At 46.2% G+C, this 58400-nt stretch overlaps 1 protein-coding gene and 1 pseudogene across 1 annotated transcript; both read left to right on the top strand.

Annotated features, from left to right (window-relative positions):
• The window catches only part of LOC116275196, a 72-nt pseudogene extending 40 nt beyond the window's left edge, over positions 1 to 32 (top strand).
• A 10045-nt stretch (positions 33 to 10077) lies between these two features.
• Positions 10078 to 35811, top strand: SPARC (secreted protein acidic and cysteine rich). The gene is made up of 10 exons (XM_031666557.1): positions 10078 to 10188; positions 20827 to 20896; positions 22379 to 22441; positions 23825 to 23912; positions 25348 to 25469; positions 27274 to 27394; positions 29628 to 29761; positions 30721 to 30869; positions 33005 to 33153; positions 33642 to 35811. Exons 2-10 carry the CDS (start codon positions 20840 to 20842, stop codon positions 33668 to 33670), a joined length of 912 nt encoding a protein of 303 aa, XP_031522417.1. The 5' UTR covers positions 10078 to 10188; positions 20827 to 20839; the 3' UTR covers positions 33671 to 35811.
• The last annotated feature ends 22589 nt before the right edge of the window (positions 35812 to 58400 follow it).

The following is a 58400-nucleotide window of genomic DNA, read 5'->3' as shown; positions in this document are numbered from 1 at the left end:
ACAAAAGTTTCTCTGAAATGTAAATTAAAATTTTATTAAAAATTAAAAAATAAAAACAAAGTACAAATAAAAATTTAAAAAGAAATGAAATTTTAGACAAAAGCCCAATACTTCAAACAGACAAAAGCAGTTCTGCTCTGGTTGAAGCAAGGATGGGCGAGGGGTCTGAAGATCTGCCTCCTTGGCCTTCCTTCTGTCCTCTTAAGGCTGCTGCATGGAACTCCCAGAGTTCCACAGAATGCAGTCGGAAACAGACATGGGAAATCTCGAAGAATCATGACAAGAAGCTCCTGTCTGAGGAAAGGTACAGGATCCAGGAGTGGAGAGAGATGACATGAAGCCGCAGTGCTGGATCCGCCTCAGATGACAGTGAGGGCCGCCTTGTCTCAGGTAGTGGAGGAGAAGAGACAGGGGTCAGGGAAGAGGATGGGGCTGAGCTGCTTAGTCCAGATCGCCCTTCCTCGTCATCCATCTGCCCCAGCCCAGAGACCCCAGAGGCTGGAGCCTTCAGGCTGCCTCTCGGGCTGGCTGAGTCATGCAGCATAGGCTGCCACGTCTCTGGGCTGGCGGGGCGGTCGTTATTCCTGGCCTCACAGCAGCTAAACTGAAGAAAGGGTTGGTTTGTGGACCACGTCAAGGAATGTGTAAGAGCTGCCACGTTGTCAGGGCTGGGTTATTGGGCTTTTTCCCTCCTTCAGAGAAGATTTCCTGGCGTGTGGGGTTTCAGAAGAAAATTGATGCCTGTGTGTGAGTGTTCCCTGGACCTGGACCAGCAGCAGCAATATTACAGACACGGGGGTTGGGGAAGACTGAGCCAATCTGCTGCCGAGCTCCTCCAACCCTCCCCAGAGCAGCAGGGAGCCCTGCACCCTCAAAGTAATGGATACAGAGCCCTGGAAAAAGGCTGAGGGGTTATGAAACCAATAATACAAATCTTTAACCTTTGGAGAGTGATTGGCCACATCAACAGCCAAAGATGTCTTCTCAGTGTGGTTTAATAAAAAGAGCAATAGGTCAAAGAGTTAGTTAGCTTGAGTCAAGTCCCAGCTCTGCTATTTATTGGCCAGGAGACCCAGGCCAAGTCACTTTACCTTTCTGAACCTTAGTTTCTTCTTCAAACGAGGGTGTTGGAGCAAATAAACATTCCCCAAAGAGTTTGTTAGGAAACAAAGTTCTGTAGAATGCATTAAACACTCATGAAGAAGAGGACTCTGTGATAGCTTTAACAGAGTTCAATAGGTTTCTTTTCAGCAGGCATTTTCAGAGCTTTTAAGGTTTCAAGGTGCCTCAGGAATATCTGCAAGGAAGGTAGTGAGTGCTGCATTTCGCAAATGCACTTCAACCCAGGGTCCCCCTATCTTTCTGGAGTATGTTATAGGACTAATATTTTGTAAAACACACTTTGGAAAATTTAAATTAGATAATCTACTTATAAGATAGCTGACATTTATGAAGTGCTTCAGACATGCAGCAGTGGGCCAAATGCATTACATATATGATCTCATTTAATCCTCACAAGCACCTCACAAGAACTTTACACTTGAGGAAGCTGAGGTTAGAGATTAATAACATGCCTCAAGTCTTACAGAGTTGAATAACTTTGACCCAGGACCCAAACCCAGAGATCTGACTCAAAAACTAGGCCTCCTAAGCATCCTCTTATATTTACTGACTCCCTAAAATCTATGTTCACTTGAATCTTACACTGACTTTGTACCCAGGAGGGTGAAATGTTTTAATCGTGCTCATTTTACAGATAAGAACACTCAGGTTTGGAAAGGAAAAGAGAACTGCTTAAAGTCAGAGTATAAGCAGGGCCTCAGGACACAGGCCCTACTAAGGGAAGAACCCAAATCAGAATTCAAATGAGTGCTTCTTTCTCCTTGGGTGATGCGATGGTTTGAACATGTACCCCTAAAAGCATGTGTTGAAAACTTAATCCTCAATGCAACAGTGTTGGGAGGTGGGGCCTATCGGGGATGCTTAGTTCATGAGGGCTCTGCCCTTATGAGTTGATTAACATCAATTAGGGTTTGAGGTTGCAAGTTCTATCTCTTGCTCTCTTTCTCGCTCTCTCTTTGCCCTTCCACCATGGCATGATACAGCATGAAGACCTTTGCCAGATGCTAGCCCCTCAATCTTGGACTTCCCAGCTCCAGAATCATGAGCCATTAAATTTCTGTTTATTATAAATCAGCCAGTTCCAGGTATTCTGTTATAACAACATGAAAACAGACTAAGACCAGTGGGTTTGTGTCAACATGAGAAGGTGCAGCCAACACATTGTTAACATTTGTCACCTCAGTGGAGAGGGAGGCTCTGTGAGAAGGGGGTGCCTTGGCAAACTCTCACCGGGACCCTGGGTGGAGGCAGTGGGTGCAGTGGAAAGAGTCTTGACTGAGTGTTAAGAGTTTGGGAGCTTTCATTTCACCCCCACCATGGCCAACTATGTCACTTTGGGCAAGTCTGTCTGTCTGCTCAAGCCCAAAATGGGCTTCGTGAATCCTGACTTTTCTACTTTGTAGACTAAATATGCCACTCAATAAGATTAGGGTGATACAAGTCCTTTGTGGGCCGGACTTGGTGGCTCATGCCTATAATCCCAGCACTTTGGGAGGCTGAGGCGGGCAGATCACTAAGTCAGGAGTTCGAGACCAGCCTGGTCTACAAGGTGAGACTCCGTCTCAAAAAAAAAAAAAAAAAAGTCCTTCGTGAGCTACAAAGCGCTAAAGGAGAAACCTTCAACTGCTCAGTGGGTATGTTGTAAGTGGGGAGGGTGCTGAGGTTAAATTTCATCTTCCTCTGTTTGGCCTTGGCCTGGTTGGTGGATGCTCTGCTTGGGGGACCCAGGGCCAGATGACAATGGGTTCTTTGTGCCCTTCAGACAATGGAAAGGTCTGCCTGGGGAAAGATACAGTAACAAGGCAACAGGCTGAGTCAGCCTCCAATGTGCTTGAACCTTCTTAGTTTGGCAGCCTTGACATTCAGCCAGCCACACAAAGAGTACATTTGAGAGTTCTGATACATAATCCTCATCCCAAAGAGGTCAGCCTGCCCAGTCCCTGCCTCTGGAGATTTGGATCAGGCCAGAGCTGGCTTCAGCCTGGGAGAGAGAGGCCCCAGGCCTAGCAGTCCACACTGTAACCTTGGGCTCTTTAAACCTCAATGTTCCCAGCCACACATGGAAAATCTGGGATTGAATAGGGCTAAAGGGCCCTATCGGTTCTAAGCTTTGAAAAAATAGGAGAGATCCAATCTGAGCTCGAAGGATGAATGGGTTTGTGTTTGGGGCCAGTGGGGGAAGGGAGGCAGCCATGGCCAGAAGGGCAAAATGGGCAGTGGAGTGCATGGGGAAGCCATGGAGAGAGAGCTCTGGAGTGGAGCTACCTGTGTGCATTCCTGGCTTCTCCACCATGGGACCTTGACCAAGTGATTTAGTTCTCAGAACTTTTCTTTATTGATCCTTAAAATGGGAATGGTAATTGTACTCACCTATGGTAGACAAAATAATGTCCCTTCCAAAGATGGACATGCCCTAATCCTCAGAACCCATAAACAGGCTATCTTACATGGCAAAGGGGGCTTTGCAGATTGATTTAGGATTTAAAGGTGGGAAGATTATCTTAGATTATTTAGGTGGGCCCAATGTAATGACAAGGGTTCTTCAAAGATGAAGGCCAGAGGGTCAAAGTCAGGATAAGATGTCAAGGCAGAAGCAGAGTTGGAGTGATGTGCTTAGAAGACAGAGTGAGGGTTCACAAGCCAAGGAATGAAGGTGGCCTCGAGCAGCTGAAAAAGGTAAGAAAACAGGCAGGGCACGGTGGCTCACGCCTGTAATCCCAGCACTTTGGGAGGCCAAGGCGGGCAGATCACCTGAGGTCAGGAGCTTGAGACTAGCCTGACCAACATGGAGAAACCCCGTCTCTACTGAAAGTACAAAATTAGCCAGATGTGGTGGCGCATGCCTATAATCTCAGCTACTCGTGAGGCTGAGGTGGGAGAATCGCTTGAACCTGGGAGGTGGAGGTGGTGGTGAGGCAAGATCGCACCATTGCACTCCAGCCCGGGCAACAAGAGTGAAACTCTGCCTCAAAAAACAAAACAAAACAACAACAAAAAGGTAAGAAAACAGATTCTTTCATTAACAGATTAATCCTTCCTCTGGAAGGAACACAGCCCAATGACACCTTGATTTTAGGACTTCTGACCTCCAAAACTATAAGATAAGAAGTGTGTGTTGTTTTTAAGTCACCAAGTTTGTGGTAATTTACTATAGTAATGATAGAAAACAAATATTCTGCGTAAGTGTTGTGTTAAATGAGATAATGGACATAGTTTGGCCCACCGTCTGCTCTGTAATATTGAATATGATTGTCTCTCTTCTCAGTTTAGTAACAATTGCTCCAATGAAACCTGGTCCCTCATGGGCCCTCAAGTTCTCCTATGTAAGTTTTGTTGAGTTTTTTTTAACCTGAAAGGCCCACTCAGGAGTTATGACCTGGAGATCTGAACTGCTGAGATCCCAATGCTGTTTTTAATGCATGGCCTTAGGAGATGTTTCTTGGCCCTGCTTTTATTTGTTTAACTTTATGCTTGGTTGCTTTCCTTCTTGCCAGAAGCCAAATCCACAGAGCCTTCCTAATCTATTTCCAGAGTTCAGACCTCTTGCTTCCTGTCCAGGTATTCCTGTTCCTGTATAGGAATAGTTTACCTGGCCTCAGTCCAGCTCCCAGAAATGGTTCATCAGGTGGTCCATAGGCTGGTCTCAGAGCTAGTGACAGAGTCTCTGGAGTCAGTGAGCAGAAAGACAAGAAGATTCTTGGTGTGGTTAAGAATCTGATTTTTAGCCAGGGGTCAGGAGACCTGGTTTTGAGCCCCAGCCTCCCTGAGTGATAGAGGCCTCAGTTTTTCCGTATCTACACTATAGGTTCTAATCCCTACCCTAACTGTTTCACAGGACTGAGATAGTGGACAAGAAAGTATGTTGAAATGGCTGAAAGGGTGTAAAAAGGGTAGGAATGAATAAGAGGAAAATGGAAGAGAAAAGGACAAGGAAGAACAGGAGGAGAAGGGAAATCTCCCCCAATAGGTAATTCTAGCCACACTTGCAGTTACTTGAAAAAGCCAAGCTCTCCTCACATCAGGGTTTTGGTGCTTTTTCTCCCCTCTCCTGGAGTACTCTTCTCCCAGCCCTTCTCATTGACTCATCCTTCAACATCTTTCTCATCTTGCCTCCTCCAAGAGGCCTATGCTAATGACCCTACCTAAGTCATCCTCCACTGCTTTTTCATTTCATCTTCCTTATTTCTTCCATGGAACTGATCACAACCTGAAATGAGCTCACGGCCTGCCACCACCTATCGGAATGTAAAGTGCACGAGGGCAGAGGCTTGTCTGTCCTATTTATTGCTATATCCCCAGTGCCTGATGCAAAGTGCAACAAAGATTGAATGAATGAATGAGGCAGCTGATGTACTGGGGGTGTAGGGAGCCTGGATGGCAGGCACATGTGGACATTTCCCAGGCAGTCCCTTGAGTTCTAAGGCTGTGGCTGGGGTGCTAGGTCAGGAGGGCAGGATCAGGGTAAAGTGAGAGGTGCCTAGAAAAGCACAGCTGGAGAGTGGATGGAAGGGGCAGTGGGTAGGCAGCAGGGACCCCAATATACTGATTGTTTGCTTTACAAGACGAAAAGCTGATTCAGCCTAATGTTGGATCAGCAACATACTCGACTCAGGAGAGGGTTGTGTGGTGTGAAGTCCACATATGTCAGAGCTGGAGAGGAATTGAGGGGGAAGTAGTGTGCAGTAGTCAAGCACTTGGGCTCTGGTGTCCCTTAAACCTGGATTTGAATCTCTCTGATTTACTATATACTTGGTGCATAAGCTTGGGCAAATTATTGATATGAACTTCATATTCCACATTTATAAAATGGGAATAATAACAGTTCCAGATTTATAAGGGTTAAATCAGATAATATATGCAAAGAGTTTAGCTGGTGCCTGGCACATAGTAGGTGTTTAATAAATGCTGGCTCTTATTACTACTATTCTGCTGTCCAACCTATTTTATAAATGAAAAGGTGTAGGGTCAGTTACAGTGGCTCATGCTTGTAACACTAACACATTGGGAGGACAAGGCAGGAGGATTGCTTGAGGCCAGGAGTTCAAGACCAGCCTGGGCAACCTGGCAAGACCTTGCCTCTATTAACACAATTAAAAAGAAAGAAAGAAAAGGTGTAGTTCAGAGAGGGGCAGGGATGAGCCCAAAGTCACTCAGTGACTCAATAGCAGAGCGGGGACTCACACCCAGGTCTATCACACCTGGCTGGGTTGTGCTTCTCTCCCTTCCTATAAAGCCCTTGGCAGATGGCAGGAAGACCAGCCTTAGTCCTAGTGGTCTTCCTTTCTAGGTCAGTCATCCTTGCTTCAGAGGCTCCTGGTATCCCAGGATGCTTTTTTTTTTTTTTTTTTTAATTTTATTTCTTTACTTTTTGAGATGGAGTTTCACTCTTGTTGCCCAGGCTGGAGTGCAATGGTGTGATCTCAGCTCACTGCAACCTCCGCCTCCTGAGTTTAAGCAGTTCTCCTGCCTCAGCTTCCCAAGTAGCTGGGATTACAGGCGTGAGGCACCACACTCGGCCGTATGCTCTTATCCCTAGATGTAACACCTACCAAGTTTCCCTTTTGGGAGTGATTCTGGCTCAGGGTGTCCCCATAAAGACCTGGAAGTGGCCATCAGGAGGGATCTCTGTCCCAGAGCTTCAGCCCGGCCCCAACCAAACTTCCAATTCCTGAACCGAAAGCCACATGGGAACACAAGCCAAAAACTGGGAAGACTTCCACTGGCTCATCCTCATCAGAATCATCATTTTAGTTTATGAATAAAAACACAAAGCTTCCGCTAATTTTAGTCCCTATAATGCCTGGGAGCTATAGCAACCAATCCTATAAAAATATACATCTGTCCAGATGGCAAAACAGATATCTGGAGAGTCCACCAGCACCCTGTATTCAACAGTCAAATGCTCTTGGCTTTTGAACCAGGGTGAGAGACCTTGGGGATATTAATTAATTAATTAATTTATTTATTTATTTGTAGACAGAGTCTTGCTCTGTCTCCCAGGCTGGAGTGCAGTGGCACCATCTCGGCTCACTGCAACCTCTGCCTTTTGGGTTCAAGCAATTCTCCTGCCTCAGCCTCCCGTGTAGCTGGGATTACAGGCACGTGCCATGATGTCCAACTAATTTCTTTTGTATTTCTAGTAGAGACGGGGTTTTGCCATGTTGGCCAGGCTGGTCTCGAACTCCTGACCTCAGGTGATCTACCTGCCTCAGCCTCCCAAAGTGCTGGAATTACAGGAGTGAGCCACCATGCCCGGCCTTATTATTATTATTATTACAGACTGCATCTTACTCTATCACCGAGGCTAGTCTCAGGCTTCTGGCCTTAAGCAATCCTCCTGCTTCAGCCTCAGAGTAGCTGGGACTCCAGGAACATACTACTGCACCTGGCTCTTGGGGGTCATCTGGAGCAGATTCCTTCTTGGGTGTTTGTGGATTTTTCTGCAGAGAAAGTTCATGGCTTCCTTCAGGTTCTCAAAAGGACCAAACACCCTAACTTTTATATTCCACTTTAGTGGTTTGAGGGTCTCTTGGGTGGGGGGCACTGTTCCAGATTGGAACCCTAGTAAAAGACAACCCCCTCTTTTTTCAGATGGGCAAGTGGAAGTTCATTTATTTATTGAATAAAATATTGCAAGCCAGCTTTGTGTGGGGCACTGGTCAACATGCTTGGCACCAAGCAGTGAATCGACATGTGAAATCCCTGCTCTCACCAAGCTTCTGTCTAGTGGGGGAAACAAATGGTTTCTGAGAATGACAGGTGATGGGGAGGAAATAAAACAGTGTAAGGCAACGAACTGTGCCTGTGAGAGAGGCAAGTAGATTGTCTGAGTGGCCAGGGAGGGCCTCTCTAAGGAGGTGACATTAGAATAGGCACAGGAAAATCAGGTGGAAGAGTCTTTCTGGCAGAGGTATGAGCAAGTGCAAAGATTCTGGGCACGGTGGCTCACACTTGTAATCCCAACACTTTGAGAGGCCGAGGTGGGCAGATCACTTGTGATCAGGAGTTCAGGACCAGTCTGGCCAACATGGTGAAACCCTGTCTCTACTAAAAATACAAAAATTAGCCTGGTGTGGTGGCGCATTCCTGTAATCCCAGTTTCTTGAGAGGCTGAGGCAGCAGAATCACTTGAACCCAGGAGGTGGAGATTGCAGTGAGTTGAGATTGCGCCGCTGCACTCCAGACTGGGCAAGAGAGTGAGAGTCTGTCTCAAAAAAAAAAAAAAAAAGATCCTGGGGTGGGAGAAGCTTTGGGGTAGTTGAGGGACTGGAAGGAAGTTGGTGTGACTGGAGCAGCATGGGCACAGAGGACAGTGGTAGGAGGAGAGAATAGTAAGACAGACAGGGGCCACAGCGGATGGAAGTGTATCATGAGAGTGTTCTCTGCCTTCTCCCTTTCCATGGTATTCAAACCCAACCCATGCTTCAAGGTCCACCTCTTTCAGGAATCCACCAATCTGAAGCCCTGGGATAAGCCTTAGAGTCTGTACCACTCGTGTAAGTGGGTGTATATGTAAGTGGGTGTATATGTAAGGAACAACCTTTCAGCAAGATCCAAAGCTCCTTGAGTAGTGAGTTATCTCAATTGGTTGATCATTCACAGTCAGTTACAGATTGAATTCCTTGTTGTACTCTTTTTCCCTTCTCAGTTCGGCACTTAACTAGTCTAAAAAAATTAAAAAACAACTTAAGAAACCACAAAGCTAAGCTGGGTGCGGTGGCTCACACCTGTAATCCTAGCACTTTGGGAGGCCAAGGCATTTGGATTGCCTGAGCTCAGGAGTTCGAGACCAGCCTGGGCAACATGATGAAACCCCATTGCTACTAAAAATACAATAAATTAGCTGGGTATGGTGGCATGTGCACCTGTAATCCCAGCTACTCTGGAGGCTGAGGCACGAGGATTGCTTGAACCCGGGAGGCAGAGGTTGCAGTGAGCCGAGATCATGCCACCGCACTTCAGCCTGGGCGACAGAGTGAGACTCTGTCTCAAAAAAACAAAACAAAACCAGAAACCACAAACCTTTTTGAGGACAAGGCCAGGTATTAATTCGCATGCCTCCCAGAGTGTTAGGCACAAAATCAATATTCAGCCAAGACCTGTTTCACTGAGCAGTTCATATACAACAGGAGTGACCCAAGTTGAAACGTAGAATCAGCCCGCTCATACCACTTTTTGCCAGGTGATCATAGGCAAGTTACTTAGCCTCTATGTTTCCTTATTATTAAAATGGTCATAATTGCAATGTCTAAGATAAGGGGTTGCTGGGAAGATTATTAAGTCCTCAGTAAACCTTGGCTATTGTTACTCTTATGATTATCATCAATATCATCAGTTACCTTATCTGTTCAATATTGGTGGCACAGGTCCACCAGTTAGATGTCTAATCCCTTACGTGCCTATCAGTGGTACAAGTGGAGTTTGAGTGGGACTTTTTTTTTTTTAAGACCAGTTCCAAATCATCAAGGATGATACCACTAGTAGCAGCTTGTCTTGTCTGTACAGTGGCAAGTCCTGGCCTTGCCTTTGTGGCAAATACAAGCCCCTTGAATTGCTTCGCCCTTCTCAGCATTGCCTAATATTAGGGAGTACTCCTGTGAAGCTCACTGGTTAGAAGATCAAGACACTTGCGCCTGGTTCTGCCCCTGGGGGCCATTGGGTAATTCCTTGCACTCTCCAGGCCTCACTTGCCCTCTGAACAAGAAAGAGGCTGTTCTGGGTGATCCCTCCAGGCCTGTCCAGCCCTGGCACTCCGTGAGTCGGTTTAGGCAGCAGCCCCGGAACAGATGAGGCAGGCAGGGTTGGGGCGTTTGGTCAGGACAGCCCACCGCAAAAAGAGGAGGAAAGAAATGAAAGACAGAGACAGCTTTGGCTGTGGGAGAAGGAGGAGGTTGGGGGAAGGAGGAGACAGGAGGAGGAGGGACCGCGGGGTGGAGGGGAGATAGACCCAGCCCAGAGCTCTGAGTGGTTTCCTGTTGCCTGTCTCTAAACCCCTCCACATTCCTGCAGACCTTCAGACTGCCCGGAGAGCGCGCTCTGCCTGCCGCCTGCCTGCCTGCCACTGAGGTATGTGACCCCCGCCCAGCCTTTCCCTTCTATAGTTGCACCAACCCCAACACCCTAGTTCACACCGTCAGCTCATGTGCAAGGGAGGGAAGCTCTGCTGAGGATGCACCTCTCCTCCCGGCTCCATCACGGTTCCCCTTAAGAGCATGGTCCTCGGTCCTGTCTGCCTGTTGCTTTTCAGAAGGTGGACTCACTGTGTAACTTTGTCTTCCCTTATAGGTTTACAGGAAATAATCTCACTATGTCTTCAGGGGAGCATTTCTCACTCTCTGTTTCTCCCTGTGTCTGTCTCTCTGGTTTCGGAGGCTGCCCGCCTGTCCTCTTTGCTCCCTTTGCAAATGTGGCAGCTTCCTCCTTTCCTGGGAATCTGATCCCATCACAGCTGCCACAGGGACCTGGCCAGCAACCGGAGTCTGTCCTCCTGTTCCTTATTCCAGGAGAAGAAACCTCCTAGACTTGGATGTTGGTCAGGGGCTCGGTTTTCCAAAAGGGACTTTGCACGAACAATCATTTGATCTCCGAAAGGCAAAGGGGGAGGCTTCATCATTAATCCCCACCTCTGGGAAGCCTTCTGTTTTCCTCTGATTCTCCTCACTCCCAAACACCACCTTCCGTCCCCCCACATACACAAACTCCGGTGCCGTTCTGCCTGAAATTCTGCTAGGTGTTGCTCCTGTCCTGAGTTCCCTGGGATGGTAAACACAGGCAGTAGCCCTTAGTTTATCTAGATCTGAAGAACCCAGACATCAGATATCATCAAGCAAGACATGGGTGTGGTGGGAGGTGGAGTGTGCTGGGGGGGAGATGTTCTCAGAAGGGGGAAAGGGGGAAGGGAAGAGGGAGAGATTTCCAGGGTCCCCTTCCGTACTCCACCCAAGGCTGGTGTCCAGCCTGTCAGGGTGTCAGGTCTTTGTCAGACAAACTCACTACCTTTCTTCACTGCCACTGGCTCCACGAACTGGCTGTCATGTGGACTTTTTTAGGGAAAGGGACTCCAAGGACTCCAAGGGCAAGGGGGCGCTGGGTTGAGTTATGTGTTCCAGGAATCCCAGTCTGCCCAAAAGGGAACAGAGAGGCATGCATTTTCCTCAGGAAAGGACAGCATTTTTTTCATTAGAGAAAATGTTTTCGCTAGTAATGCTTTAGAGTTAAATTTCTGTATGCCCCAAGTGCTGGTGGTTTAGTGAGAAGCAAAGCAGACGTAGGACACAGGCTTCAGGCATGCATTTTATGTGTGATCTTAGGTAAGTGTTTCACCTGGATTTCGCTTCTCCATCTGTAAAGAAAGAAGGCTGAAACTGAAGGCTCTTTGAGGTGCTTTGTGTCCTCTAAAATATTCAAAGGAAGATTTCTTAACCAGGGTCTATGGAGTGGTCTTTGAATGGGCCTCAAGCCATCTGTAAGCCCCTAAAAATTGTATGCACTGTGTGTGTGTGTGTCTGTGTGTGTGTGTGTGTGTGAGAGAGAGAGAGACAGAGAGACAGAGAGACAGAGAGAGACAGAGAGAGAGAGAGAATGAATATGGGTGCTCACGACTTTCAGCTTTAAGATATTCTCAAATGGATTAGAGGGCATGACGTGGGGATGGAGTGAGGACTGGTAACAAACGTGTGTATTTCCCTTTTAAAAAGGGAGTGGTTGAGGAAAGAGAGAGTTAACTCGCAGCTATCAGCTGCCACATCGACAAAGCCTAGAGCAAAGAGGGGGAGGGAGGGGAAGAAGGGGGTTGCCTGGAGAAGGAATCAACTTTTGAAACTTTCTCCAAGTCCCACCCACCAGAAGGCTCTTCTCTGCCTGACTCACTCTCCCAGGAATGCGAGTTGCCACGGTAACCTTTTTTTCAGGGTCTCTGCCTGCTGGCTGGGAGGGGACGCTCAGAACCCTCCAAGAACATCAGTCTGAACGTACCCCACCCCCAAATTCAAGGACTGCAGCAAATTTTAGGCCCTGCCCTTGTGATCTCTCAGGATTCCGGGGAAGCCTTGGGCCATGATAATCTCCTTGCAAGGGTGTCTGAAGACTTGGGTTTTAGCTCTGGCTGTGCCCTGAAGGTACCATTTGGCCTTGAACTAATACTTCTTTCTGGGCCCCATTCCCTCTACAGTTAAAGAACAGTAACAGCAGCCACCTCTAGAGGGTAGATAGTGTGTGGAAGAAATGGGATAATGCCCAGGGAAGCACAAATTGTGGCGTTCCCTCATAATGCAAAGGGTTTCAGAACTGATGGATTAATGGCATCCAAAGACCTGGTGAAATCATTCTCAGCTTTTTTTTTTACTTTTTTTTTTTCCTGGCAGCTCCATTATCTTGGGGTTCACGTAGAACTTCCCTTTACTAGAAGTGCTGACAGGAAAAAGTTTAAAATCATAATATTGTTTACCTTCATTTTGATTTGGGGACCTTCTTGTGTATTTCCCAAGACTGTTGTGCCCTCTATGTAGGAAAAGCATTGGCCAAGGGTACAAAAAAAAAAAGAAAAAGTGTGTTCTGACTCACAGTGCCTGACATCGGGAAAGACATTTCCTCTCTTGAGGCTGCAGTTTCCCAATCTGTTAAATAGAGGTTCTAAGCTAGATGATCTCCCAGGCACCCTTCTAACTCTAAAGTAAACCTAAATCCCAGATACAGTGTTTATTCAAAGGAATAGTTGGCCTGCATTTCTAACACCCCCTTACTGCACCCCCAGTTGAAAAGAAAACAAGAAAGGATGGGCTAGGGGATCTTGGGTTACATAATCATCATGCTGTAATCCTTATCCATCTGTAGAGATTTGTCAACCAATAGTGTGACTGGGGTTTGCTATTCATGAGAACAGCTTTCCTTGCTGAAAACAAGCTATAAATAAGAAAGAATGGTGAAGGAAAGGAAAAGGCTGAGGATGTGAGGTAAACAGTAGAATATTTGGCTTTTGAAGTCATTTAGGTAGGTAGATAAATATGCAGAGATAAACAGGGACAGGTACAAACCCATAGGGCTGAAGAGCATAAACAGTGATTTCATCAACAGGCACCCACTGGCTCAGCTAAAAATAAGTGCCTCATTACAGGAGCAGACACAGAAAGTCATTCACTCACATACTTCTTCCTGGATGACACTGATTTACAAACAAGGTCCAGGAATATATCTTAATGAATGTGAAAATTCTGATCCTCGCCTATTACAGGCTGAAACACACAGATGCTCAGTCAGGCTCTATGTAACTTACACAGACATGCCATCAGGTGTACAAACACACACCACCACTTGTAGTCACACATGGATGGATGGATGTGCACAGTCAAACATTATATGGATCATGACAATGAGACAGAAGTGCAACCTACATATATCACTCTGTGTCTCAGAGAGAGAAAAACTGAGGCTCAGGAAGAGAAAATAATTCACTGGAGGTCACATAGCAAGCTGGAGTCTGAGCCAAACTTCCAGGTGTTTGGACCATTTAGATGTTCACCTTGCCTTCCCCCAATCCCCATTTGTTCAGTTTGGAAACACAGTCATGCACACAAGTCCTGTAGATACTAAGTGGTGAGCAGCACTTTGTCTCTCCCCTTGGCTGGCCTGCAGTGCCTATTCCAGCCCACATGGCTTTGTCATTAGGCCCAAAGGCCCTGCGCGATGTGCCTGTAGGTGGCTGACTGCTTGCTTCTAGCTGGCTCCCTCCCAAACGTCAGTCTCAAATGAAAGAAGAGAAAACCGGCCTTGGGCTTTCAGCAACCCTGAGGACCTTGTTTCTATAGCACAGAAACTGATGCCTCCCTCTCTCCTTCCCTCCCTCCCTCCCAACCCCAATACTGAACCCAGGGACAGCTGGACTCTGCAAGGCCAGGGCCAGCAAGTAGTGACTTGACAGAATTATTTAGAAAAACAGCCTCTCCTCAGCTGGCAGCTTAGACAGGAAATCATCTCTGCTCTCACCCATCAAGCTAAGAGGTTGTTGTCTGTAAGGAAAACATGAACATAGACAACAATTGTTTTCAGAGCTGGTTTCTTTCAGAAACTTGGTATTAACTTCTCTCATTTGGGGATCCCCCTGGGTCATCTTGTGTTAGTCATGGCATTAGGATTTCAGACCTATCAGATTAAAAAAGCAAAGCAAACATCTGGATGTTTTTGACAATCTAGAAGTTTGGCTCAGACACCAGCTTGCCGTATGACCTCCAGAGAGGTATTTTCCTTCTCTAAGCCTCAATTTCTCTATCTCTACAATAAGAGACATCACATAGAGGTTTCATGTGGCCTGACAACATCACTAATCCATTGGTAGTGGCTGTCAGAAGAACTGTGTTCAGGATTCTGATGCCTCTCTAGGCTTTAGGGGAAGAGGTCAGGCGATTGATTAGTAATGTCTGCCACATGTGCAGGAGAGGTAGGTGGAGGCCACGTGTTTGCCACATATGCCACATATTTGCTATCTTCGGGATCTCGGAGGCCTTTCCAGATGCAACAGCCTGGACACTTTGACGTTATTTCTCCCCCTTTCATTTGTGGTCACCACGATGCAACAGCGGTCCCCTAGAGGGAGCCAAGGAGGAAGCCCGAAGCTCCACCCCAGCCTCTGCTAGCCACAGTGAAACGTGGCACCTCAGATGTCTTTATGGAATCTCAGGCTGATTCTGGCCCCAAACTCTGGAGCATCTCTGAGCTGCCCCAGAAGCTCTCCAGTCCTAAGTTTTAGCTGCCACACCTTAAAAGTTTCCTTTAGCTTCTTCTCTTCCAACAGGAAATAGAAGTGGAAGCAGGGAGTCAAGGGGCAAGTGGAGAGAGGTAATGCTCTAAAAAGCTTCTGCCTAAGTTGTTCCAGAAAATCAGAGCTGAAAAGAACCTAAGGGACCACCTTGCCCAAGGGTTCCACACTGTGTTCCTAGGAGAAACTACAGATATTCCAATGTATCTTAAGGAATGTCCCTGTGTGTAGAACTCCCTGTCCTCAGTTCCACTCCATTTTTAGCTGCTTTTCTTTTTTGTGGATTTTTTTGAGAGGGAGTTTCACTCTTGTTGCCGAGGCCAGAGTACAGTGGCCAATGGCGCAATCTTGGCTCACTGGAACTTCCACCTCCTGGGTTCAAGTGATTCTCCTGCTTCAGCCTCCCGAATAGCTGGGATTACAGGTGCCTGCCACCACGCCCAGCTAATTTTTTTGTATTTTTAGTAGAAACGGGGTTTCATCATGTTGGCCAGGCTGGTCTCGAACTCCTGACCTCAGGTGATCCAACTGCCTCGGCCTCCCAAAGTGCTGGGATTACAGGCATGAGCCACCGTGCCCAGCCTGCTCTTGTTTTTTAATTTCACACTTATTGATTAAATAGATAATAGTCATTCATATGTTTCAATACATGCTAAAAGATTTCAGCTGTTTGAAATATCGGACTCTGAGGAAGACTTCATTGAAATAAAGGATTTTCTGGCTTACATAATTTTGAGCACTGACCTTAAACAGACAAGCTGGGGGTGTTAGCTCTGGAGGGCAGAGGAGACTCCCCTAAGTTCGTACAGTTAGCTGGGAGACATGCTGACTTGCTCTCAGCTCTCCTGACTTCCACGTCATGAGGCCACCTCTGAGCTGCTATGTCTGTTCCCGGGGGTGTGAGCAGGAGCACCATTGTAGCCGCATGTGGCCACCTTTCTGGCCTGCCTGGCTTGGTCCCCACGTCAGCAGAGCCCAAGCTCCTTCTGAGTCCCAACTCCCTGGAGGGCCTGGCTCCTGGCTTCCTTTATTAGCCTCTAGACTTGTTTTCCTCACTTTGGGCTTGTTTACCAGCAACATGTGTTTTTGAAGCCCTTGTTTCCAAGCCAAATAGTGAGAGTGAGATGCTTGGCTGGTATCAGCTGCCCGAGTAAGAGGCCAGCCCTGGGCCTGGTCTTCGTCACTGTATCCTCTGGAGGCTGGACTTATGCAGACCAACAGGGGCAATATGTCCTTTGTTCCACCCAAACACCCCTTTCTCCCTGGGCTTATGAAGCACTGGAATTTTGCACTGAATTCTTTCGGGGGATGGAGATTCTGGGATCCTCAGACTTTAAGATGTTTTTCCCAGCGACGACATTGCTTAACTCTTTATTTGGATTCTCTTGTGTAAATCACCGATGAGCCTTTCAAGATTGGTATGTTGTTTCCATTTTACACAGTGGGGAACAAATTGAGGCCCCAAGAGGTAAAGTTGGTTTCTAAAGGTCATACAATTGCTAAGTGGCAGAGCCAGGATTTGAACCTATATAGACTCCAGAGCCCATGAGCTTACCTTTATGCTGTACTGCCTCATAGTTTATTACCACTCTGTCTACCATGGTAGCCACTAGCCACTTTATATTTAAGTTGATTGAAATAGATGGGCATGGTGGCTCATGCCTGTAATCCCACCTCTTTGGGAGGCTGAGGCAGGCAGATCGCTTGAGGTCAGGAGTTTGAGACCAGCCTGGGCAACATAGTGAAACCCCATCTCTATCAAAAAAATAGAAAAATTAGCTGGGTATAGTCACATGTGCCTCTGGTCTCAGCTACTCAAGAGGCTGAAGTGGGAGAATCGCTTGAGCCTGGGAGGCAGAGGTTGCAATGAGCTGAGACTGCGCCAACTGCACTCCAGTCTGCGTGACAGAGGGAGACCCTGTCTCAAAAAAAAAGATGTTTTCCACTATTCTCTATTGCAGTATTTCAACAAGGTCTGGGTTAAGTAAGATTTTTAGGACTGTCCTCAGTCCTTTTGTATAAAATTTTAAAATTAAAAAATTAGTTAAAATGAAATACAATTTAAAACTCAGTTCTTCATTTGCGCTGGCAACATTTCAAGCATTCAATAATCACTTGTAACCAGTAGCTATCATAGTGGACCGTGTAGATATAGAATATATTCATCATCTTGGGAAGTCCTGTTGGGTTGCATTACTCCATAAGTTCTTTCCACCCAAATAAGATTTAAAGATGGCAACTCAGTTTCTTTGCTTCACATTCTAAGAGTCTATCATTCTGAGACCCACAGTGCATGATTCTATGATTCTGAGGTATCCCCCCTATTCTAACGTTCAGTGGCTTTTTAGCATCCAAGGAGAGCCCAAAGGAGGCCCTTTATGTTTTGAGGGACAAACCTGGGGGCTGGCTGTACTTTTCCATCCTCGGAGTCCTTCCAGAGAGAGAAGTGACCTCAGCTTCAGGTCCTGCTGGCAGCCAAGGACGGATTTTCAGCAGTCTCCAGAGCAAATAAAGGCAAAAGGAAGGGACTCAATGTACGGAACAGGAGGCAGTGAGTGGCGGCCGGGAGGGGGCTAAGACTGTCTGCATTTGATGGCTACCAAGCCAAGGGAAATATGCCTCCTCTTCCTCCCCTGGCCCTGGGCATTTTCCTTCCCAGGAACTCAGGCCAGTTCAAGACCCAACTGAGCCCCATTCAGGTGACCACCTGGGAGTGGGTAACTGCTAAGGGAAATAGTGTGCAGAGGTAGAGACATGCCAGTGGTGGGGTAGGGTTGCATGGGTCCTCACCCTAGTCCTGCCACTCACTCACTGCTATCGGCTGTTGGCAGGTTTCTCCTTTCCTCTAGGCCTTGGTCTTCTCATCTGTACTATTGGGCAGAAAGATGTGGCTTGAGTCCCCAGTGGGATGCTGGATTATGAAAACACCCTGAAAATGATAAATGTATGCATCATCACAGACTAAAGAAATACAAAAGAGGATGTTTTCATTTAATATTGGTCATTTATATGAAGGGAATTTAAATTTTCACCAGGCACACTACACCTAGGTTTGATTGGCAAAGGATCACAGCTGGTAAGTTCTGAATACTGGGGTTCGACACTGTGCTCTGACCTTGCTGGGGTGACTGTTATACTCCATTAGCTTTGCAGGATGGACCCAGGCCTCTTTGGTCAGTGGTGGTTTAGAGAGCCTCAGAGAGGTATCCTGTGGGAAGCAGGGAGTATGGCTGTGCATCTGGAATAGTTCAGCCGCTTCCCTTCCCTCCCATCTCATCATCTGGGGGAAAAGCGCTCTGGGACTGGTGGTGTAGCACTGGGTACTGGGCAGGACCCAAATTTTGTGTTTGTTTTTACAGTTTTCTTCCAAAACTTTGAGGGAGTATTCCAAGATTTTGCATTCTGTTCTTAACAGTCTCTCTGTATTTCTCCCTCACTCCCACCTGTCTGAGCATAATTCCTATCAGGCTCACCCCAACTCCATGAGCGAGAACGCTTGCCTATTTGGAGAGGGCCTGAATGTTGCATGACTTTGGACAAGTGCTTCCTCCCTCTCAACCTCAGACTCCCCATTAGGACTGTGGGACTAAGAACCCTTCCATGACTGTCTGCCTCCTTCCCAGCATTGTCAGAAGGCTCTAGGAGACAGTGTTATGTGACAGTGCTTTAGAAACTATGAAGCAGCACTGTAAGACTTAGAGTTATTTTTCTCTTCTGGCTGCAACAGCAGGGATGAGGGTGGCAAGGGAGGGTGAGTGTGCAGCTGGAAAAGGAATTCAGGAAGATGGGGAGGCAGGATAGACGGAAGAGCTGCCCAGCGAAACCTTCCCCTGGTCACAGGGAAGCATGGTTACACTGCTCATGTGCAGGACACAGACTCAGGGAAATGTCTGTCTTCCTGTCTTTCTAATCTGAAGCTTACTACATTTCCAGTCCTAGCTGGGCTATTTCTTCAATAACATGACTTCCCTGTCATTGTAACTCAGACAGGGTGACTTTGTTTTGTTTTGTTTTAGCTGCCATTTCACTTTGATCCTTCGACTTCAAACTGTCTCAGAAAGTCCTTCCTTGATGTTTTCTTTTCTGTTCCATTTGTCCTGAGCCACATGCAGGAGTTATTTATGTTGCGTCTTCCAAAAGGGGAAGTAAGAAGGGAGATTTTTCCACTTAAGCCTGGGGAACAAGTGAACAACTGTGTGAGGGGAGGAACATTCCACAAGCTGCCTCCAAAGGGAAGACTAGACTCCTCTGGGAGTTGGGGTCATTGTAAAGCAATACCAAACCCCCAGGTCCTTTAAATTTCTGTTAGTTTTATTTCATTCACTCCATGCAATAGGGGGTGAGGTTTTGTGTCTCTTTAATTCCAAGAAAGGACCATTATGAAGTCGGCCCTTCCTCTGCCTGTTTCTGCTTCCCAAATGCTATAGTACAAGTGAAGCCAAATGATCCCAGAGGAGATGATATGTGTCAAGACCAGAATGTTCTTGGGGTGTTTTAAGAGCCTTTTAAGGACCGAGGCTGCCACTTCAAAGTTCACGTAGCCTACCCCTTTCAATTGATAGATGGGGGAACCAAGGTCTAGAGAGACCAAAAGACTTAACCGGTACATCAAGATACTATTGTGGTAGAACAAGAACTCCTGGCATTTAATTTCAAGCTGAGTGTTCTTCTCCATGATGCCAGGTTACCTCCCACCACCATTTGGTCAGTTGAGAAGTCTTGGAAGAATTAAGGGATGATGAGCCTGACAGGGAGGTTTTGGGAGAAAAAAGATGGAAGACATGGCCATTGTTGTTCCTGACTGGAAGACTATGTGTGGGTAGAGAGAGCAAGTTTGTTCTTTGTGGCTGCAGGGGAGGCAGGGTAGACAGATCAGAAGGTTTGAGGGAGGCAGATTTAGATCAGTAAAAGAAAGAACTTTCTAAAGTCACTTAAAAATGAAAAGCCATTTAGTTAGCACAAGAAATGAAGTGTCTCCACCACAGAGCCTCTGTTAGGAATGGCATTTTGGTTTTGAATCCTCAGAGGAGATGCTGCTCCAACATCCCTTATAGTCATGAGAGTATTAGAGTCTAGAGCTTGCCATTTAGAGAATGAGGCCTTAACAGTTACCAGAACAGGGATATTTTCAAGATCTCAACACATCCCCTCTGCAACACATGGAAGCATCTGGATGGTTTCCTTACAGGACTAAAGAACTGCTGTCCCTTCTGGGTAGAATGGAGAAAAATGTGGCCACCCTCAAGTTTCCATGGGTTACATTCCAAGGCTATTGTTCTTTGTTTTAGTATGTGGATCTCATTGTCTCAAACTGGCAAGAACTTGCTGCCTATTAACTTCTCCCACTGCAGAGGGAGTAGGAAGGAGGGGGAGGAGGCTACAGAGAAGGAGGAGGAGAGATTGGGTTTAGGGAAAAAAATAATTTTAGAATATCAGGGATTGAAGGGACCTTGAAGATGGTCTGGTTTGGCATTGCCCAAACTTAGCTAATTAGCCCATCACCTTAGTTGAATCACTTTTTAAAAACTTTAATAAATGTATTATGAAAGCAGATTTTATATCATTACCATAAATGGAAAACTCTGTGTACCTTTGTCATAAATAGAAGGAAACTGTAAAAACAAACACATTAAAAAAAACAAAAACAGCAACTTTATTCAGTTCCAGCTGGATATAATTTCCTGTGGAAGCTCTGAGCTGGAGGCCTGTTCTCTCTGTTAAAAAAGGAGATAGATGAGTATAAAGGAGGAGTTCAAGATATCTTAGCACCAAACTGAGACTTTCTTTTCATATAAGCAGAATTGAAAGAATATTAAATGGAACCAACTTCCTCTCATGTTTTTCACTACCATTTAACTTGTACCATCTAACATTATCTTGCACATATCAGGAATTCAGAAATCTCAATCAGGAAGTCTCACCCTCACTGAACTCTCAATCTCTCCTCCTCATAGGGTTCCCAGCACCATGAGGGCCTGGATCTTCTTTCTCCTTTGCCTGGCCGGGAGGGCCTTGGCAGCCCCTGTAAGTACCTAAATATCATATCTTCTTGTTTTCATTCCTACCACCAGCTCCAGGGGTTCTCAGCCTGCCAGCCCTGGATGCTGAAAGGGAACAGGGACTTCCCCATTTCAAGTTAGTTGTCTTTTTTTTTTTTTTTTTTTTTTTAAGATTTGTTTTTCTTAAGTTAATAAGCTCAGGAGAAAAACTGGGATGAGGACCATTGGGTGATGCTTCAGAGAAGAGAGAGTTCCATGTAATGTTAGCTAAACTTCTTAGTAGTCAGAGCCTCCCAGCAATGAACTAGGATTGCTTTAGAAGGAAATGACCTCTTTGTCATATGAGGAATTCAAGCAGGCAGGAGACGGGATGTGGGGGATTGCTGGTAGGGGTGGTGTTAGAAGAGATTCAAGCTATAGAGAGAGGAACGTGTTGGCTTCTGAAACAGCGAGGGTTGTTTGGTTGTAAGCAACCGTTCAATCTAACTAAATTGTTGGAGGAGGGGAAGATACAGAGGTCGATTATAACATTAAAGGCCTTGGGAGGACTGGAAAAGGGCAAATCTAGGCTTTGGGAGTTAAGAACTAATGGACAGACAGTCTCTGAGATGTTGCTATCTGAATGAATCAACTCCAGCAATTTTCACATCTTGAGAGAATGTGCCAAGAAGATTTTTAAAAATTCAAAAAATGAGAGCCAATCTGGCTGAGCTTGGGTCCTGAGGCAACATCTTGGCCAGGGAAGGGTGGGGCCTCTTGATTGACAGACAGCTTCTCCAAGCATTACATGCAGAGGACAGGAGTAGTTATCAACAGCCCATCTGGAAGCCTTCACCAGGAGAGGAGGAAGAAGCAGGGCAGGCAAAAGGTGCAATTTCTTTCAACCTGTGATCCCCTCATCTTTTCTTCACTAAGAAGTGGGAGTGATGGCAGACTTTGGCAATCTTGATCAGGCTGGTAGATGGAGGCAAAAGTTTCTCAAAGTTGGCTTTAAGTTTTGAAGCAGCCCCAGCCACCTAGGGGCCTCAAAGTTGTGTGTTTTCTTGCTTTCTCCTACTCCAAGTTGAAATGGCAAGAAATATTGCCTAATAATAATAATAATATCAGACTGTGAGGAAGATGATGACATCTGTTAAAATTCACAGTGTCATGCCCTCTGGATGTCAGTTTTCCTATCTGTAAAGTGAGGGAATTGATCTGGATCAGTGATTTTCAGACTTTATAAGAATCAAAGCAGCAGAAATACTTTTCCAAGCTAAATCTTAGGTAGACACCTTGGATATAAAATACATAAAATGAGAGCTGCTTGAGCGTTCCACGGTGCTCACATGACTGGCTCCTTCTTTGTCCTGTCCCTCACCCATGGCAGTCCGTGAGACACAACTTTGGGGATTTCCAGTGAGCTGCTCTCCAAGCCCCCTAGCCTGTATCTCAGGCCACAGGCACTTTGGAGGTGAAGCTGGCCTCATTCCTGACCCCCCTAAACCCTACTTTCTCTTTCCAACAGCAGCAAGAAGCCCTGCCTGATGAGACAGAGGTGGTGGAAGAAACTGTGGCAGAGGTGACCGAGGTATGTGGGCAGTGACCACAGCCCCTTAGCCCCTCTCTACCTGTTTCTGTGCCCTGAGAAATTAGGGCAGGTGCTGTGGGTCTCAGTGCTAGAGTGGGGCATTCATCTCCATGTACACACATAGCATCGATGCAAACCCTGAGTATCCCCCACATCCTGACACACTCCTGAATGCTTCCCAAACCTTCAACAGACCCCTACGTTTGGGGGCCAAGACCTTAAACTTTTTGTTTTTTAAGCTGTGGAACAACTGTTCTTCCATGTTTACCCACAGTTTCCCCAAACGTAAAACAGAGGAGGGCGGGTGCTGTGGCTCATGCCTATAATCTCAGCACTTTGGGAGGCCGAGGCAGGCGAATCACAAGGTCAGGAGTTCGAGACCAGCCTGGCCAACATGGTGAAACCCCATCTCTACTAAAAATACAAAAAAATAGCTGGGCGTGGTGGCGTGTGCCTGTAATCCCAGCTACTCAGGAGGCTGAGATAGGAGAATCGCTTGAACCCGGGAGGCAGAGGTTGCAGTGAGCCAAGATCTCGCCACTGTACTCTAGCCTGGGTGACAGTGCAAGACTCAGTCTCAAAAAATAAAAAATAAAAAAATAAAAACCACACACACACACACAGAGGAAAGGGGAGATGCTTGGGTGTGACTGGCAGGGGTGGAGGCTTGACACCCTCTTGTGAACATAGGTCTCAGTCAAGTCATAGGTCTTAGAAAGTTTATTTTGCCAAGGTTAAGGATGAGCCCATGACACAGCCCCAGGAAGTTCTGAGACATGTGCCCAAGGTAGTCGGGAGTCCGGTTTGCTTCTATACATTTTAGGGAGACATGAGACATCAATCAATATGTCTAAGTTGTACATTGGTTCAGTTCACTAAGGCAAGACAACTTGAGAAGTACGGGCTTCCAGGTTAGAAGAAGATAAGAGACAAATGGTTGCATTCTTTTGAGTCCTTGATCAGCCTTCCCTTGAATACACAATTTAATCTGGCTCAGTGAATCTGCATTTTTACATAAACAATAGGGGAGAGGAAGCAATCAGATAAGCATTTGTCTCAGGTGAGCCTCAGAGGGACGACTGCATAGAATAGGAGGCGGGTTTCTCCTGTGCAGTTCCCAACTTGACTTTTCCCCTTAGCTTACTGATTTTGGGGTCCAAGATATATTTTCCTTTCACGCTCTCTTTCCCTAACACCCCTGGTGGCCTCTAAGGCAGCTCAACAGAATCCCAGGCATACTGCGAAACACAACAGGCCTATAGATTAAATCTGGATTCCTAACCCTGCATTTGTGCTTTCTGTGACCTGGAACCCTTCAGCTACCCTTATGGGTCTGGGATGGGAGTGGGGACCATTTTACCCATTCTTCTCTCTCAATTCCAGGTATCTGTGGGAGCTAATCCTGTCCAGGTGGAAGTAGGAGAATTTGATGACGGTCCAGAGGAAACCGAAGAGGAGGTGGTAGCTGAAAGTACGTCCCTTCCCTGTGACTTGGCACATCCAAGCTGCCCTTGGCTGCCTGGGTCTGGGGCATGAGGACAGCCTACATGAGGCTCCTTCCAGCAGAAATGCAGGGTGGGGTCCTCAGTGGCTATGGAGGAAACACGGCTTTGACTTAATAACTGGGGAACTGTGGCACTCAGTCCCCTGGGATCTGGGCAAGATCGGTTTCCAGGCCATGCATGTGTGTGGTAGGAAGGAGAGTTCTCCAGCTGAAAATGGCCTTTTCCCCTCATAGCTCTTTGCCCTGAGTCCAAAGCTGAGTTTCCCAGTCCCACGGAGGTTGCTGATCACATCAGGTCGCCAAAATCCCCCATTGCTTCTGTCTCAGCCCGTGCCCCACAGAGGAATAGATCTGAGAGAAGAGATCAGGAACTTGCACACTCATAAGCTCATTCTATTTCACACAACCCAAGGAAACGAGGTCCTGAGGAAATGCAATCTGACATAAACCATACCATGCTATCCGTGCGTTAGTGCCCTGGGAGAGAAATGACCTAGGGGCTCTGGCTGCAGCCCTAGGTGCAAGGCATTTGTACCCAAGGGGTTAAAAGCATGGACTTTGGAAGCAGTCCAACCAAGTTTTGAACCTAGGTTTCTCCACGCCAGCTTGCTTAGCATCGCAGAGCCTCAGTTTCTCATCTCTCATATAGGGCTGATGAAGACAGCAGAACCTCATTCCAGGGCTGTCAGAAGGTTTACAGACAAGCTGAGTAGGCATCCACTAAAGGATTATTAAAACACCCAAAATAAAGCATCGCTAGGTAAAGGCCACATTAAGCTCTCATCCTGAGGGGATAGTTAATGGTATTCGATCTAGCTGGGCACAGGGTTTCTGTTGGAACAGAGGGACGTCTACTGAGTCATGTTCCTTCCCGCCTCCACGCCCACCTCATCCGGTGTTTACCAGGCTCTATTGTCTAGCGTGGACCTTGGGGCTTTTCTCCCTTGTCCTTTACAGCTGCTTAAGTCTGTTTTGTTGGGCCTCACCGCTCCCTGGCTCAGTGTCAACAGCTGACTTTCTAAGCCATTCTAGAAAGCCTATTCTGGAATCCAGAAAAGCCTCACTGTGATTGTTCAGTGGAGACCCAGGAACACAATGGTTGCTTCAATCTTCGGGAAAGTCATATGGCATCTAGTGTTTTTGGGTCCCAGACTGAGCCTCCAGCCCCCCAAAAGGGCCTGACTTCTATCTCGAGCTAAACCTCTAATCCCCAGCTGAACCAGCTGCTCCCCTAAATGCTGACTGCAAGGCTCAGTGTAAGAGCAGGCAGGACTCAGGGCCGCCCAAAGTCCAGAGTAGGGGCCACAGCCAAGGACTGTCAGCCCTGAGATCTGTCCAGGTAGGATGGGGGTAGATGTGCTAGTCCAGGTGATGCTGATTCCCTTGTTTTTCTGCCCTACAGACCCTTGCCAGAACCACCACTGCAAACACGGCAAGGTGTGCGAGCTGGATGAGAACAACACCCCCATGTGTGTGTGCCAGGACCCCACCAGCTGCCCAGCCCCCATTGGCGAGTTTGAGAAGGTGAGGGCTGAGAGACAGGGGCGGGGGTAGGGATTGGGCACTTTGGAATACAGGATGTCTGCTCAGGAAACTGTCGGCTTGGTGGTTCTATGGGGGCAGCGCCAGTCTCAGAAGTCCCCTTACTAGACCTAGTCCCAGCAGGAAAGAGGGGATGAGTCAGAGTGCTCTGCCTGGCACTGGATCTTTCCAGCAACCAGCAAGACTTTAACAGCACCAACAGGTTCCAAGTCCTATGCCAGACTCTAGAGCTAAGAGTATAAGAGCATCAGCAAAGAATCAGGTCCAAAAATACAGGTTCTGGGGCCAAACCGAAGGCTGACTTCAAACCTCATCTCCATCACTTGTTAACTGTGAGATTTCAGCTAAGTTGCCAAACTTTTTCAGGTCTCAGTTTTCTCATGTCCAAAGAGAAGATAAAAATAGTCCTTAACTCATAGAAGTGTTGTGGACATGTACCAGAAAATGCTTGGTACATAACAAGTATCCAATAAATGCTACTTATTTTTAAATTATTTCTCAAATATGTCCCTTCTCTCCAATAGGACCCATCCCTCCATCCATCCATCCATCCATCCAAGTAAATATTTTTTGAGTGCCTGCTCCTGCCCACCATCATGCAAGTGGCAGTCTCTCTCATGGCAGCAAATCTGGGGCCAGCATTGTTCCTATAGCCTCCCATCTGGCTTCTCCCTCTTCAGTTTCTCCAGAGACTACATAGCCTCTGGGCTCCACATTTTAATATCATTGTTAACATTTTCCTCCTCCTCACCCTTCCCCACTCCCAATGCCCAGTCACCAGTGCCCATCAGTTCTCCCTCTGCAGTGACATATAAGCTATACTAAGCAAGTACAGACAGGATGTTCAACACAGGCTCCCCTCCTCCTAACACAACTACTTACGGCCACTGCCCTCGTCCAGCCCTCAACATCTCTGCTTGGCCACCCCTATGTTCAGAGATTGACTAGGACTCCAGTGGCTCAGCATACAGTTGTACTCACAGCTAAGGTTTAGTACAGCGACATATTCAGGATATACAGCTGGATCGTAAGGGAAAAAGACACAGGCAGAGTCTGGAGGAATCTGGGTGAAGACTGACTTACTCCCATGAGGGGTCATCAGAGTGCATTCTTACCCCAGCTACAAAGATGCAACCACATATGAGTGATGTTTCTGTCCAGGGAAGCTCATTAGAGACTCAGCACCCAAAGTTTTAATTGGAGGCTGGTCACATAGGTACCCTTTGCCTAGCATGCACCAGAATTTCACACTTCCAGAAGGAAAGCAGATGTTCAGCATGAACCAGATTGTTTGTACAAACAGTCCAGGCATAGTGAGCCACTCTTATCAGTTAGGGAAATATTTACAACAGTGCAGGGAACTGTTTCCCGGCTAAGTTCCCAGACACCAGCCACAGGCTGACCTTACAAGCAGGCCTTTCTAAGGGTAACAGTTCCAGGCCTGCTATGTTAACTCTTCTTTGAACACTCTTGTTTCTCTCCCATTCCCATCTTTAACTTTCTCTTCAAATATCTTCCAGGATTTTTTTCCCCTGTGTCTTAGACCTGACTCAGTCATGCCTCTGCTCAAAGACCATCGATGGCTCTCAGCCTGGGCTGAGCATTGACCTGGGAACCCAAAGAGTGGATTTGTGTCCCAGCCCTACCACAACCCACTGTATGGCCTCGGGCCAATGACATTCCTTGCTTAACCCTCGATGTTCCCATCTCTGAAATGCACAAGGATAGTGGTATCAGCTAAGGGCTGTGGGAATGAAGGAGGGGGTGCTCTGTGCTTTGCCAACAGGTGTGCAGCAATGACAACAAGACCTTCGACTCTTCCTGCCACTTCTTTGCCACAAAGTGCACCCTGGAGGGCACCAAGAAGGGCCACAAGCTCCACCTGGACTACATCGGGCCTTGCAAATGTGAGTGTCCTTGGGCCCTTCCAGACTCCTGTCTTGGGGAGAGAGCTCTGAGCTGGCACTGATGCTGGCTCTGCCACCCCCATGTTGGGTGATCTTGGGCAAATCTCTTTCCCTTTCTGAGTCTCAGCATCCCCGTTTATAAACTGAGGTAATCGTCTATGAGTCGGCTCCTCTCAACTCTGAGGTCAGGGTACTTTCTGGGGAAGGACTGAGCGACTATGGAAGGTCAGCATCAGGGAGGGTTTCTGGAGTCTCTCACTAGCATTGGAGACAACCGCGTTTCATTTCTCTAACGAGGAAGAAGTTCTTCTCTAAGGCTAACTTGCATCTTTCTTGCTTCAACACTATAAAGCAAAAATGATGTTTGACCTGGGCCTACAAAATATTTTGAAAATATCTGAATTTGAATGCTTTAAAATAAGGGTTATGCCTGTCAGTTTGCTTTGGGCCCTGTTACTCGGTACTGTCATATCATCATCCTTTTACTCCATTACATTCCTATCTGCCCTCTGAAGAGAGAGGATAAGCACCCTCTTCCAGAAACCTGGGAGCCCGTTGTCTGGGGAAGGATGCCAGGGTGCGGTCTGATCTTTGGTCAGTGACCCCAGCTACAGACTCAGTGGGGCCAAGTCCCTTGTTCAGCATCCTCCCTGTCATGGGAGACCTCCAAGACCACACCTGCTCCCACTCCAAGGCAACATCCACACTGTGGGTCTTGTACATTCTGGCCCGATGGCAATGAGGACAGCCACTCACCCACCTCAGGTGCACAGGGTGCAGAAAAGTACGTAGGGGAAACAAAGTTCTCCTCGTGGGGCCCCAGGTGTGAAATTGAGAAGGTACAGAGTAGAGAAGCAGGGTTGGGGGAAGAAGCATGGGTAGGAAGTCCCTGGGCAGTGAGACTAGAGTGCCTGTCTTAAGAAGCCTTTACGAAGTGACTTTGCTTTCCCTGACGCATGTTGCCCACTCACTCCAACTCCTAAGGTTTTTATCACCAGATGTTCTTCTCTCCCAGCTCCCAGCTAATAATGAAGGTGGCCTTACAGAGGGGACTTTCTATGGTCCAGTGATGAGGGAAGAGCAGACCCTAAGCCCCCAGGCGACCACACTGTCCTGGCTGCGGGATGGGGCTCTGACAATGTGGCCTTGAGCAAGTCCCTTCTCTCCATGCTGACCTCTAACAAGTCCAGTACAAAGTGTGAACTTCGGTCAGGTGCGGTGGCTCACACCTGTAATCCCAGCACTTTGGGAGGCCGAGGTGGGCAGATCACAAGGTCAGGAAATCGAGACCATCCTGGCTAACATGGTGAAAACCCGTCTCTACTAAAAATACAAAAACATTAGCTGGACATGATGGCGGACACCTGTAGTCCCAGCTACTGGGGAGGCTGAGACAGGAGAATGGCGTGAACCCGGGAGGCGGAGCTTGCAGTGAGCTGAGATCGCGCCGCTGCACTCCAACCTGGGCAACAGAGCCAGACTCCGTCTCAAAAAAAAAAAAATTAGCTGAGTATGGTGGCACATGCCTGTAGTCCCAGCTACTCAGGAGACTGAGGAGGGAGGATTGGTTGAGCCCAGGAGGCCGAGGCTGCAGTGAGCTGTGATTGTGCCACTGCACTCCAGCCTGGGCAACAGAGTGAGACGCTATCTCAAAAAAAAAAAAAGAAAAGTAAAGAAAAAGAAAAGTGTGGACTTGGATGAAATCTTTGGGTCCGACATTTGTGATTCTAAGTTCCAAAGACCAGGTTGGAATCATTTCTAAGAAGATTCTGGTGGTTACACGTTCCTGATTCCTCTACTCCCCACTCCCTGCCAAGCTGGGCCTGTGGATAGATGTGATCCCTCAGCCTCCCGGCTTCAAACACCTGCCAATGGTTGACATGAACAACATAAGCCATCTCAGCTAGAATCACACCCAAAGCCCAGCACCCAGTAAGGTGCAGGAGCCATCAGGAACCATCTGTTTCCCTGATCTGAGGAGATCAGGCTGAGAAAGCAGCAGCCATGCCTTTGCACAATGCATTTTTAGAGCATTCTTCCCATACATAATCTCCTCTGCTCTTTGTCCTGTGAAGAAACTGTGGCCCAGAAAGGTTGAGCCACTGTGCCAAGGCCACCAATGCAGGTGGTGTGTGTGGGGGCCCTGGGGTGGGGAGCACAGCCCAGGCAGCTGGTTGGCTCTCGGCAGGGAGAGTCAGGGTCTGTGCTGACCACCCCTGTGTTTGGAACCTAGACATCCCCCCTTGCCTGGACTCTGAGCTGACCGAATTCCCCCTGCGCATGCGGGACTGGCTCAAGAACGTCCTGGTCACCCTGTATGAGAGGGATGAAGACAACAACCTCCTGACTGAGAAGCAGAAGCTGCGGGTAAGTGTCGTCTCTGGCCCTGCTGGCCCTGTGCTGGCGAAGATCCAGTCCCATTCCTAGAACTGGGCCCCCAACTGCACGGTGGCATCCTGCTCTGGAGCGTGCATTCACCCCCAAGCACCAGGACACATACTTCTCTTCCCGCCTTTGGAGGCTGGTGGTGCATATTAACATCTTAGATCGCTGAGAAGTCCTGCGGCAGAGACCTGCTCCCTTTGCTTAACTTAGCATTAAACAAAAGAGACACAAACAGCCCTGTTCCTTTTTCCTTTGGAGTCTGTGGATCTTAAACTTTAAAGAGCATACTACGTACCCCAGGATGCTGATAAAATGCAGATTCCTTGGTCCCACCTCAGGCCACTGAAACAGTGTCTCTAAAAAGCAAGGCCTAAAAAGCTGCATTCTAAATACCCCCTAGGTGATTTATGTTTATTTTATTTTTTTGAGGCAAAGTCTCACTCTGTTGCGAGCCTGGAGTGCAGTGGTGCGATCTCGGCTCGCTGCAACCTCCACCTCCCAGGTTCAAGTGATTCTCCTGCCTCAGCCCCCCGAGTAGCTGGGACTACAGGCACGCCACCACGCCTGGGTAATTTTTGTATTTTTAGTAGAGACGGAGTTTCACTATGTTGGTCAGGCTGGTCTCAAAACTATTGACCTCAGGTGATCTGCCTGCCTCAGCCTCCCAAAGTGCTGGGATTACAGGCGTGAGCCAGTGTGCCCGGACTTCTCCAGGTGATTTTGATGTGGGTAGCTCTATGGCGAATTCTTTGAGATCATCCCAGGCTTCTGTTTTTGTGAATGAGATGCTGGTACCCATCTATGACACCTCCTTCCCCTCATTGTGAGCTTTGGTCTAGCTAGTCTCTGCCTGCTCTGGCCTTCTGGCAGGGGTGGGAGGGCCGGACTGGCCCAGACAATCTCCGTGGACCTCTTGTCACACACGATCTCTACTCCCTCAGGTGAAGAAGATCCATGAGAATGAGAAGCGCCTGGAGGCAGGAGACCACCCCGTGGAGCTGCTGGCCCGGGACTTTGAGAAGAACTACAACATGTACATCTTTCCTGTGCACTGGCAGTTCGGCCAGCTGGACCAGCACCCCATTGATGGGTAAGACCCCAGACCCTAGAGTGGACAGAGCCATGACTCCAGGCTGGCAGGTGCGCTAGCTAGGGCCAGAAAGCCTCTCAGCAGCCTATGCTGCTTCTAGCCCTGGCATCCACAGTTTGCCTGGGGATTGGAGCAGAAAGATGAGGCATCTGGAGAAAAGATGTGGACTTGGGAGAAAGAAACCAATAAGACACTCTCATGCTGAGGTGAAAGTCAGTAGGAGCTCAAAATAGCTCCATAATCCTGCAAGTACTAGGCGTGGGTATCTGCATAATGAAGTAGTGTGAGTTAGGAAGGAGTACCAGGCTCCAAGGGGTGGCAGGGGACAAGGTGGTGTCAGCCATATGCTTCCTGTCCTTCAGCAGAACATCCAGAGGCAGTGCAGCCACCTGGTACTGTCTAAGCCCTCTCCTAAGGCCCAGCCCCAACAGGGCGCAACTGACCCTGGAAGTTATCCGAAAAATCCCATCTATTTTGCGAGCCCCCAGTTTGAGGACTCTTGTCCCTTGTCTAAATGAGTTATGAGGCACTTGCAACGGCACTGCAGAACAAGCAGGCAGCTGGTCAGGTAGCAAATGCTTACTGAGTGTGCATTTTGTGCCCGGCACTATTCTAGGCAGCGGATTGAGCAGCAATCAGATCTGGCATGGTCCTTGCCCTTATGGACTCATACTCTGTTCATAACCCTGTCACTACCTTCTGAACTTTTCTTGTGGTGATGAAGTGAGAGCTCCTGCTCAGCATCAGATAGAGCAAGCCACACCTGCACCTTCCCAGAGTTGTTTTTACTTTGTCCTTGGGTTGTGGAAGCAGAGCATCACACACAGCAGAAAGGAAGGGTGCCCTACTCACATACCCAGGGAACCGCCTCTCTAGGGTTTTCACCCCTTGCTCTTTATCCAGCCCGTGTGTCTGGAGTCCGCCAACCCTGCCAGCAATCCCAAGGGCTGGGGTCTCCTGAGCTCTGGGAATCTCCCGGCCACTTCTCTCCCAGGCTCTTGCCATGGCTGGGATCCAACTGAGTCACTCATTGTGGCAGGGAGGGGAAAAGTCGAGGGGGAACATCTGGAGCTCAGGCAAAGCAATTGGATCCCACTGCAACAGAGGGCCTGGAGGGAGGCTTCCAGATGGGGTGCAAGGACTGCACATCTGGGAAAGGGCTCCAGCCTAGGCAAGGGGACCCACTTCTTCCTCCTCCCATCCCAGGGCTGTAGGTGACCTTGCCTGCATCCCTGCCCCTCCCTGGGCCTCGGTTTTCCACCAGTACAATGAAGGGGAGGAGAAGGTTCCTATCAGTTCAAACATTGTGTGACTTCTTTGGTGAGCTGGGTGGGGCTGGGAGGTCTAGAGGTTAAGAAGACAACTGGAGTCATATTGTTCCCTGGAGATCCTTGGCGGGGAGAGTGTTTTAGGGACAAGTAGTTGGGGGCTCTGGGGAACAAAGAAAAAACATTATACACATGCTCTGGAGTCTAAGGCCAGCAGGGAGAATAGGGAGGGAGGACAGTGGGAGAGACATCCAAAGGACCTCCCTCTCAGACATTACAGGATACACAAGTAAAGCTCTATGAAGATGGTTAGAGCTCCCATTAACCCTCACTGCCAATCCCAGTCCCTTTCCGCATTCCTTCCCAGACGGCAGCACTGTCACCAGATTGGTGTATCTTTTTAGACCTTTACTAGGCATTTATAGTTATATAAATGTGTGTCCATAGACAATATACAGGGTTGTGTCATGCCAGATTTTGATCTACCCATAGCAGAAGTGCTGAATTTTGATTTTAAGTTTCTGTGCCCCCAGTTCTCAGCCAATTGGGAAACAGTCAAACACACCAAAAAGACCTTTGTTTTTGAGCCCATGAAACCGTAGAACTGGAAGGGCTGTTAGTAATTACGGCTAACTCCTCCTCTTTGCTGGAAGGAGAAACTGAGGTTCCGAATGGGGCACTGCTGTTCTCTGAGTCTCAGAGCAGTCAGTGGCTGAGCTAGGGGTAGACCTGGGATTCTGGCTTTTTGTCCTGCTTTAAATATCCTTTCCTCCACGCTCTGGGGCAGGCTAACTCCCCGGTTGCCTCCCTAGGCTGGGTGTGGAGCTTTTCCATGCCTCAGGCCCTCTCCTGCCTTCTTCCCTGCAGGTACCTCTCCCACACCGAGCTGGCCCCACTGCGCGCTCCCCTCATCCCCATGGAGCACTGCACCACCCGCTTTTTCGAGACCTGTGACCTGGACAATGACAAGTATATCGCCCTGGATGAGTGGGCCGGCTGCTTCGGCATCAAGCAGAGTGAGTGTCAGAGCAAAGGAGCAAGGGGCATGGGCAGAAGCACTGCTCCCAGGGTTCTGGCTTGTCATCCTCACACTCTCTGATCTCTTGGTCTGTCTGTTGTCTGTCCTCTCTGCCTGTCTCTGCTCTGTCTGCCTATTTGACTCCGGTTTGTTGGGCATCTTCCTGATCCTTCTCTGTCCGTCCGACTGTCTCTCTCTCTTTCCCTTCCTCCAGCGTTAGCACTCACCCTGTGCTAAACACTATTTTGGGAACTGGCAGGCACACAGAGAGGAAACAGGAAGTGTAACTTGGCAGCGTGTGTAAGAGACAGGGAAAGGCCAGAGACAGGGAGAGCGAGGTTCCTCCGTCACTGACTTCCTGGGTGACCTTGGACGGCCACCTAGACCCCTGTCCCTGGGGATGGGTGGGAGTCCACCAACTCCTTGGGAAGTGCGTCATCATCGATACAGCCTTATTTTTAACCCTGATCTTTTCTTGCTTTGCAGAGGATATCGACAAGGATCTTGTGATCTAAATCCACTCCTTCCGCCGTACCGGATTCTCTCTCTTTAACCCTCCCCTTCCTGTTTCCCCCAATGTTTAAAATGTTTGGATGGTTTGTTGTTCTGCCTGGGGACAAGGTGCTAACATAGATTTAAGTGAATACTTTAACGGTGCTAAAAATGAAAATTCTAACCCAAGACATGACATTCTTAGCTGTAACTTAACTATTAAGGCCTTTTCCACACTCATTAATAGTCCCATTTTTCTCTTGCCATTTGTAGCTTTGCCCATTGTCTTATTGGCACATGGGTGGACATGGATCTGCTGGGCTCTGCCTTAAACACACATTGCAGCTTCAACTTTTCTCTCTAGTATTCTGTTTGAAACTAATACTCACCGAGTCAGACTTTGTGTTCATTTCATTTCAGGGTATTGGCTGCCTGTGGGCTTCCCCAGGTGGCCTGAAGGTGGGCAAAGGGAAGTAACAGACACACGATGTTGTCAAGGATGGTTTTGGGACTAGAGGCCCAGTGATGGGAGAGGTCCCTGCAGAACCCACCAACCAGAACGTGGTTTGCCTGAGGCTGTCACTGAGAGAAAGATTCTAGGGCTGTGTTATGAAAATATAGACATTCTCACATAAGCCCAGTTCGTCACCATTTCCTCCTTTACCTTTCAGTGCAGTTTCTTTTCACACTAGGCTGTTGGTTCAAACTTTTGGGAGCATGGACTGTCAGTTCTCTGGGAAGTGGTCAGCGCATCCTGCAGGGCTTCTCCTCCTCTGTCTTTTGGAGAATCAGGGCTCTTCTCAGGGGCTCTGGGGACTGCCAGGCTGTTTCAGCCAGGAAGGCCAAAATCAAGAGTGAGATGTAGAAAGTTGTAAAATAGAAAAAGTGGAGTTGGTGAATTGGTTGTTCTTTCCCCGCATTTGGATGACTGTCATAAGGTTTTTAGCATGTTCCTCCTTTTCTTCATTCTCCCTTTTTTCCTTCTATTAATTAAGAGAAACTTCAAAGTTAATGGGATGGTCGGATCTCACAGGCTGAGAACTCGTTCACCTCCAAGCATTTCATGAAAAAGCTGCTTCTTATTAATCATACGAACTCTCACCATGGTGTGAAGAGTTTCACGAATCTTTCAAAATAAAAAGTAATGACTTAGAAACTGCCTTCCTGGGTGATTTGCATGTGTCTTAGTCTTAGTCACCTTATTATCCTGACACACAAACACATGAGCATACATGTCTACACACGACTACAAAAATGCAAACCTTTGCAAACACATTATTATGCTTTCACACACACACACCTGTACACACACACTGGTATGTTTACACACAGGGAGTGTATGGTTCCTGTAAGCACTAACTTAGCTGTTTTCATTTAATGACCTGTGGTTTAACCCTTTTTATCACTACCACCATTATCAGCACCAGACTGAGCAGCTATGTCCTTTTATTAATCATGGTCGTTTGTTCATTCATTCATTCATTCATTCATTCATTCACAAAATATTTATGATGTACCTACTCTGTACCAGGTCCCATGCCAAGCACTGGAGACACAGTTATGGTAAAGTAGACAAAACATTTGTTCTTTTGGAGCTTAGAGTCCAGAGGAATACATTAAATAATGACACAACAAAATATAAATTGCAAGATGTCACAGGTGCAATAAAGGGAGAGTAGGAGAGACCATGAGTGTGTGTAACAGGAGGACACAGCATTATTCTAGTGCTGTACTGTTCCGTACGGCAGCTACTACCCACGTATAACTTTTTAAGATTTAAATTTAAATTAATGAACATTCAAAATGCAGCTCCCCAATCACACTGGCAACATTTCAAGTGCTTGAGAGTCAGGCATGATCAGTGGTTACCCTATTGAGCAGGTCAGATGTAGAATATTTTCATCATCACAGAAAGTTCTATTGGACAGTGCTCTTCTAGATCATCATTAAGACTACAGAGCACTTTTCAAAGCTCGTGCATGTTCGTATTTTGTGTCATATGTGTCATATTTTGAGCTGGTGTTTTGAGACTCCCCTTAGAGAAACAGACCCAAAAAATGCGCTCAATTGCAGTGGGCCACATACCTGGATCTCCAGATGTCATTTCCCATCTCTTAAGTTATGTTAACATTACTCAAATAATAAAAGCTCCTAAAAAATCAAACTGTATTCTGGTATTCTCTTCTACACAATGGGAGGGAGAGCAGTAGGAGAGATCTGTCCATTTGGTCCTGGCCATTTGAGGAATGCAAGCCCAGCACTAGTCTCATAATCTCTAGGAATCTGTGGAGAGATGAATTAAAGTAAATTTCAGCATTGGCTCATTCAGTCATTTGGCAACATTCATCAGGTACCTGCAGTGTGTTAGGGGGTCTTACGAGTAGGCAGCGTGCATGATCCTTGCTCCCCTGGAGCTTTCTAACATTCTAGCAGGCAGACCATACATAAGCTTGCAATACTGTTTCTGATAAAAACATGTGTTGTAAAGGAAATAAAGCAGGGAACTCTCATGGAAAATGACTTGGACCGACTGCTCCTTCAGGTAGGTGGGAGATATAACATTTGCCCTATGAACTGAATGATGCACTCTGTCCCGGTGGTCAGCCCGGGACAGATCATACATGGAATACACGTTACTATCACAGTAGCTCTGCCAACAACTTACTGACATTCAGGGAGCTTGGGTGACTTGGTCATGTGATGAGGCACTGAAAAAGGGGGAGAACTGGAACCCAGAGCTTCCTCCCTCATATCTGGATGTTTCCCTATAGGGAGCGCCACAGTTTTCAAAAAAACCTCAGCATCAAAGAGCCATGCTGTATGAATCAGCTCAGGGCCCTGGGAGGACAGGGTAGGGCTGCATGCCCTGCTAGCTTCAGCAAAATTAATCGGCTGAGTTAACAGGGACCGTCAGAATCCAGAACCCTTAAGGGCAGAGCTTCTATAACTTCCTTCTATCTGTCCTTCTCCCCACTTCAAATCAATTTTTTTAAAAAAAAAAAACAAAAATTTTAACATTTAAAATAAATTGTATTATTACCTTAGATGAAAAATTAGTATCATTTACCATAGAGATAAACCTTAAAGATAAATATGGTAAAAAATACACATACAATGAAAAAACAATGTTATGCAGTTATAAATGTGCCTCATGCTTCTTAAAGAATGCTCTGTTTCTTGCTAAAAGAAGAAATCTTAGAGACGTTCTCCTTGATAGAAAGACCAAACGAGAATTGAACTGTAAGCAAATCAATGTTAATGCCAAATTCGTAACTCTCCTAAAATCATCTCCTAAACTGAAGTGGTGAGCATCCCTTCCTTCAGGCACTGACTCTTCATTGGGAAGGTGTGGGTCCTTTGGAGATAATCCTGGCCCCCTGTACCATTCATTGAGGAGGAGTGAGCCAGGCTCTTGATGAAATTGGAGGCACCCAGGTCAAAGGGGTCAGAGAACGGAAGCAGCCCTCCCTCCCACTCCTGCTGCAGAACTGGATGGAGTCTCGTTTAGTCCAGTGATCCCACACTCTGAGCTTACTTCCGCATCGGTAAAAATCCTGACAATAATGATCCTTGCCTCACAGGTTGTTGTGTCCCAGCATAGAGAAAGCCAATAAATAATCATTATAGTCACCATAATAATTATCATCATCGTTAACTACCACTCCCAACTTAAATGTGAGGGATCTGCTCTTTCCTCACTGCCTAGACTGATCCTTTATCCATGAGTCCTAATGTTTCCTTCTTCCAGACCACACTCCCTCTGTGAAGGGACTCAGGGCTGTCTCAGTCCTGTTAGGCTGTACTGGGCTGGCTGGGGTCTGCATTGGTTTTGGCTACAGGACTGCAAGGGTTAAACACTTCCAGCTGGAAACAGAAAAATAAAGGTACTCAAAGGATGCAAAGGAGTCCTGGACAGGGTGATAGGAATCTAATTTTCAGGACAGATGTGTGAACCTGGGCAAGTGCCTACCCCTCTAGGAGTTCAGTCTTCTCTTCTAAATATTGGCAGACGGGGCGCTGTGTGAGATAGTCCTATCTTCAGAGACTCTGATCTTCTCTTCTCTCCTTCTGAATAGGCTGTCCTAGGGATGGGCAAACCTGGACTCTCCCAGCTCTTACAACCTGGTTTCCAGATGGTCCCCCAGAGCCAGCAGGACCCGGTTGCCTCCTGGCTGAGCCTTTAGCTGGTGAGGCGGCTGAGGAGGGTTAGGGCGCCCCCTGCTGGGGCTGAGAAGAAAAGCTCCTAGGCCTGTGCAATGCATCTTAACATCCAAACTATCAGAACCCACAGAGGACATCTAGTCCAACCCTCTCATTTCCCAGATGGGGAAATAGGTTCAGAGACGCGGAAGATACTCCCTCAAGTAGGATTGCCAGATAAAACAAAAGACTCCTAGTTAAATTTGAATTTCAAATAAACAACAAATCATTTTTTAGTACACATATGTCCCATGCAATACTTAGGACATACTTCTACTAAAAAATTGTTTGTTGGAAATCTGAAATTTGAATTTAAGCAGGCATTCTATTTCTTTGCTAGATCTGCCAACCGTACCTCCAAGTCCACCCACTGAGTTAATGTCTGAGCTCGGACTGCATCCTGGACATAGGTCAGGGCTTCTCCATCATGCCTGACCAATGTCTTTTGGTTGCAGCTCTGCCCAGTACTCAGCAGGGGCATAAGAAAGGCTTGTTGAATCCTTCTGGGAGACAGCAAATGGAAGAACATCTGAATCCTCACTTCGATGATCACCAGGAGTGTTTCAGACAGGAGGCGGGTCATCCTCTGCCCCAACCTCTGCTACCATTAAAAACCCACCAGCAAGATTTTCATGATGGAGATTCCTAACATCCCTGCCCAGTCTGGTTTACTAGGTTAGGGAGGGGCCTGGACATCTGTATTTTTAGAAAATTCCCCAGGGGATTCTCATGCATAGCAAAGACTCCCTTGGATGAGCTATAAGGAAGAACTACTTGGATGGGATACATTGAAAATGGCACATATCAGTAATTGTCAATATTCACTATGTCTAAAAACCACTGGCCAGGTGCGGTGGCTCATGCCTGTAATCCCTGAATTTTGGGAGGCCGAGGCAGATGGATCACCTGAGGTCAGGAGTTTGAGACCAGCCTGGCCAACATGGTGAAACTCCATCTCTACTAAAAATACAAAACATTAGCTGGGGTGTGGTGGCACGTGCCTGTAATCCCAGCTACTCAGGAGGCTGAGGCAGGAGAATCTTTTGAATCCAGGAGGTGGAGGTTGTAGTGAGCCAAGATCATGCCACTGCACTCCAGCCTGGGCAACAAGAACAAAACTCTGTTTAAAAAAAAAAAAAAAAAAAAAAAAAAAAAAAAAAAATCCCTGTGGGTAAGGGAAGGGGAGTGAGGAAGGGATGTAAAATCTGCAAAACTGCATATTCCCAGCTCTGCTTCCAGGAATTCCGATTGAGAAGGTCCAGACTGGGACCTTTTGGTAAGCACACATATGTATTTGTAATGTGTTCTGTTTCTTAAAAAATGAAAATAAATACAGAAGCAAATAGGGACAAAAGGTAAGGCTCTTAGAAGCAGATATTAGGTACATGAATAATCAGTATTCTATTCACTATAATTCAAATATTTCACTAAAAATACTTTTAAAACTTAGGTAGATTTTAGGGGATTGTAATTCAGATGGTCAGAAAGCCATACTTTAAGAAATACTGGCTTGGAGGTAAGAGAGTGAAGAGAGTCACCCACTTCCAAACACATATTAGGTGCCCCCCATTCCTAAGAGCTGGGAGAGTTGAGGGAGTTTCTGGGAGGAGATGGGCATGACCTGGTCTTGAAGAGTGGGTGAGATTCAGAGAAGTAGAGGAAATTATGACCACCAGGAAGCAAGCAATCTGTGCAACCAGGAACGTAAGTGCCAGGAGACTCAGGTTGTATCTTGGTCACAGCTGGTGCCCTGTGAATGACCTCTGGAGTCTGCTATCACTATGCCCTCAGTCAGTACACTGCAGGCAGAGTGGCCTCCTTTCTGTTCCTGAAACAGGCCAAAGTCTGTCCTGCCTCCAGGCCTTTGTACTCACTTTCCCCTCTGGAACTGCACTCTTTCACCAGCTTTAGTCCTGCCTTTTCTGCACCCTCAGCTTCTCAGTTCAGATGCCTCCTTCTCAGAAAGGCTTTGCTGTCTCTCCTTCTCACTCCCATCTCTCCTTCATATCAATGACCACAAGCTGTAATTATTTTCTTGCTTATTTGCTTTTGTTGCCTGACCACCTTTCACCCCCTCCCACTCTGCCCCACCAAAGTACAAAACATAAGTTCCATGAGGACAGAGACCTGGTCTCTTCTGCTCATTGCTGTGTCTCCAGGTCTGAGCACTTGAAACATACTAAATGCTCAGCAAGATGTGTTAAGAAAATGAATTAACTAATGAGAGGTTGGGAAAGCCACAGTAGAAAAAGCCCTGGAACCTAGGAACAGGACAGATGGACACTGAAGTCTGAGAAACCGAAAAGCTTTCAGAAGAACCCTGATGGGGCACAAGAATGGGCATCAGTTTTCTGAATCCAAGAGCACATGGAATTCTTAGAAGTCTGTTCTCATTAGATCAGAGGTCCCAGAGTTACTAGACTCCATACCTCCTTTTAATAATAAATGGAGATATAGATAATGCAATAGACCTCAAGTCATAGAGCCATTCATTGTGATCCTTAATTCAAGACTCACTGTCTTTGGTCGGTCTTTGCATGAATCTCTTTTGCTTTTATCTATCAGTCGATCAATCAATCTATCTACTATCTATGTATCTATCAATCATCTATTTACCTATCATCTATCGTCTATTAATCATCTATATATCTATCAGTCTATCTATCATCTAGCCATTATCTATCTATCTATCTATCTATCTATCTATCTATCTATCTATCTATCAAATAATATATTGAACACCCATGAGCCTGCCTCCCCACCTGAGAACTGGAACAGTGGCGACACCTGTGTTCATTCTCTATCCTGTCTCTCTCTGTGTCTACCACGTGAACTGACCACACTCCTGAATTTTGTGTTTATCCTTCCCTTATGGTTTTTCTTTTTTTTTGATGGAGTTTTGCTCTTACTGCCCAGGCTGGAGTTCAGTGGCACAATCTCGGCTCACCGCAACCTCCGCCTCCTGGGTTCAAGAGATTCTCTTGCCTCAGCCTCCCAAGTAGCTGGGATTACAGGCATGTGCCACCACACTCAGCTAATTTTATATTTTTAGTCGAGATGGGGTTTCTTCATGTTGGTCAGGCTGGGTCTTGAACTCCTGACCTCAGGTGATCCAGCTGCCTCGGCCTCCCAAAGTGCTGGGATTACAGGCATGAGCCACTGCGCCCGGCCTATCCTTCCCTTATGTTTAAAAATTAATATCATTCCCACATTGTCTAGTGATTAGGAAAAAATAATAAATAAATAAATATCACAGAAACATAAGCAAAAACACACCCACACATACACCCATATATATCTAAGCAATATGTAGTATCATTTTAGATAATGTTAAATTTTATAACAAATGCTTTGTTTTTACATTGATAAAACAATTATAAATAACGTCCTGAGCCCTGCCCTTTTCACTCAACGTTGATTATGAGTTGAGGCTTATCCATATTGCTGTATATAGCATATTGCATTCATCTGCCCTGCTGTATAAGATTTTGTTCTGTTTGTATCACAATTTATTTATTCTCCTATTTATGAGTGGTTGGGTTTCCTTCTATCATGAATAACTGCTACACATGCATTATGAGTTTCTCTGGAGCCTATCTTGTAGGTAAATATATAGCTAGGAGCGGAAGGAATCGTGGGGTTATAGGAGTGCAGTCAGGGTCTAATCAGAAAAAAACAGAAACCACTCTATAGATTTTCAGATACTTTCAATTTTGAAATACTAACAGAGTCACAAGAAGTTGCAAAAATAGTACAGAAAAGTACACGTACCTTTCCCCCATTTTCTCCCAATAATAACATCTTAGATAGCTATAAAACAGTATCGAAACCAGGTCACAATCCACAGACCTTATTCAGATTTCACCAGGGTTGCATGCATTTGTTTGAGTATGTACATAGTTCTATGCACACATAAAACTTTATTACATGTAGATTTGTATAACCACTACCACAATCAAGATACAGAACTGTCCCATCACCACAAAGATCCCTCTGGCTGCCCCTTTTTAGGTACACTGATTTCCTTCTCCAACCCCACCCCTGTCTTTAACCCTTGGAACCACTAATCTGTTCTTCACCTCAATAATTTTGTCATTTCTAGAAGGTTATATAAGTGGAATCATACAGTATGTAACCATGTGAGACTGGCTTTTTTAGTTGGTAAAATTTTCTTGTGGTCCCACAAAGTTGTGGTCCTTCTCCAACCCCACCCCTGTCTTTAACCCTTGGCAACCACTAATCTGTTCTTCACCTCAATAATTGTGTCATTTCTAGAAGGTTATGTAAGTGGAATCATACAGTATGTAACAATGTGAGACTGGCTTTTTCAGTTGGTAAAATTCTCTTGTGGTCCAGCAAAGTTGTTGCATGTGTCAATAGTTTTTTCCTTTTTATTGCTGAGTAGTATGGTAATCAATAGCTGAGAAACCTCACAGGAGGCAGTGAGGCCACCCATAAATTAATAATAGCAGGAAGCTGTTACTACCCCTCCCTAGAACTAGAGAAATAAAGGGTTAGTGTCACCAGAGCCCAGGGCCAGGGTCACCTGGTACAAGTTAGAATCATGACTGGCTTTCCTGTGGGAACTGGACCCATGGGAGAGCTGTGGCCACCACAGGGGATGCTACCTGAGAGGAGTGGGGGAGGGTGCCAGTTGAGAAATACCTTGGCTACTCCCTTCCTTCCACCTTCCATTCTCTCTCTTTTATTGACTGAGCCCAACTGGAAGCAAGACGACACGGCTGCCGAGATCCTGCTGGAAAACTGAGCACATAAGGGCATAGCAAAGAGTGGATCTGAGGGCAAACAGACCAAGGATCTGCACAGCAGCCTATGTGAGTGTTTGATTTTACAAGATAATGCCACACTGTTTTTCTAAGTGAGTGTCCTAATGTATACCCTTATAAGCAATTTGTAAGAGATCCCATGGATCCGTATGTTTTCCAATACTTGGATTGTCTAGCTATTAAAATTTTGCCATTTTAGTGGACATAAAAGCTTATCTTATTCGGTCTTGATTTACATTTCACATGAGGCTGAACATCTCCATATGTTTGCTGGCCATGCGCATTTCTTCTTTTATAAAATGCCTTTTCGTTTGTCCATTTCTTTCTGCTTTATTCTTCTTTCTTGTTGATTTGCAAGACTTCTTTATATATTCTTGGTAATAAAGCTTTGCCAGTTGTAAACATTGCAAATATCTCCTCCAGGCATGCAGATTGTCTTTCCACTTTAAATGAATACAAATATTTCCTACTACTCTGCAATAAAATTCATAGACAGGATAAGTTAAATTTAACAAATCAATATGATACCTCAACTGTAAAATAAAAGGAAAAATGCAAGTAGTTATCATAAAACATAACTTTGGCTGGGCGTGGTGGCTCACACCTGTGATCTCAGAACTTTGGGAGGCTGAGACAGAGGTATGGATTAAAGTAAAGAACAGAACGACTTATTCATGTATACTAACAGAGGAAGGATAATAAGGTTAACTGAGAAGGGAATGGCACACCAAAAGAAATTGCAAAGTGCGGAAGAAGAGAAGATGAGGAGAGGTGTGAGTCTTGCAAATGAGTTGGGCCTTGTGTATAAGTGTAGGGTCAAAATCTTGAGCTTTAGTGACACTTGAGGCCATGCAGCCACTCATACTGTTGTGGAGGCCCATAGCAACTCCCCACATGTCCAAGATACACTTGGCCTCTGATTCTTCAAAAGACTTGGAGACCATATCTTTTAGGAGGTGATGGGGACCACAAGATGATTGAGGAAAAAGAAAAAGAAAAATTACACTATAAGGGGCATAGCAAATTTATGTGGTAGATATCTGGGAACAGTATCAGTCAGGCGGAAAAAAACAGGCAACCAAAAGATACATAAATAAGTTAAGAACATAATTTTTCACAATATAGCTTTCTTATTATTGTGCTACCAAAAATTTAAAAACATAAAACATGGCAATCATATATATTTTAAACAGCCTTGATAAATGAAATAAAATGTCTGTATTTCATATGTCTTTGTGCTAATTTAATAATATTTAGTTCTCCATCTCTTAAAGGTAGTCTCAGAGCTCCTTGGTTACATATTTGCAAAGCGTTATGACTACAAATACAGATAGACACAAGCGGGTTGAAAAGGTGATTCCCACACAAGTGGCACTGGTGACATGATTTTGTGAGATGGTGAACAACTCTTGCTCTGGACCAAACTAAGTTCAAGCATCCCCTGATTTACAGGGTCTTTGCAATTCGATATATCTTAAATGCAAAACAACAACAACAACAAAAACAAGCCAGGTGTGGTGGCGCCGGCCTGTAGTCCCAGGTGCATGGGAGGCTGAGGTGGGTGGATCTCTTGGGCCCAGGAGTTGGAGGCTGCTGTTAGCTATTATCATGCCACTGCACTCCAGCCTGGGCAAGAGAGAGTATCTCTGTTGCACAGCAAAACAACACAAAACAGCACAAACCCAAACCACTTTGTTAATGTTTGTAAAGGGGAGTTAGTTCCAAGCTCAGGTCATCTGTTTATTGGAAAGCCATGCAGGAGGTGAGACAATTCATCACTGCGCACAACTGTCTCATCCACTGCAGGATGTCGAGCTCTCCAGCCCCTGCCCCCACAACGGCCGGTTAGAACACTTTATTGGAAGCTTACCGAGCGCTACCGGCAGAGACCAGCAGGGGGAAGCCTGGCTCAAGGAATGAAAACTCCTGCGCCCCACGCTCCCCAGCCTGGAGGAGCAGCAGCCTGAGCTAAAAAGGTTCTCAGGACATTGAAGGAGTTAGCTTCATTTCACCACCCACGCCCACGCCACCACTATGCAGGTGGGGAAACTGAGTCTCAGAAAAGAGAAGCAATTTGTCATTTGCTCAATATCTACTTTTAGTGGCACAGCCAGAAAAGAAATCCAATAGGCAGAAGCCCAAAAACCTAGAATGTCATCATCCCTGTGCACTGACAGTTTCATAGCCCCAGTTCTCAGCCACTGGACAGACGGACAGGAGGCAGAATCCTCTCTGCCCTGAGTCTGGCCGTTGAGCTTAGAAGAGAAGGCAGTGTGCAAAAGTCAAAAGAGACAAGTCAGGAGACCTGGTCTGGTTCCAGTCCCAAAGTAATTGGATGACTACATGATCCCAGCCAAGCAACTTCCATCTCAATTTTCTTTTTGCAATGGAAGTAATACACATGTGATAAAAATCTACCAAACAAAAACTTCAAACTGCATACGGGTGTAAAATGAAGTAAATTAACTATGAATATTTCTTGCGTATCTTTCTGGAAATATATATATTAAACTATAAAAATAAAATAATACATAAGCATATACACATACTTTTTGTTGCATCAGTGGGAGAACACAATACATTTTATGTGCTTTTATTTATTTGTTTATTTTGTTTTTTTGAGACATGGTCTCACTCTTTCACCCAGGCTGGAGTGCAGTGGTACAAACACAGGCTTACTGAACCCTCAACTCCCTGGGCTCAGGTGATCCTCATAGCTCAGCCTCCTAAGTAGCTAAGACTACAGGTGTGTGCCATGCCCAACTAGTTTTTTTTTTTTTTTTTTTTATAGGGGTTCTCACTATGTTGCCCACTCTGGTCTTGAACTCCTAGGCTCAAACAATCCACTCGCCTTGGCCCCACAAAATCCTGGGATTACAGGAGTGAGCTACCTTGCCCAGCCATGCTTTGTTTTTAATTTTAAATATCACTCATAGGCCGGGCATGGTGGCTCACACATGTAATCCCAGCATGTTGGGAGGCGTAGGTGGGCGGATCACTTGAGGTTAGGAGTTGAAGACTAGCCTGGCCAATATGGTGAAACCCCTATCTCCACTAAATATACAAAAATTAGGCTGGGCATGGTGGCTCACGCCTGTAATCCTAGCACTTTGGGAGGCCAAGTGGGGATGGATCACCTGAGTCCAGGAGTTGGAGACCAGCCTGGCCAACATGGTGAAACCCTGTCTCTACTAAAAATACAAAAAATTAGCTGAGCATGGTGTGGCAGGTGCCTGTAATCCCAGCTATGCGGGAGGCTGAGGCAGAAGAATCGCTTGAACCAGGGAGGGGGAGATTGCAGTGAGCTGAGATGGTGCCATTGCACTCCAGCCTGGGCAACAAGAGCAAAACTCCATCTCACACAAACACAAAAAAATACAAAAATTAGTTGGGCATGGTGGCAGGCACCTGTAATCCCAACCACTTTGGGAGGCTGAGGCAGGAGAATCACTTGAACCTGGGAGACAGAGGTTGCAGTGAGCCAAGATTGTGCCACTGCAGTCCAGCTTGGGCAACAGAGTGAAACCCTGTCTTAATAAATAAATACATAAATACATAAATAAATAAGAAATAAGAGGTTAGATTGGATGATACTGAAGCTTCCTTGCATCTGTAACTTTACATCTGCAACTCTTTCCTCTAAGTTGTCCAGCTTGAGGAGTAGAATTGGGGCCATGAACTGAAGTAGCTCATTTCTTCTCTTCTCCCCTTCCCTCCCTTCCACATTCTTCTTTCTCCCTGTCTAGTCCTAGGAGAGTGGAAAGGGCACAAGGCCACCCTCCTCAGGCCAGGAAACCTGGTTCTAGAGGCAACCCTGGATTCGAACCGATGTGGGAACCCACCTAAGTCTTTCCTTCCCACCCCATCCGTTTTCCCACCTGGTTTAGCAACTGCCTTCCCTCCTAAGGCTCCAACTTCAGAAGATGTTGAGATAACATCTTATGAAGTCTTTTGCCAAAAGCATGCCTTTTTCTGCCCCTGGAAGGGATTAGTTTCACTTGTTCTGAAGAAGAGTCTCTGCAGGTACTTGTTACCCCTGCCAAGAAACCTGAGAGGCCCCAAATTCCTCAGCGCCTGGATCCCAGATTTGCTTAATCTGATGCTGCTTGCTTCCAAGGGGCACTGAGATGATGGAATTACAAGCTGCTTAAAGGCTTACAGAGTGTCAGCTTGAAGGCAGGAGAGAGTGAGCGAGCGTCTGCCTCCACTTGGCTTGGCCTCTCGAATGAAAGAGCTTGGGAGAAGGGAGTGTTTACAGAGATCAATAAAGACACCCTGGAGGGGCCAGCGCTCCCCTTGGGCTCTTCCAAGATGATTTAGGATTGACATCATCAAAGCCCCTAGGGAAGACTCTTTCCACTCCAAAGTCTCTTAACACTAGATTCTCAGATCCTGAAAGCACACAGGGCTTGGGAAGAACTATAGGGATTGCTCCACCTTGCACAGCTCTGGAGGTCTTCATTTACATTGATTACAAAGTGAATGGTGCACCAAAGAGGCACAAAGTGGGCCAGGTCCAGGTGGCTCACACCTGTAATCCCAGCACTTTGGGAGGCTGAGGCAGGCGGATCACCTGAGGTCAGGAGTTTGAGACCAGCCAACATGGAGAAACCCCGTCTCTACTGAAAATACAAAAATTAGCTGGGCGTGGTGGCACACGCTTGTAATCCTAGCTACTTGGGAGCCTGAGGCAGGAGAATTGCTTGAACCTGGGGGTGGAGGTTGCAGTGAGCTGAGATCACACCACTTCCCACGAGCCTGGGTGAAAGAGAAAAACTCCACCTCAAAAAAAAAAAAAAAAAAAAAAAAAAAGGTACAAAGTGGTGCTGGTGATAATGCTACAGCAGCTAGCATGATCATTTTAAAATGTAAAATTAACAAAATGAAAACAAAAACCACTAATGACTTTTTGTTACACTCAAAACAAAATCCCTAAAGATTCAACCCTATTTTTCTCTCCAATCTCATATCCTGCAGTAACTAAGTTCCAGACACACTGACCTTATTTCTGGTCTTCAAATGTACCCAGTGGCCTAGCTGGTTCCTGCCTCAGGGCCTTTGCACAAGCTACCTTTAGCTCTTCCCAAGGCTGGCTGCTTCTTGTTAGGAAGTGTTCTCCTAAAACACCACTTTCTCAGGGAGGGAGCCTCTAACCATTCAATCCAGAATGGTCAGTCGGTGTCTCCAAGATTTCTCTGTAAAATGGCAGTGGTAACCCTCATCTTACCTTCCTCCCTGGGCTCTTTCTATTCATTCCCACCTTACAGTTTAAGTTCCATCTGCAAGGAACTTGTGCACTTCCCTTTTCTCTCTTTTTTTTTTTTTTGAGACGGAGTCTCATTCATGTGGTGGTCCAGGCTGGAGCGCAGTGATGCCATCTCGACTCACTGCAACCACTGCCTTCCAGGTTTAAGTCATTCTCCTACCTCAGCTTCTCGAGTAGCTGGGTTTACAGGCGCCCCCCCATCACGCCCAGCTAATTTTTGTATTTTTAGTAGAGACAGGATTTCAATGTGTTGGCCAAGCTGGTCTCAAACTCCTGACCTCAAGTGATCCGCCCGCTTTGGCCTCCCAAAGTGCTGGGATTACAGGCCTGAGCCACCGCCCCAGGCCATTGTGCACCTTTTGAATACATTGTTCGTTTCCCTAGCACATTATTTCCAAACCACTTACTTCACTCATGCTTGTATCCACAGAACCAGCACCATGCCTAGCACTTCAGAGATGCTCAAAAATATTTGTTGGACACTGAATCAAGTCAGGGCAGTCTGGATATCCTGCAAATTGTAAAGCGCCCTACCTCAATGAAAGCCACCCCAAATAGCAGAGAAGCAGAGGGTGAGTCAGGAGGAAATTCATGTCTCCTAGCTTCATGGGTAGTTCTTTAAAAACAGATAACTGCCTCAAAAATTGTGAGCCCAGCGGCAATAACTCAATGAAACCCCTTCACACCCAGTGTCTGCCGAATAGAAAATGAATAGAGGGCCAGGTACTTAACGCCTATAATCCCAGCACTTTAGGAGTCCAGGGCGGGCAGATCGCTTGAGCCTAGGAGTTTGAGACCAGCTTGGGCAACCTAGTGAGATTCCATCTCAAAAAAAAAAAAAAAAAATTAGCCAGGCTTGGTGGCACATGCCTATTGTCCCAGCTACTCTGGAGGCAGACGTGGGAGGATTGCTTGAGCCAGGGAGACAGAGGTTGCAGTGAGCTGTGATGGTGCCACTGCATTCCAGCCTAAGCGAAGAGGGAAATCCTGACCAAAAAAAAAGAAAAAGAAAAAGAAAATAAAATCTTACGCACCTTGGGTGACAATGTATAGAAAAACGTAAGATTTACCTAAGAGCAGAGGAGATAATCTACTTCCATCTGTCCCTCAGAAGTTGCCACATGCCTGGAATTTCCAGCCATTATCCTTTCATGAATCCTGGGTGTGCTGTCCACGGAGGACCCCTATGAAAAAGAACTTTAGCAACATCTCATCCCTTAGAAGAGGTTGTTTCTCCAATAAGCCATCTGAAAAAGTAAAGAATGGGGTCCTGAAGGGGAAGGGAGTTCCGGGCGATGGTGGTGTTTGTTAGAAAGAGGGAAGTTTAGGGGTCTGGGCTCATGGGTGGGAGAGTGGGAGGGAGGTGCAGCAGCCATGGTAACCTCTGCCAATCTCATTTTGCCCCAGGCCGGCCTCAAACTTGAACCACAGAGAACTGTTCAAATGCCAACTAACAAACACAAGCAGCAACAGAGAGCTGTGTGTGCTGGGGATAACCAGTCCCTCGGGTTTGGGTGTAGCGGTGGTTTGGGTGTAGCGGAAAGCAATGCTTGGGTTTGGGAACAGATGGCTTTTAGGAAGCTGAGGAGGAGAGAGAGGGCCACCCCCTACCTCCCTGTGCCACCCGGCCCACAACCCCTGCAGCCAGGGTTCATTAGCCACAGGAATACTTGGCATCAGAGGCACCTCCTGGGGGGCTAGACCACACAATGTGAGCCCCTGTCCTTTCATCTTGCCTGCCTGAAGGGTGGGGTCGGGTGGACCCAGGGGGCTGCCTCTAGTGCTTGGACAGCTGGGATGGGCAGAAAATGAGCAAGTTCAGCAAGACTCTGATATTCTAGCTAACACACTCAGAGCTGTCCACACCCTGCTCCTGCAGTCAGCAACTGAAAATACCTACAAGAAACCCAATGCAACAAATAATGTCACCAGTAGAATGGGACCAGATATTCCCTGGTTCTGTTGGCAAGGTTGGTTCCATTCACCCTCTGCTGCTTCAGGGATGGAAATGAAGCCCAGGAACTGTTGCCTGAGCTTAGTTTGAAGGGTGCTGAATAGGCCTCCAAAGTGCATGTAATTTTGCCTTCCTCTGTCCTTATTCAAAGCCTATCTGCTTCTAAAGGCTCAGCTAAAGTCCTTTCCGGTCCACAGCAACTTTCTCCCGTCTGAGCTCCACTGGCTGTTTTCCTCACCTGCATGTTACATAGGCTACCCTGTGTCACCACTGATTACGACATGTCTCCCCAACTCATCCTCAAGCTCCTTGAAGTCGGGGGGATCATGGTGCCTTCTTTTATACCTGAGCACAGTGCTGAGCAGACAGTAGGAGGCCCTGATCCAAGTCTGGAGCTGGATGGAAACTAAGTCCCTTCTTGTTACAGATGAAGAATCCAAGACCCAGAGGGCATCGGGGGCTTGCACAAGGGAGAGCTCAGCAAGGCTGGAGGTAATTGTTGAACAAAGATTGAAGGATAATGGCGTTCCAGCTTGGTATGGCCACACTGGCAGGCATGGACGCAGGAATCTCAATTGATGAGTCTGTTACGTCCTTAAACTTTCAGATAATTTGCTTTTTAAGAAATCAGGGGACAGGGTGCCGTGGCTCATGCCTGTCATCCCAGCACTTTGGGAGGTTGAGGGGGGTGGATCACCTGAGTTTGGGAGTTTGAGACCAGCCTGACCAACATGGAGAAACCCGTCTCTACTAAAAATACAAAATTAGCTGGGCGTGGTGGTGCATGCCTGTAATCCTAGCTATTCAGGAGGCTGAGGCAGGAGAATCACTTGAACCCAGGAAGCAGAGGTTGCGGTGAACCAAGATGGCGCCATTGCACTCCAGCCCAGGCAACAAGAGTGAAACTCCGTCTCAAAAAAAAAAAAAAGCAATCAAATCAAATCCTGTTTTAGCTGTTGGGGGTATTGTGGTTAAAGTAATTATATAGCACATCTTTTCTTAAAAGTGAATGATCAGTCAGGATTCTCTGGTTGTGAGCATCAGAAATTGACTTCAAGTCATTTAGTAGAAAAAATAATTACTGAAAGGATGTGGGGTTGCTTGCAAAATGGAAGAAAGAATTGGATCTTCCTTCCAAGAATTGGAAGGAAGGCAGGATCTGAAAGAGATATTTGTACACTCATGTTCATAGGATCACTGTTTACAATAGCCAAAGTGTGGAAGTAACCTGTCTCCACTGGCAGGTGAATGGATAAATGAAATGTGTTACACATAGACAGTGGAATATTGTTACACAGGCTTGGAAACGGCTAGGAGCTGGGCAACTCAGGTAGAGGAACCCTTCAATAGAGTCACCAAAGACACAGGTGGGATCAACTTCAGTCATCTTGTCCCTTTGTACCTTTGTAAGGTTCGAAGTCCTTAGATAGAAAGGCCCAGCCTGGGTCACGGACCCACCTCTTGACCAGAGCTGGCAAAGTACATTGACTGACAATTCTACCAAGATCACAGGCACTAGGAAGACAGGCAGTTCATCAAAAGGAAATCAAGGTGCTATTACCAGAGTGGGGGGAAGGTGGGGAACAATACACACCTGCTGGTCCCACACTTTAGTTTATTGGTTTAGAACAGGGATTAGAAAATTACAGCCTATTGCCTATTTTTGCAAATTTTTGCAAAAGTTTTATTGGAATACTGCTACACCCATTTGGTTATACAGAGTGTCTGGTTGCTTTCACACTACAATGGCAGAGTTGAGAAGCTATGACAGAGACTATGGTGGGCAAAGGCTTTAGGAACAGAGAGTAAATATCTAATATTTTAGGGAAAAGTTTGCTGGCCGCTGGTTTAGAAACCTGTGCCACCTCCATTAGTCCCTCGTGGCCTGATATTGAACAAGTCTCTTTATTCATTTTTTAATTTTAGTTGTATTCACATCCACGCATGCCTAGATGGGGTCTTTATTCAGAAGATTTTATTTAGTCACTTGTAAAATGATGAGTTTGAGCTGTGCGTTCTTCCCAGCTTTCCAGCTAACTTAATTTAGCCCAGTTGTTCTATAATTAAGCTAGCACAAGTAGTTTTTAAAAAAATAGTCTTTATACCCATTAGGATAGCTATTATTGGGTGGCAGTTAACAAGTATTAACAAGGATGTGAAAAAATTAGACCCCATGTGCGTTGTTAATAGGAAGGTAAAATGATACAGCCACTATGAAAAACAGCATGGCAGTTCCTCAAACAATTTAACATGGAATTGCCATATGATCCTGCAATTCCACTTCTGGGTACATACACAAAAGAATTAAAAGCAGGATCTGAAAGAGATATTTGTACACTCATGTTCATAGGATCACTGTTTACAATAGCCAAAATATGGAAGTAAACCTGTCTCCATTGGCAGGTGAATGGATAAATGAAATGTGTTACACATATACAGTGGAATATTATTCTGCCTTAAAAAGGAAGAAAATTCTGACACATGCTACCTCATGGATGGATCTTGAAGGCATTAGGCTAAGTGAAAGAAGTCAGTGACAGAAAGACAAATACTATATGACTCCACTTCTATGAGGTGCCTAGAGAAGTTGAATTCATGGATATAGAAAGTAGAATGGCGATTACTAGGGGCTAGGAAGAGGGAGCAAAAGAGAGTTGCTTAATGGGTATAGAGTTTCAGTTCTGCAAAGCAACAAAGTTCTAGACATCTGTTTCACAACAACTATTGAACTGAAAAAATTTTTGATTGTGGTAAAACATACAAAAACTGCTATGTATATTTTACTACAATTTACAAAAATTTTAAGTCTTTTTTTTAAGAGATGAAGTCTTGTTATGTTGCCCAGGCTAGAGTCCAGTAGTTATTCACAGGCATAATCATAACATACTACAATCTTGAACCCCTGGACTCAAGCAATCCTCCTGCCTCAGCCTCCCAAGTAGCTGGAACTACAGGCATGCACCACTGTGTCTGGCTTGGAAAAACCTTTAAAGCTATTATGTGAATTATCAAATTATGGAAGCTCCATGAGTTCAGGGAGTTTTGTCTGTTTGTGCACTGCTGTATTTCCAGCCCCAAGACTGGTGCCTGGCAATGGAGTAGGTGCTCATTACATTTAAGTAGTAAGTGAATCCTGGCCACTTTGCAATGATGTTTCACAACTCTTGAAGTGTGAGGGTGACATCGTACCCACTGTTTGAAGGTCAAGCCAAATCCCAGAGGGACCTTATGGGATTTGCCCCGTTCCCCTACTTCCTGCTACCAGCTGAAGCACCCCAGCTCATGCCAGGGCAGAGGAGTCAACAGTGCGTAGGCTGTGACAACTGAGAACCAATCAACACCAGACCTCACCGACATTCTTATAGATAACAAATAAATAGCCATGTCGTAAAACACTCTTAGTTAATGATATAATTTGGCTCTGTGTCCCCACCCAGATCTCATGTCAAGTTGTAATCCCCAGTGTTGAAAGAGGGGCCTGGTGGGAAGTGATTGGATCATGGGGGCAGCTTTCCCCCGTGCTGTTCTTGTGATAAAGATCTGGTTGTTTCAAAGTGTGCAGTACCTACTCCTTTGCCCTCTCTCTCTCCTGCTGGCCATCTGAATATGTGCCTGCTTCTCCTTTGCCTTCTGTCATGGTTGTAAGTTTCCGGAGGCCTCCCCAGAAACAGAAGCACAGAACTGTGAGCCAATTAAATCTTTTTTCTTTATAAATTACCCAGTCTCAGGTATGTCTTTACAGCAGTGTGAGAACAAACTAATACAGTTAATTTGCTCTGTCAGACACAAATACATCAAATGAGATCTGAAATTGGGACAAAAACAAACAAACGAACAAGAAAACCATGTTCAAGAGGCACAATCCTTTTTTTTTTTTTTTTTTTTTTCTGAGACAGATTCTCACTCTGTTGACCAGTCTAGAGTGCAGTGGCTTGATCTCTGCTCACTGCAAACTCCGCCTCCCAGGTTCAAGCAATTCTCCTGTCTCAGCCTCCTGAGTAGCTGGGATTACAGGCATGTGCCACCACACCCGACTAATTTTTTGTATTTTTAGTAGAGACAGGGTTTCACCATGTTGGTCAGACTGGTCTCGAACTCCTGACCTCAAGTGATCTGCCTGCCTTGGCCTCCCAAAGTGCTGGGATTACAGGCATGAGCCACCACATCCAGTCACAATACTTCTTATTTCTGTTATAATAACTCTTTTTTGACTACATTGGGTCCATTTCCTTCTCTTTTACAAGACACTCAAATCTGGGGTGAGGGGAGCTGTGATTTTCCTTTGTCCTTTCTTCTGCATTCTTGCATAATAGTGGGAGCTCATCAAATGACAGTATTTTAGAGCTAGAAGAGTTCTTATTTCAAACTTCCACTCTGGGAAGTTTCAAAAATATGCAAAGGTAGAGAAGATGGCATCAGGAGTCCACATGCCCAGCTCCTAGCTCCAGCAATGATCAATTCACATCAAATTTTGTTTCATCTCTGCTCATCCCCCTCCAATCTTTTTTATTCTTCTAATTCAGAAACACAAGTAGGCCTCCTATCTTTTTTAAAAAAATAGTTAATGTAAACTTTTTAATTGAAGAAAAATATACATATAGAAAAATGCACAAATCATAAGTGTATAATTCAATGAATTTTCAAAAATTGAGCACATCAGTGTAACCTACACCCAGTTTAAGAAACAGAACATAACTAGCTCTCCAGAACCTCTCTCACGTCTCCTGGAAGGGCTCTTATTAATTAATTTCTGGTCCAATATTTTCATTTTGCAGTGGAGAAAACTAAGACCCAATGGGGGAAAATAAGTGTTCCAAGAGGACAAAGTTCAAGACCCTGCTGCTACTTTAGAAGCAGACCTGGAAGTGCAATGACTCCCCCACAGAACACATCCTTCTGAAAGGCACTTGAAGTAAAGGTGCGAGCTAGCCCTGCCACTCCTGGCCATTCCCAAGGTTCTGTACTGACCTCGCCCTTGAGCACACGCTCCTGAGAAGCCTCACATGATTGTGCTGGAAGGGCCCTTAGAGATCTGATCATCTTATGGTTAAAAAAAAAACAAAAAAAAAAACAGAAAAAGAAAAAACTCCATAAAACATTATTGTTAAAATTCCCTAAATCAGTAGTTTGTTATTGCAAAACAACATGCTAAAAATAGGGAAACATACTAAGTAAATGTAGAGCATTCTCTTGCCTGGATTGTGACTTAGACGAGAGTACAAGTGGCTACATGGTAGATGGGCTTTACCTGTGTGTATGTGTGGAGGAGTGTGTGTGTATTTTTTTTTAAACAGCTGGAAGAAAGAGCTGCTTCATTTCCTTTTCTCATCCTTGGCTTTCTCTCAAAGTCACTGTTCTGCTGCCAAAGCCTGCAGGAAAAGGAAACAGGAAAGGGGTAGGGTGATTGCCCCTGGTTATGTACCACAAGAGCCCAGCCTTCTTGTTAACTTTCAGTGTGGTGCCTTGGTGTGTGATAGAAACACAGAGCAACAAGTGTATTCTCAGAAGGTTAGAGTGGGATGCAACCTTAGTGTTCAACCAAGCAATCCTTTGTGTGGATGAAGATGGGGAAAACCAAGGCATCTATGGAATTTCCTGGGATCTCTCCCACGAGGGCTCAGATTAAACCCAAGTGTCCTTTCCCCCAGTGCTCTGCTCTTTGTACCATCCTTACCTAGACCACTTGAGTTCCAGGTTAATCCCAATTTTTCTACTCATGTCTGTTATTCCTCAAACATAGCCATGTGTTTGTTGTGCTATAGGTGTCCATTTGGAGTTTTTGAAACGGACTCATTGTGGCAATAACTTAGAGACCCTGTGCTTGAAGAGCCAAGTCTGGCTAAGAAAATCATGACCAGTAAGCATGTGCAGTAGTCAGAATTTGTTGGGTTGCAAGTGACAGAAACTGACATCAAATTAACTTAAGCACAAAGGGAATTCATTGGCTCATGTAATCAACAACTTGTGACTCCAGGCATGGCTGGATCAAGGGTCCTATCATTTCCATCTCTCAGCTCTGTTCTCTCTGCATGTTTGCCTGTCTCCTGCTGCTTCTGAGCTCCTCCACATGGATGAGTGTGATGAACTGAATAATGGCCCCCAAAGGTGTTCATGTCCTAATCCCCAACCTGTGAATATGTTACTTTACAAGACAAAAGTGATTCTGCGTATGTGACCAAGTTAAGGATGAAATGAGATGATAAAATTATCTATGGGTGGGACCAATGTAATCATCAGAGTGCTTATAAGAGGGGGGCAGAGGGCCAGAGTAGAAGGAGATGTGATGATAGAAGCAGATGTGAGGGCTGGGCACAGTGGTTCACACTTGTAATCCCAGCACTTTGGGAGGCCCAGGCGGGCAGATCACCTGAGGTCAGGAGTTTGAGATCAGCCTGGCCAACGTGGCAAAGCCCTATCTCTACTAAAAATATGAAAAATTAGCCAGGCATGGTGGCAGGTGCTCAAAATCCCAGTTACTAGGGAGATTGAGGCAAGAGAATCGCTTGAACCCAGGAGGCAGAGGTTGCAGTGAGCAAAGATCATGCCACTGCACTCCAGCCTGGACAACAATGGCGAAACTCCGTCTCAAAAAAAAAAAAAAGAAAAGAAAAGAAAAAGGAAACAGAGGTGAGAAAGAGAGAGGGAGAGAGAGCTTTGAAGATGGAATGGGGACAGAAGCCATGAGTTGAAGATTGTAGGGAGCCTAGAAGCTGAAAAAAAAAAAAAAGTCAAGAAAACAGATTCTCCCCTAGAGCTTCCAGAAGGAACATAACCCTGCCAACACCTTTTTTCTTTTTTTAGGACTTCTACCTCCAGAACTATAAGATAACATATTTATGTTGTTTAAGTCCACTGAATTTGTGGTAACTCAACACTGCAGCCATAGGAAACTAATGTAAGGGCCTTACCCCTCCAGGTTTACATCTTCTCATTTACTAATCTAGTAGTCCATGGGGGTAGAGGATGTTTCTTTCTCTCAAAGTCCCCACAGGATTCCCAGAGAAAGAACTGTCAAGCTGGTTCAAGGAACTGTCTCTTGCGGTATGGATCACTGGTGCCAAAATGGGAGGAAGAGAGCCAGCCTAGCCCAGGTTACATGCCTGTGGTGGCGGTTTGGGTGGAGACAATGCGATGGATGGGCCCCTCAGAATCACTTGGAATGAGGAGGAGAAGGCCTGCTGGACAAATGAAAACAGCCCATATGCCCTGCAGCGGCAATATTCCAAGAGCAATGTAAGGAGCTGAAACCAAGGGCTGCATTAGGAGGTGCTGATGGCAGGAGAGAAGTGTGCAAACCAGAGGAGAAGTTGGCGGAATCGCCTGAAAGTTCTAGGTCCTTCAGAACCATGTGAGAATTTCTATTTTGACATTGCAGAGTTGTCAGTGTGCATACTGCTGGAGAAGACTTGATGGGGTGTGCATGTGTGGGGTGGGTGTGCACAGGAGGTAGCAGAGTGCAATGGTGAAGCTCAGGAACTATATTTTTATTTTTAGAGACAGAGTCTTGCTCTGTTGCCCAGGTTGGAATGCAGTGGCTTTTCACAGGTGCAGTCATAGGTCATTATAGTCTTGAACTCCTGAGGTCAAGGGCTTCTCGCCTTAGCATTCTGAGTGGCTAGGACTCCACAGGTGCGCACCATCATGCCTGGCTCATCAGGAGTTTAGAACATGAAAAATCTGGCTTCTGTATTTCAGTTCTGCTACTTACTAGCTGAGCAATCTTGGGTAAGGTTCTTCATCTCACCTAAGACTCAGACTCCTCATCTGTAAAATGGGGCCAATTGTAAACACTATGTCATGGGATCGTTGAGAAAATTAAATGAGATCAGGCATGTAAAGTGTTTAACATGGTGTCTAGCACACAGTAAAGACCACATTAATGGTAGCTATCATTATGATTATTTTGATTAAGGAGAAAAATCTCATGAAAGATTTTTGAGGGTGTGATTTGCATTGTGTCCTCCTGGAAGGCAGAGCCAAGGTCAAAGGGTGGAAGTCATAGTTCAATGTAAAGAAAAAGCTTTCTCTAGAGCTTTTTGCTCTGAAGACAGAACAGGCTGCCTGGGGGAGTGGTGAGCGTCCAACTCTGTAGGTTCTCAGTAGAGCTGGAGGGCCACTTAGAGGGGAAGCCATGGAGAGAATAGACGTTAAGTTGGAGATTGGAGTGGTTACCTTTGCAGTTTCCTTCTGCCTCTCAGAATGTGTGGTGTTCTTCCCTTGGTAGGAGCCTTCCGCATATAAGTTGAGCAGCTGTGATTTCAGCCACTCTCCAGGCTCTATCAAGTCCACACGCATTTGGGTTCTGACATGCCCTGCCTGGGATATCTTCCAGGTTTTTAAGCTTCCAGCCCCAGAGCATGACTCTGTCTCTAACTTGTTCTACTGGAGCTTAGGGAGCAGAGGAGGCGTTGGCTTGTGCTCAGTAACCGCCTCAGGAATCCCATCTCAGGGGAAGTCTTGGGAAAACAGCCTCTCCAGGTCCTGGCACCCCGTTAGATAGCTGCAAACAACAGCAGTTAGCAGTTCTTGACCACTTTCTAAGTGTG

This window comes from Papio anubis, chromosome 5, assembly GCF_008728515.1.
Source record: "Papio anubis isolate 15944 chromosome 5, Panubis1.0, whole genome shotgun sequence".
Lineage (NCBI taxonomy): Eukaryota > Metazoa > Chordata > Mammalia > Primates > Cercopithecidae > Papio > Papio anubis.
This window is presented reverse-complemented; position numbering and strand designations above follow the sequence as displayed.

What these genes read in the sequence shown, in the direction of transcription:
- SPARC (XM_031666557.1), top strand. Translation starts at nt 20,840, where the DNA reads ATGAGGGCCTGGATCTTCTTTCTCCTTTGCCTGGCCGGGAGGGCCTTG. An exon ending in AGAGGAGGTGGTAGCTGAAA is followed by an intron (nt 23,913 to 25,347) that starts GTACGTCCCTTC and finishes TCTGCCCTACAG; the next exon opens with ACCCTTGCCAGAACCACCAC. An exon ending in CTGAGAAGCAGAAGCTGCGG is followed by an intron (nt 29,762 to 30,720) that starts GTAAGTGTCGTC and finishes CTACTCCCTCAG; the next exon opens with GTGAAGAAGATCCATGAGAA.